This window comes from Arachis hypogaea, chromosome 4 (assembly GCF_003086295.3).
Source record: "Arachis hypogaea cultivar Tifrunner chromosome 4, arahy.Tifrunner.gnm2.J5K5, whole genome shotgun sequence".
NCBI classification, from domain to species: Eukaryota; Viridiplantae; Streptophyta; class Magnoliopsida; order Fabales; family Fabaceae; genus Arachis; species Arachis hypogaea.
In genome coordinates this window covers 108,512,281-108,584,005 of record NC_092039.1, presented here as the reverse complement: position 1 = coordinate 108,584,005, position 71,725 = coordinate 108,512,281, and the positions used below count along the sequence as shown (strand labels likewise).

Sequence of the window (71,725 nt, the reverse complement as noted above, 5' to 3'; positions counted from 1 at the left end):
TTTCAATATGGACTATTATACATCATTGGAAAGCTCTTGATGTCTACTTTCCAATGCCACTGGAATCACCTCATTTGGACTTTCCTAGCTCAAGTTATGCTTCCTCAAAGAAGGTAAGGTCAAGCTGCCAAGTTATTGCCGAAAACGCATCTATCCTCCCACGTTGGCAACGTGCCTAGCCTCCCAAGGCAGAGACATGAGGCTGGTGTTGTCACCAAACACGCCCCCTTGTTAGCACGTTGGCAACGTGCTCGTGCTCCCTCCAGGGCTAATTTCTAGCCTTCGATTTTGCTTGTCACGTTGCCTTAGAAAACGCCTTTAGAACTTGGCGTTGGCAACGTGCTCGAGTGCTTCTCAACATAGCTTGTTACGTTGCCTTGGGACACGCCTTTGGAGGCTGGCGTTGGCAACGTGCATGCTTCTTCCCTTGGGTGAGCTTCCTTGCCTAGCTTTGCTTGCTGCGTTGCCCCCAAACACGCCTTTGGAAGCTGGCGTTGGCAACGTGCTCGAGCCTTCCTCAAGGCTCTATGCTTGTTGCTTGGCGTTGTCCTTGAACACGCCTATGCTTCCTGGCGTTGGCAACGTGGGTGGTATCCAAGACTTGGTGCCTAGCCAAGCATTCCTTCCTGGCGTTGCCTTAGAACACGCCAATGAAAGTGGCGTTGGCAACGTGCTCCTATTTGTTAGCCCAGAATCTTGTCCCTGGCGTTATTGATGAACACGCCAGTTCATTTCCAAGTTAGCAACGCTCTCGTGTGCCCATAATCCTAGCTTGCATGCGTTGCCAAGGAACACGCCCATGCTCTCCCAGCTCAACAACGTGCTCAAGCTTTCCTATGGTGCCAAAGTTGTTTGCTACGTTGCCAAGGAATACGCCTTCATAACTTGGCGTTGGCAACGTGCATCTCCCTTTCCTGGGCCAAGTTTTCCATTCAGCGTTGTTTGCCTGCGTTGTCCTCAAACACGCCCCTCACCTCTAGGCTGGCAACGTGCTCGAAGCTCTGAACTAGCTCCCCAAGATTGCTTGGTGTTGCCTTGAATAACGCCTATGGTTCCTGGCGTTGGCAGCGTGCTTCACACCCTTCCTACCAAGCCTTTCTTGTGTGGCGTTGCCTAGGGACACGCCTATGGTTCCTGGCGTTGGCAACGCCCTCGATACTCTCCTTGGCTCAGCTCTTTGCTTGCCTGCGTTGCCATCAAACACTCACTCCTTTCTCCACGTTGGCAACGCCCAAGTGTGCTCTCCAGGGCTGCCTTGGCGTTGCCTTCAACAACTCACCTTTTCTCCAAGTTGGCAACGCCAACAACTTCTCTTCTTCTTGCCCAGTTTGCTTCATTCTTGCTTCAATGCTTTCTTGTTTCATCACCTATCATCATCAAGGGAAATAGCTTCAAAGTCTTACCAATCCATGCAATTTCATGAGATTCATTCATACTCATTCATTTATGTATTCCTTAAATCATTTGCATGAATTTGGCTAAAATCAACATGTTCCTTGGTATTCTCATGCATGAAGACAAAACTCATAAAAAGACTTGTTTATTTAGAGAAAATGAGTGAAACTAAGCTAAAACCAACTAAACTAACTAGCTAATATAGTAAATATGCAATTGCATCAGATGTACGTGAGAGGCGCGACCACCTCACTTCTTGGCTTTGCCCGGAAATCAAGAAGGCTCTATACGTTCACTGGGAAGGGTTCAGGCATCGGCGTCTCACAAACAGAGCTAACAGGGGATTGACCAGGTCGTCCAAGTATACCTACAGTTCAGTGACCTTCATAAAGACCAGGGTCAGGCTGGTATGTAGCTTCTCTAATTTTGTTATTAACTTAATTAAATTCTTTGACATATCATTAGTAGGAATCTTAACATATTATTTCAATGAAGCATGTATAGTCGAAGTCGTTGAATTGCGATGTGACATTGGTAGAGGCCTTCAAGTACACCCACACTTTGAAGGAGAACATAGAGAGATTTGCTAATCAGCGGTCTGCAGATCATTATGTGAGTAAATATCTGATTTTGTGATATAAAATTTTCAATTAACTGTATAGTTGTCGTCCAAATCATAATAACATGTGTTACACAGAAGTCTTACATGTAGAGACTGAAGGCCTCAACTCAGCAATCTTAGCAAAGTGGGGAGGATGGCAGTGGCTCTGCTACTTCAGTCGTCGATCCCGATGCGGTTTGGTGCGAGACTGCCTCAGCGAGGTACAAGAACCATGTATACGGGTTGGGATCATTCTTTGCCAGCAGCCTTCGCACCTCCTTATTGGGGCCATTGTCCACCTCTACCACCAATCGAGCCGTCGATCTCGAAGAAGGCATTGATTTGAGGCTGTAGGTGCCAGAGCTCACCTGAAGCCTTCACGAACAAGATTAGAAGCTTACCAAGACTTGGGAGAGGTATCAGGAGATCCTCACATGCGTGACAGACATGGATGACCTCAAGCTAGAGTGAAGGGAGCAGCTAGAGTGACATTAGCAGATGAAGCAGCAGATGACGGTGTACCAGGCTTAGATGTGCACCGATGGTAGCAACGCTGCTAGTGGAACACAAACATCACCACCTTTTTCGCTGCCTCAGCAGGACCTTGGGAATGACGATGATGACTACTAGGATCTTTAGTGATTAGGGCTTTATTTTATTGTTTCATTGTATTTGATATATTTAACTTTTAGTTTATTTAAATATTTGATACTTAATATTATATAATTGGTTTCTATTATTTATAATTTGACCACTAATTGTGTGAAAAAAATTGAAATAAAAACGGAAAAAAAATTAAAAAAAATTGCGACACAATATTTTTTAAAAAAAATTGACATTAACGTCGAGATATACCGAGGGCATAATCCGATGGTAATAGTGCGAGAAACAGAATATTGTGGTGCCAATGTTACCGTCGAAAAAATCTACCGATAACCAAATAATTTTTAGAGCAGGTAATCTGTCGCAGAATTCAACAGTAATTACTGTCGCAGAATCTGACAGTAATTACTGTCGGACAAAAAATCTGACAGTAACTGGTTACCGGTGAGGTTTATACCGTCGGATTCCTTCCGATGGTAAATCCGCCGATAATCAACTTACCATCGGATTTTATTCATTTTTTCGATAGTAATTCCAACAATACTCAACGGTTTTCTTGTAGTGTGGTCGCAACTCAAGAGGTAGAGGCCGATTTGGTTTTCACCAACAATTGCCCTCAATGCTGCGATTCATCTTTCACTCCATCATCCAGTAACAATATTTCACAGCTTCAAATCCCTTATGCAAATTCTCAACTTCCACTACCATCATTCTCCTTCCATCAACCCCGAGCCTACATATTTACACCTTCTTCAATTAATGAGGTTGCATGGCTGCGAAATTCTGGGACAAGCCATCATATCACTAATAATACTTCAAATCTAATAACATCATCCTCAAGCTAGGCATATTTTGAGCAATTATTTGTAAGCAATGGTACAGGTATCAGTATAATTGATAAAGGATCTTTAATTCTTCATGATCCATATAAAAAGATTGCATTTAGACTTAATAATCTCTTACTTGTTCCTGAAATCATACACAGTCTTATGAGTGTATCCAAATTTGCCTCTGATAATCGTGTTTTCTTTGAATTCTGGCCTAACTTTATTGTAATTCATGATTAGGTTATTTAGAAGCATCTCCTCCAAGGCATAGCTAGAGATGGCATCTATACTTTTAATCATCTTTCTGTGCCAAAGTCTATTTCTTCTTCATGTATTGTTCTATGTTATCCAACAACTTCTCCTAAACATCAACCTAGTTTAGTGAATAATCAAAGTAATCAGTTTCATACTTCTCCTGACAGTTTAAATAGTAATACTGCATCTACTTGTAGTGCGTCTGCTTTCAATTATTATTCAGTATCAAACATTGAATTGTTTAGGTCACTGTATAATAAAAATTGTTACAACTATTCTTACACATTGCTCCTTGCCTATACCTTCTAATCCTCACCTTGATAATGTGTGTGAAACCTGCTCTTTTGCCAAAATGCATCGTTTACATTTCTCTAGTACGAAAACTACATACAAATCACCACTTGAGCTAATATTTGCAGATATTTGGGATCTTGCCCTTGTTGCATCTAGAAATGGCTATAAGTATTACATTTGTTTTGTTGATGCTCATTCTAAGTTTACTAGTATTTTTATGCTAAGCAACAAATCTCAAGCACTTACTACCCTTCAACATTATAAATTGGTTATGGAAAAACAACTTTGTTGCAAGCTGAAATCCATCCAAACTTATATGGGGGCTGAGTTTCTTTCAAATTCTTTTAACACTTTTCCAGTTGCAGAAGGAATATTTCATCACAAATCCTACCCCTACACTCACCATCAACAAAGTACGACTGAGAGAAAGCACCATCATATTACTGAGATGGGGCTTTCTCTATTGGTAACAGCCTCTCTCCCAATGCAATTTTGGGAGAATGTTTTTGCAAGTTTAGTTTACATTATCAATAGACTCTCAACTATAAGCTTGGGAAATATAAGTCCTTATGAAGTGTTATTTCAACATAAGCTAGATTATACTTTTTTTAAGATCTTTGGATGTGCTTGTTATCCATTTTTACGACCTTATAATAAGGCCAAGTTTGAATATAAATCTGAACTTTGATTCTTTCTTAGATATGATTTTGAGTTCAAAGGCAATAAATGCTTGGCAAGAAATGGAAAAATGTAGATGGCCAGACATGTTAAATTTGATGAAAGGTTATTTTCATACTAAAAAATGTTTTCAACTGATCATTCTATAGATACTCATCATACACTAACTAGATCCCAGACTGCAGCTATGATATTTTAACTTCCCTATACCTCTGTTCCATCCAACTCTCATTTATCACAGGCTTCAACTCCTGATCCAACAAATATTGATACAATGACTACATTAGAAGTGCCCCTTCCCTCCTTTGCTCCTTCTCACATTTTAGAAGGTTCAACTCATACTGAGTCTCCAGACAGTGGTTCTGGTTACTAAACCAATTCATCAAAATTAGCAGACAAGAGCTCCCAGGCATCACCAGGTTTTATAATTCTGATAGGGGGTATTAAGATTCAATTACCCCCTACTTCACCTCTTTTTTCACTCCAGAATACTCATCAAATGATAACTAGATCTAAAGCTAAAAAGAGCTCTTCTACTGTCTTAATTGCCTCTGCAACCATTGTTATTAATCTTACTAATGATATTTTCAAAAATGCTAAACAGACCTTATAATCACCACATTGGAAGGCTGCTATGGATTTACAATTCAAAGCCCTTCTAAAATGTAGAACCTGGGATTTAAGAAAGGCTCCACCAAATGCTAATGTCTTAGGCAATAAATGGGTCTTTACAATTAAAAGGGACCCTCACAGCAAAATTCTTAGATACAAAACTAGGTTAGTAGCTAAGGGATTCCACCAAAATAAAGGAATAGATTATGATAAGATATTTAGTCCCGTTATTAGACCAACAACAGTCAAGATTATGTTAACTTTAGTAGTGTCTTTAGGTTGGGATATTAGCCAATTTTACTTTGGCAATACCTTTTTAAATGGTAAATTAGATGAACATGTTTTTATGGTTCAACCTGAGGGCTATATGGCTACTAACCCTTCATTTGTTTGTGATCTGAACGGAGCTATTTATGATTTAAAATAAGCTCCTCGAACTTGGTTTAACACTCTTTCAAATACTTTGACCCAATTTGGGTTTACCAATGCTAAATCTGATGTATCCTTGTTCATGAAAGTCACAAACACCTATATATACGATATATCTCTTTGTTTGCGTCGATGATATTATTGACACGGGTAATAATACAAATAAAATCTCTCTACTAATTTGTGAAGTCAATACAGTTTTTTCTCTGAAGGATTTGGGAAGATTTAGTTATTTTCTAGGCTTGGAAGTTAACTATTTACCCAAAGGATAACTACTGGTTACTCAGTCTAATAAATATGCCACGAAGTTTTTGAAAAGGTCAGAAATAGAACATTCATACCCGTTACCAACTCCGATGATGACAAACATTAAATTGTCAACCAATGATTTTGAAGCGTATCACAATCCGAGAGAATATCGAGCAATTGTTGGTACACTACAATATTTGACTATGATCCGACCTGACATTTCATTTTCAGTTAATCAGGTGTCTCAATTTATACATAGTCCAAAGATACAATATTAAAAAAGTGTCAAGCATATACTTAGATACGTCAAAGGTACAATAAACTATGGTATTTTGTTTTCAAAATCTACTGACTTTCGTATCATTATATTTGCAGATGCTGATTGGGGTGGAGATTTGGATTATTGTAAGCTAATTACTGGATACTGTGTTTACTTCAGTTGTAATCTAATCTCATAGAGGAGCGTAAAGCGAACCAAGGTGAGTTGAAGCAGCACAGAGGCAAAATATCGAGCAGTTAATTAAGGTAATACAAGCAAAGATTATGTTCATCTAAAAACTTTTGAGACAGCACAATATATCTTAGCCAATAGCTCTTACCATATGCCATGACAATCAAAGCACTTATTTACTGTCAGTCAATTCGGCTCTATATAGTAGATGTAAACATCTAGAACTAGATTTAAATTTTATAAGGAATTTGATGAATGCTAAGCAGCTATATGTGATTCATATTTTTTCTCAAGATCAGATAGCGAATATTCTGACCAACTTCCTGTCTGTTGTATTTTTTATTAACTATCAAGACAAAGATGATCCCCTCAATTTAAGAGGAGATATTGAGAATATTTATAACACTACAGGTTAATGATATATATATATATATATATATATATATATATATATATATATATATATATATAGAGAGAGAGAGAGGTGTGTGAAAAAGATATAGAATGTGAAAAAAATATAGAATTGTAATACACAATTTTTCTTGTGAGTCTTGATAAGAAATCCTCATCTCTCTTTTGTTCTTTCTTATTCATAGTTGCTTTTTTTTGTTCATAAAAAATTTACTATTCTATATTCTGAGATAGATCTTTTAAGATCTAATAGAAGCAAACTAATTAAATAATTAAATCAATTAAACTAATTGATTTTATAAAATAAAATAAAATAATTAAAAACAAAAACTTCCTTAATCAATATTAATGATTTTTTTTAAGAATTTGTTTTCTTTTTTCCACTTAGTGCAAAATGATTTCTTTGCGAATTGTGTTTGGTTTTATGTTTTAATTTGCAATAATTTTCACTTTTGCATAATGTTTTAACTTCAAGTGTGGGTTCTACTAATAATTATGAGAAAATGAAAATGACTTGCATATGAAAAAAACAGGAGAAACATAATAAGAATATTAGCTAGAATAAGTATGAAAACTTCTGGCTGATTAAACAATAATAATAATACTCAGATATAAAATATATGTAATACACTTTTAAAATAATACACTTGATTTTTACCACATTCATTTTTCAAAAGTAAAGTAGTCATCGTAGATTGTAGGTGACTAATTATTTTACTATAGAATTCTCTGAAGAGGTAATTATTTTACTAAATAAGTAAATATGCTCCACTATACTCACATGACAAGAAAAAAATTGAAACCCTCCTCTATCCTCTAATGAAAAGACGAAGGGAACTATTGACACGTTTTTTTCTCGGTTTTGGGACCTTGTTGGTATTAAAATTAAAAACAAATAACAAATACATCCTTAAATCTTTTGTTCCAAAGACAAATAAATTCTAGTCAAATTTAATTACAAAAATAAAAAATTTATTTATAATTAAATTTAGTAATAAAACTTATTTATTTTTTATTCTTAAAAATATTAAAAATTTATTTATCATTTTATCTAAAATTTAAAATCTAAAGAATCTTCATAGTTACGCTTGCATTATAGGTTCAACTTTAATAATGTAAGAATTGATAGTCCAACTTTTTTATTATTGTTCGAGTAATTACCAAATTAGTTTTTTATTTTTTAAAATTTGGCTCTTTATCCTCTTAAATTTTGAAATACACAAAATAATTTTTAATATTTATTTTTATTAAATAATATAAATTTTTTTATTAATCATTAATGGTAACTGCTGATATATAAAATTAACATGCATACGTGACTGTTAAGTATGCATATATGCAATTTGAAAAAATTAATTTTTAGGATGAAGTACAAAATAATTATCAAAAAATGTAAAAAATCTTAAAACTGTTTTTGAAAAATTTTAAAATTTTAAAAAAATATTTTTTTTATTTAGGAATATTTTTTTAAGTTTATTTAGTGTCAATATTTTAAGAATTTAATATATAAAAAATGATCTTTATAATGCAATGACTTTTTAGATTTAGGGTTTGATTGGGTAAACTTCTAAAAAAATCTTTTTTAAGTTATCTTATTTTAAAAGATCTTATAGAGAAGTAAAAATAATTTTATGTTTGAGTATCTCGTGCAAAAAGATCTTTTTATCTATCACTTATATTTGGGTATAACAATATAAAAGTACTTTTTTGTTTATTACATGAAAAATATATTTTTTTTAAGAAAAAAAGATCTTTTAAAACAAAGAAATAAATTACAGCTTCTCAAAAAAGAATTTTTTTATTTTTCTAATGCTTTTACTTTTACTACTAGAAATTTACCAAACACGCTAAAAAATAAAAATAAAAAAGATCTTTTTTTATCAAAATAATAGACCCAAACAAATATTTAGTTATTATTATTATGGTTTCTACATTATTTAGATATAGGTATCATAGGTTAATATTAAACAATACTATTTCTTATGACATTTTATATTAATAAATAAAATTATTTTTAATATATATTTTGTTATTTTTATGTTTTTTATTATATATTTTTCAAAAATATTTTATTATTTGATTAATAAAATATTATAAGATGTTAATTTTTAAAAAAAATTAAAAATATTCAAAGAGACTGTTTTAAAATTTTTTTATTTTTTGAGTACTATTTTAAGATTTTTTAAAATTTTGAAAGATTATTTTACACTTTATCTTTGAGAATTAATTTGTTCCATTTATACATGTGACACTTAACGACTATAGGTAGGAATTCACGTTTTATGAATAATTATTTTAAATATTATATATGGTCAATTAATGTGTCTAGAAAAAACGAGTTTTCTATCTGCATATCAATAAATATTTTTATACTATAATGTACGGACACTGACACGGATACAGAATACGATATAACATAGGACACGTCGATACATAAATTTTAAAATCTTATAAAACATACACATGGATACGTATACATATAAAATATAAAATATTTTTTGGAAAAATTATAATGATATTTTAATATTTTATTGATATTAAAACATAAATTAATTTTTTAATTATTTTTAATGTCTTATTTTAATTTTATAAAATATTTAAAATATTTTTTTATTTTAATAAATAATAATATATACTATTTCTAAATTTATTTTAAGAATACATGTTAAAAATAAGATTGAACACACTAATACATAATAGTATTTGGTGTATCCAACAAAAAAAATTTTATTTTTTTATTAAGACACGGTTGAATATAACAAACACGTATATCGAACAAATATCAATAAGTGTCGTAGCCGAAATGTATCCGACACGCGAATACATTAACTAAATAAAATGTCCATGCTTCATAGTTTCTATACAATGTCAGGAACTGTTTGTTGTATAAATAATCTTATTAATTTGTAATTATCAAAACAAAAAATATAGGAATCTATTATTAGCTAATTCTTTTTTTTTAATTTAAAAATTTTTTATTTTTTAGAAAATTAAAATTTAGAATTTATAATTTAAAATTAAGTATTTACGATTTAAAGTTTAAATTTTAAGATAAATAAAAAAATTAACTGAGGTTACCAAACAAAAATTAACTCCCTGTCGATATGAATTCTAGTATCAGCAAAAAATATCAATGTAATTTTATTATAAAAAAATATGAATCGGATATTATTTTTGACAACTGAAACAAAATTAAAATTCATTTCGGGGAATATGAAGCAGAATGGATAGAGCTCCTTCCTCCTCATACACTGACAGGGCACTGTGCTCCGGTGTCAGTTTGGTGCAGAGTTTATGTGACTTAGTTAGCTAGCTTGCATTTTTTATGCAAGCAGTTGAAGTAATAGCATGGTGTTTCAGTGATATTTTTATGGAGAGTTTTTGTTCAGGTTTGGGGATTTTATGGAAGCGGTTGACGACAATGGATATTGTATTTTAGCGAAGGACAACAGGGTATTATTTTGGTAAAATTCATAGAAGAATTTCTTATTTCTTATATGTTCTATTTTTGAGAGATTGTAATATGATAGACCAATTTGGCGCTAAAAGTTTGGAAATAGTGGATGAAGGGGAGCTATGCATTTATTTAAATAAATTAAAAAAAAAAAAAACTTGATGTTGAAGATGAAGCTTTTTTGAAATTAAAGGCTTTACTCGATTTTCTATTGTTGCGTGCTTTTAACATGGTTATGAGAAATTGAGAATGGTACCAAACCAACTAATCTCACCTGATTAATTAAGAACCGATTGCGAGATCATTCGGTTTAAGCTAAAAATTGCTTTTAGTAATGAATTGGTCAAAAACTAAAAAACTTGATAAAAAAAAAATTAGTTAATGATTGAATCAGAATGATTTTTGAACAATTAATAATTTAAAATAATAAATAAAAATCAATTTTTTAGTAAAATAATAAAGTACAAAAGAATTAATTTTTTAACCATTTTTAGCGATAAATCGGTGTAAAGCAATAAATTGTATAAATATATTATTTTATTATATTTAATTCAATTCTAATTAAATTTTGGTTGAAATTATACACTAATTCTACTACTCCGGTTTTTATAACCTTGACGTTTAATGATGTAATGTATTTAAGGTCTGTTACACATACAAGTCTTTTTGCTTTATAAATTTTATAAGTTGGTACAAGTCCAACAAAAAATACGCATTACACTCTCACATTTAAGAGTAAATAAACGCACGCTATTTAACCATTTCCTGTTTGCAAAGCGCGCTACTCACCATGCATTATAAACGACTATTCTTTTTTTTTTCCTTCATGAAAACGAGTTTCTTGCCAAATTTGAAGATAATGGAACTTCAGAAATACACCAAACGATTATAGAAATACACTCAAACGATTACAGAAATACACCCAAAAGATTACAGAAATACACCCAAACGGTTACAGGAATTCACCCAAACAATTATATAAATACACCCAAAGGGTTACAAAAATTACACCCAAAGGATTTAAGAAATACACCCAAAATTCTTTGAAGTACACTTTATGCATAATTCATAACTCTTTCTCTTTCTCCTCCTCATCTTCTGGTGCTTCTTCTTTTTCAAAAACGATTTCAGAGCTTGATGTCAAAAAATAATGAAAATCAAGAATAACGAAGAAATAAAATAGAGAGAAAAGCACGTAAATGAAGAAGGAGAAAGAGAAGACAAGAAACGAAAGAGAAGAAGAACGTGCAGTAAGAAGAAGAAGAAGTTGCAGTGAAAACGTGCAGTAACGGTTGAAGAAGGAGAAAAAGAAGGCAAGAAATGAAAGAAAATAAGAAGAAAAAGAAGAGGAAAAAGAAGAAGAACGTGCGCAAGAAGAAGAAGAAGCTACACTTGTAAAGACTTGTATAAAAAAATGTTTGTATGTGGAGAATTTCTCGATGTATTTTACATTTTTACTATCTTATAACTTGGGTTTGAATTGAGAAATGTTTTTAATACATATATTTATGGAGTTAGATATAGTTTGGCTAAGATTTATTATTTATTTTGGATGTAAGAAAAGTGGTGAAAAAAATAGTTTTTACCGTTGTAAAAAAGAGTTAAAACTTCTTGTTAATGCAGGTATAATCATGAACGAATTTACTTGTTTAGAAATTTCTTGAGCAATATACAACAATAATAATTATTTATTTTTATTAAATTATTAAATTTGATCCTATTAAAATTATTTTTCATTTAATTTTTAATATTTAATAGTTAATTTGAGGACTTTATTTTAGATATATATTCTAATAATCAATTCTCAAATATAAATAAAATTATTGTTTTTACAAAAAAAAATTAATTAAGACTTAAAAGAATATTTTAATATTTTTTTAAGATTAGCTTTAATTTTATCGTAACAACTGTATTAGATGAAATAATTTTTTTAGCTATGAATATTATGATAAAGAGTCAGTTACATAACTAAAAGAAGATAAAATTTTAAACAACTTTTTAGTATATATATATATATATATATATATATATATATATATATATATATATAAAGAGATATTTAATTATATTAACAATAAAAAAATTATTGAATTTTTTAAAAATATGAAATTTAGAATGGAATCCTAAAATATACATATGTTATTATTTAAATTACTATATAAAGACATAATGATTTAATTATAAATTTTTAAAATATAAAAATTTAATTAAAAAATTAGTAAATTATAAAAACCAATAAAATAATTAAAATCTAATTAAAAAATTAGTGAATTATAGAAACTAATAAAACAATTAAACCAAAAATTTATTCAATCACCAAAAAAATTATAGTAAAAAACAAAACAAAAATTTATTATGATGTTAATATATATTTTGTCTCTACTATTAAATTTTTTAGGTCTGTTTTTAGGTATAAAAGAGTAAAATAGGATGAACCACTAAAGTTAAATTCAAATATAAGTCAATGTGTCCGTCTCCAATTAATTTGCTTGTTGTGGCATAGCCGCCACACAAACTAACACAGTTAAAGCACACCCACCTCAGGAGCCACCATTTTATGAATATAACAACACTATATAATTGTCAAATATATATATAGAGACCGAAGCTTAAGAAATCCAATAATGTCACAAGGGACAATCAACACTTGAACTGAAACACATTAATATTTTATTATAACGTTGACGAAAATACAAATCACAATCATAGTAAAGATTAAAGTTCTCCCTAGCGAGGAGAACACATAAGACACTAACAACCAACAGGGGGTAACTATTAAAGATAACCACTGGTCTTCTTTATTCTATCTGTATTTATTATATTATTACCACAGACCAACATCCAATTCAACAAGCGTAGTTCTTCCATGCACAACTAACATGCTCAATGTACCCTGCAACGAGAAAAAACATAAAATTCATGTTATATCGGTAATATTAGAGATAAAAAAAATAGACAAAATTTATTTTATTTAATATTAATTAATGAATATTAAATAAGGTAAGTTTTAACTGTTTTTTATTAATATTTTTTTATTATTAAACATTTCTGATAATATATATATATATATATATATATATATATATATATATATATTAATTATAGCATCTATACATTAATTAAGATATAGAGAATAGTTATTACTAGATGCTCATCAAGTAGTGATGCTCCTATATGTACAAACACTAAGTAAAATAATAATATTTGAGAGACAATTTGCGAAATAATAAATAATCAGTCCAAATAGTCTAAAATTATTTTATTTAATATTAGAGATAATAAATTTATAATTATAAATATTAAATTAAACAAAATATATATATAATTTTAATTATGTCTCTCTAATGTTATCGGAGCAGAATATGTATATATATAATCCAATGAAAGTGGATATGAGATTATATTAGCTAGCTCACTTTAATTTTGTTTTCACATAATTTAGTCATGCACGCATGATTGAAAAGAAAAATTAAAATATTAAAGAATCAAATTCACACATGCGACAAGTGATGTGAATTTTTCACGTGAAGTGATCTATGCCATATGCATGAGCAACTAACAATAATGTTTGTAACTAGATTATTTTTTATTAGTAATTACCATTAATATTAAATTAATAAAAAAAATTTTAAAAAAAGATGGGGTTTAAGTGATATACGTGTTGCAATCAATGGCAGGGGTGACTTTGTAGGGCAAGTTGATCCCACACTTGTTAGGGAGGCCAGCAAGCGCCGGGAGATTGACTCCGGGTACGTTCAGAACGGTCGATTTCAGGCACCGGCAAGCGGCCTGGCGCTCCGGCGTGGCCTTACATTGGTCATTGAGTGACCTAAGGCCGTTGCAGCATTGTGCTGGAACGGCGGCACCGGGGTTCCTAATGTAGGCAATGCATGGTGAAGCAGTGAATGTGATTTGGGCACATGTCAGGGCACCATTGGCCATGGAGGTGTTCAACACCATGCACACCATTGCCAAGCATGCAACCTTGAACAGCATTGTTGAGCTAGCCATTGTATGTTTTTTTTTTTTTAATCAAGGTTTTTGGTTTTGAGAGTGGAAAGGAATTTGTGTTGTGGTGAATGCATGCAAGGATTGGACTATATATAGAGAGAGGATGTGCTGGTTAGGATATATTTAGGGTTAGGCAAATGAAATTAATTTTTAAGTGAAGTGAAAAATAGGTGATTTAGTATTCATTTCATTCATTGCATGCTAGCTCATGTGAATGGAATATCTTTTGCTTCATTTTTCATCAGGCTTTTTCTTCGTACAAGAGTATATTTAATTTTTCCTTTTACTAGGATTTCAAAAACATTTTAGGTCGGCCAATAAAACTAACCAAAAAATATAAACATTGTAGTATTATTTTAGTCTCTAATATTTGAGTCAGTTCTTAATTTGAGTTTTAATATTTTAAATATTTTATTTTTCTCTTAAATTATTTCAAACATCCTATTTAAAATTTTAAAAATTTTAAATGGATTTAATATTATTCTATTATTAAATTTAATATAAATAATTAGCATATTTAAAAATTAATAATATTTAATTTTAACGTGTAAGTAAAATTAAATCTTTTTTCTTTTATTCTAGAACGTTAATAATTGATTGATAATATTTTAAATTTTTTTACAATAAGAAAATTGAAAAAAAAATATTAAAAGAAGGTTTTGTTTATATTTTTTTAACATGAAAAAAAATATAACTTAACAATAACATTGTTAAAGTTTACATTACTCATTCTCTTAACTATTTGCGTCAATTTAATAGAAGGACAATATCAAATTTGTCGGATACTTTTTGAAACAAAAATAAAACGTTTAAAACATTATAAACTAAATTAGGATTTAGTTCAAACGTTGAGAACTAAAATAGTACTTTACCTCTATTTTATATTAAGATAAATACTTTAATAATGATGTCTTCACGTGAAAATCACATTATATATAAACCATTAAATAATTTAATTAAACATATTTAATCAAAAATATTAATCTATATAATAGTTTTACAATGTGATTTTTGACATCATCATTATATTATATTGAAGTATATATCCAAAGTTATTGCTATGGTATCTACAATTAAATTGTCTATCACGCACAAACATAAAAAAATGAGATCGACTTATCATTTCTCTCTACTTATTACTAAAAGGCACCACATAGTTTTTCTATATTAAATTAGATTTCATTTTTAATACACTAGTACAAATTGAATTGTATTTTTTTATATTTACATGTTAAAGTCAATCTAATATCAAATTTAAAATTGCTTAATATGATATAATATTATTATGAGAAATATTAAAGTACCAACACTTTCAATTAAAAAGAATTAATATTGATTCTACATACAATAACAAACCTTATTCGCTTTTTTTACCACAAAAATTTCTAGCTCGGAAGAAGTATAACTAATACTAGTTCACTTGTCATGCTATTTTGCTAGTTGCTTGAAAACCTCTCTCTCATGTAAATTATACACGTTTCTGAATTGTGAGATGAATTATATCCTTCGAAGGAAACAAAAAATGTTGTAATGTTCTTAGTACCAGTTTTGAAGGTGACAGCACAATGAATATGCCAAGTGATTAGTTGGTGGATATCACACAACAGAAGATGGGGTTGTGATCCAAAGATTTCATCATCATCTCTGTTTCTATAAATACATAGCCATGTGATTTGGTAAGTACTAGTAAGGTTTCTGTGTCCCCCAAAATGGTCTTGGTCCCCGTTATGCGGCTACTTTCCGTTGAGTAGTTAATGCATGGGAGTGAGCTTTTTTGCATAGTTGCGAAAACCGAACCTATCAAGCAACTGATTTAGTGATTTAATAGTCCAACCAGAATCAAATCGTAATTAAATCGGTTTAATTAAATATATAATAAAATTATTAAAAAATTATTATACAATTTTAAATATTTAAATAAAATAATTAGCATAAACAAGCTAACCCTCTAAGTCGTAAGAAGATGAGAAGAGGATTGACAATCAAAAATTTCAAGCTGATCCTGTCTGTCATTATCGGTGGCGGCGAAGGCGATAGCTGCTGCTGGTGGCTGAGATAGAGAGAGATAGTGAGTTAGGGTTTTTGTATGAGGGAGGAGAACCGAGAAGGCATGCTTTCAGGCTTTTATATGCTGATTTTATTTTTAATTTAAATTCTGAAAACCGTTAAAAACCGTTCAATTTTATTAATTCATCAATTTACTGTCTGGTTCGATTGACTTTTTGTTGATTTTTGCCAAACAATTTTATTCCATGTCAACCAAAATGGCTAGAGAACTGATTTTCAAGTAACTTGATCGAACCGGCCGATCTGATTCGATTTTTAAAACACTGCTTTTTAATTTGTATTTTTTATTTACATATAGAACGGGATAGGAATTTGATTTTCATATATTAAAAAATATAAATTATTTATATATATAATTTTATTTATTTTTTAAATGATTATTTACGTGCTAAAATTATTTTTTATGATATAATAATATATATTGCACTCAAACGATCTTATATATTCTTGCTCTATCATTATTACTATAATCTCTTTAGAAGAGATTTTATGTTTCAAGTGTATGAGTATTATAATTCCTACTATATCAAAATTTTTTTGGTGTCTATACTTACATCAAATTTGATTTTTAAGTAAAGTGTATCTATTTGGAAAATTTGATAAGTTTATTCTTCTAATTTTTAATTCAAGAATAACATTTATTTTATTTTGTTCTTCTTAGTCCACTAATAATTTGAAATCTTTCCCAATTTTTTAATTGCTTTAATCCCAAAAGGAAATGTTATTGTTACTCATATTTCTTGCCTAAGTTTTTTCTTCTAAAAATCTTTTGAGGCCATTTTAAAAAAACAAAAGATTCAAATTGGCTTTTATTAATTGAAATATACAATTTTAAGAATTCCAAATAAGCATTGTCAGTTTTTTTAAAGTGATGTCAAGCTTATAAAAATGGGTTTATACATCAGTATTCACTAGGATTGCCATACCTATGAATTTTTGGGGAGTTTTTCGAATTAAGTGTTAACCGTTAAGTATCTATTAATCAATAGAAAAACGATTAGTTTCTAGCCCTATTGGAGCTTATTATTTGGAAGATAGGAGACTGGCAACAAATCTTACTACATATCAAGGTTATAAAAATTGAACCGGTTATTAAATTGATAAAACTAAAAATTTGAAAATTCAATAAAAATTCAATTAAAATTAAATTGGATATAATTAAATAATATATTTATATATGAAATATATTTTTTTAAATAATTTATGCTTTATTATTTAAATTGTTAACTGTTAAAAAATTTAACCTATTTTTTAAATTTTTGACTGAATTATTGGTAATTGATTTTTATTCTAAATTAAACTAATTTAGTACGTAGCCGATTTTTAGTTCATTCACTAGAGTCGATCGATTCCTTTTAATTTTCATAAGTCAAAATCATCTACATGAATAAGAATGATAATTTCGATCGAACTATCTTACCAGCCTCAAAAAAACGGGTATTTTCAACAGTTAAAATAGATATGGAGTGATTTTGGATAAGACTTTTTTATTTTTATTTAAATATAGAACGGGTATAGATAATGACCGTTCCGTCTGCTCCGTACATGTATATAAAAATATTTGTGTGTAAGACAATTATATATTATGTATTATTGTGAATAATTTTAAATTATCTTTATACTTATTATATTTCTAAAGTATTTAATCATATTTATAATTTTATTGATTAGTTTAATTCAATTTGTTAGTCTTCATGTTATAATTTTTTTATATAAAAAATTATTAATCAATTAGGTTCCAAAGCAAGGCGGGATTGGTTGGTAAATACAGAGCCAGTATATATCTGTGAATTTGGATATGGGACAAAATTTAAGATATTTGTGGATAATAAAAAAGAAATGGGACAATGGGTTAGTTGTTTGGATTGGAATGCATGGTATTTAAATACATGTCTCGCTCTGTTCCATTAACATCTTTTTTTTTTTTGGTTAAATGAGTCGGACAATTTTCAATCTCAAGTATCACAATATATATATATATATATATATATATATATATATATATATATATATATATTACATATTTACTCGCACAATATTAAAAGATTTTTTTTAATACTTAACACATTTATTAAAATTCGAATCCGAATATAACATATTAAAAAGCATATGAATTATCATCTGAGCTAAGGCATCAGCTGCCTATACATGAACATAACACATTGTCTTCATGGATTAGGAATTTATATAGATACAAGCTATTGAAACTATTTTTTGGGGGCACGTTCCAAATAAACCCAGTAATCCATTAGAAATAATGTTGTCACGACCAAAAACAAAAAGAACTATGTTGTAAATATCCAAACAAAGGGGGAAAAAAAAGTAAAATACCCATTCATTCTGAACTTAACACATCTGAAGGTTTGTTCTAATCTTGTGCGATTGAGGAGCTGGCTTGAGTGGTGGAACTGTAAATTTATAAGTATGCTGCCTTCAAAGTGCACTTGCCACTTGGGATTGATCCAAGTGCGGCACTCACAATACTTGATGCTGTTGGAAATTCTAAGATTTTTCTAATTCAAATATCATTTATGTTAAATTATTTTTAAAAAAATATTTGAGAATAAAAATGTATTTAAATTTAAAACATGATCGAAAGAATTTGATTATTTGATTTTCATTAACTAAAACCTTTTATATTTTTGATAAGGTTAAATTACAATTCTTCTAATAGAAAAAAAAAAACTACGTAAGCGATTTTAATGTGTTAGAGACCAAAATTTTAAAATCACTATTTATATTTGAGTGTGACACTCATTAAACTTTAAAGTCTAAATAATATAATATTTTTAATTTTATTTTTATTTAATTCTAAATCAAAAATAATAATAACTTATTTAATTTAATATTTATAATAATAAATAAAATTACTGTAATATAAGTCATTTGATGTAAAATAACTTAATTTATGATTATAATTAATATATATTACCCAAAAATGTATTAGGACATAGAATAGAGATCTGTGACATGCTCCATTATAATGTGTCTCTTTGGGTAATTTTTGTGCTCCCAAATGTAGATTCATTTTTGGATTAAACGGACGTTTGGCTAAAATAAGGAAATTTTGTTTTTATACTACTATATTTTTGTTGAAACTTTTTAATTATTTAATTTTTGCTCTAAAAAAACTATTGATTTACGCAACTTAATAATAATAAAGATTTAAAAATATCATAAATTTTTTTTTTCTATCTAAAGAATTAAGATTTAAATCTAAGATTATTAGTTAAAAAGTCACTACAAGAAACCCGGCAGTTTGCGGCGGACATTTAGTAGCGGTTTCCAGAAATCACTGCTAAATAAAATTCGGTAGCGGTTAGCACGACGGATGTGGATGTGGCTACTAAAAGCGTAACATTTTGCAGCGGTTTTGCTTTAACCGCCGCTAAATGTCGCTGGGCAAATGTGTTTGATGTGCTTTTTGCAGCGGTACTCTCTCAATCGCTGCAATATATTTTTAAGTTGAAATTGCTTGTTTAAACATTGCCTTCTTATGTCTATTCAAGTTTCCGCTAATATTTATTTTTGAAAAACATGTTTCAAACACTTTAACTTAAATCAGTAAAAAAATTTTCAATTTTGTGTTACATAAAAAATAATTGACTAATTAAAAAATATTATAAATCAATAACAATGAACAAATTTACGAATCAGGTTTTGTCTTGTACTATCAGCGCATTTTGAGTTTGTATTTAAGTATAAATGGTAACAAAAAAATCAAGTGAACATCCGAATTCATAAATTCAAAACAAAGTTCAATAGTGTATAAAAATCAGAATTACTAAAGTAGACAAACAAATATTGACTCAAAATTTCTCATCAACATCGTATTGACCTGGCCAGAAAAACTCTGTCAAAAATCTACTGCAGCTACGTGATAAAGGATCTGATAAGTCATCTCCAAACCATGGCAACTTGTTCAGATCGAAACCCCTTTTTGCAGCATGTACGTCATCTCCTCTATGCTGGGTGTTTAAAGTTTGATTGTCTTTTTCTGTGACCTTATCAAGCTCAACATTCCTGGAGATGTCATATCCACCGGAGGAGATAGCATCTAAATCGTCTTCTGAATCAGTGTTTGCCCCATCTAGAGTGTCATCAACTATTTCGCCTGAATATTCAGCTGACACTGAAAATATGAACATGCAAACAACAAGATAAATCTACTTAAAAGACAATGATAACATCAAGGCCATTAGCTAGTAATTAAGAAAAAAAATACATTAAAATGGTTCGCACTCTTTAAACCTAAACAAAATCAAAATTCAGGATTACCATCTCCTTCGTTGGTAGTTTGGACGGATTTCTTGGAAAGAAGTTCTGTAATAGAACGTTCTATATACTTTAGTTTCTCTTTTGAAGCAATATCCAACTCAACAACATGCGTGTTTCGAAAGCGCGTCTACATCATAATAAAATTAATCAGTTCATGGTCTTTGTTATAATCACATCGTGTCTTTGTGATTCACTTGCTATGCTAGAAACTTTTTTCTAACCTTTAATTCAGCAAGTATGTCTTCGGAGGTCCTACCAGCCACAAATGTCACAAAAACGTACCCAAATTTTTTCTCATACCTTGATCCCCATACATGAAGTTCCTACATAATTTAATATGAACGTATCAACTATTGCTGGTTATTTGTTTTAAGCTTATATCAACTTAAAATACTTATCATTCAAAAATAGTTTAACTCAATGGTTTAACGGTATGCCTAATGAACAAACCTGCACAGTAGCTTCGTTCGCCGTTTCCAGGTATTCATTAGAACAAGTTCGTCCTGAGATAGCTTCCAACTAAGACCTAACATTCAACTTATAGAACTAGATGTCTCTGGCAACAGTAATTGCATGTTCAAGTGAATAGAATGGAGAGGCCATAGCCATTTCGTTAGCGAATGTTGTGGCCGCACAACATGAAGAGAAATCCTCCGTAATCATTTCTCCTGTTACACCACCATTTAATGTTGACTATATGGGTCAATGATAACAATATGGTAATTCAACGATATTAAGAACAACAACAATGATGATCACAACAAAAATTACTTCAAAAGTGTGTCTTGCTATCAACAAATGTTGAAAGAAATGAGAAACTGGTGGTATGCATGAAAACCAACAAGAAATGAAAACTTATTTCAAATACGAAAACACAGATTGTAATGTAACAAGCAAAATACGTTCATCATAAACACTATTAAACTTATTAAACACACACACATCCTCTATAAATGATGTTCATGTCTTCCATCTTTCCACTAAGCCACATCATCGAAATTCTCGGAAGCATCTCATCTATTGGGTCTTCTAAATCATCATCCCGTGTCATCTAAGTCATCTTGTTTAATTTTCCAGTTTTCTTGTTGGACTTACAATTGTAGTCCTAAAATTAGTTTAACTCCAAATATCACATGTATGCAGGAAGCAATTGAGCATATTGAGAGCCAAGACGCCTCCAGCAAGGAGCTTTCACAGAATGATTCCCTCTCACAAGTTCTTGGCAAGAAGTATCCAGGACGAGTTCGTGGAATGGGTTTCGGACCGTGTCCCATTCAGTGTTTTCATTATATTCCACAACAGTCAGCCTCCAGTGTGCAAGTTGAGGATTATCAAAAGGAGATTGCAGAACTTAAGGCAGAGGCAACAATACTAAAGGCAGAGAGAACAGAGAAAAAGGCAAAGTCACAAACAATGGAAAATTTGTTAAGATACCTAATACAGCAACAAGGAGGTAATTTGCCTCCTGACGTAGCTGCGAATCTGGAAGTTTTAGGAGGTACACCGACCGTATCCCGTGCAACATGATCTTGTGGCACTAATGATCTAAATGAAATATCATGGAGTCAAATCAATTGATCTAGAAAAACTTTGAATCTGAACACTTATTTATTGTTTATTGTGTAAAGACCTTTGACTTTTTAATTTTCTAGTTTACAAACTTCTTTATTATTTGTTGTTTAATGACTTGAGTTTTTAATTTTAAGTTTACAGACATTGATGTACTGAAGACAAATTTCTCTTATGATGTTTTTTTCATGTGTAAATATTTTTCAACTATTTTGTGTTTTTTAATTTCATTAGTTCTTTGTTGATTTAATAAATTAAAGCAACTTACGAAGTGGAAGAACGTAACAGGAATTAAATTAACAATTATATATGATAATTCGGATTTGAAGCAAAAAAAACCATAATAATACATTTAGTAGCGGTTAAAAGTCCGCTGTTATGTTAGAACAACTAATTTTCAGAAAATGGAATTTTGCAGTGGTTACTAACCGCTGCTATCTCCAAGTACCCTAGTTTACTGTTTAGTAGCGGTTATAACCGCCACAAAAATATTTCGCGGCAAAATACCATCTTGTAGCGGTTATTCTAGCGGTTACTATTAACCGCTGCTAACTGTTTAGCCGCACGCTATCTTCTAGCGGATTTACAATCGCTGCTATCTCTTCTGTAGCGGTTAAAAATCGTTGCTAATCGGCTAAATAACCGCTGCTATCTGCCGATTCTCTTGTAGTGAGTTTAAATATTTGTGGACTTAATTAATCTCATAATTGTCATTCTTAAACACATTGAATTAAAAATATTAATGTAAAAAATATTAATATATATTTATTTAAATTTTAGAAATATGAATAAGAAATAATATCAAAGAAATATCATATGTTCTCTTCAGTAATTATGCACCTGAACTTGATTTTGACTAACAACATTCAAACAATACTTATTTTTCAAAATCATATTTCACAAAAGATATCAAAACACAAATCACATTAACACTAATCTAATTTTGATTATAATTAATTCTCCAAAAACAAATTAACACATATATCCGTTTGCAAACGCTAGCTAATCCAATAAATCGAAAATGTTTGGTAACCAAAGAAAATCAGCCAAAAACAGCTATAACTTATTTTATTTAGCATTTATTAATTGTTGCGATTATTAATGAATACTAAATAAGGTAAATTTTGGCTGTTTTTTTGTCTCCCTAGCATTACCCCCAATAAATACACACTTTATATGTATTTTCATCTCTAATGTGCGATACAAAATTGTATTCTATACTCTACACACACATTAGGTTAATTTAACGCTGTCTGTCAAAATTAGGACAAAGGTTTAGGCTTAATAAGTGTTAATATTTATGAATAAAAAAGTGTTAGACGATCAGTAAATTTTGTGATTTATAATCATTAATTGGTTATTATTAGTATTTTTAATAGTGTAAGATTATATTTAATAATATAAAATTATTTACATTTTTTTTAACTAATTAAATATTAACTAAATTTTAATAAAAATGCTAACTTCTTAGACATCCTGTTTTTATGAATATATCAATAATCATTAATTAAAAGGAATAGAAAATTTATGATCCACTATGTCAATCTCTCAACTAAGTATTATTGATAAAGTAAAGTAAGTAAAATATGTTGAAATGATTAGATTAAAGCAAGTTCTCTGGGTGATCCTTACATTGATTAAAGTAGGAGAATTCTTGTGGCTTATAACAGTCCACTTGTATGTCAGCATTTCATATTTTAATATACCGTTAATTGTTGGGAATCTCACGTTTGTCACGATCTTCTTTTGTGGCTGCTGCCTAGTGTAGCAAAATATAAAGTAATAATGGTACTGATTAGACAAAGAAAATTACCCTAATTTGGTGTGTGTTTGGATTACAGTTTATAAACTGAGGTTTGTATAAAATTGATTTTGTAAAATTGATTTTGATCAAAAGTAAATTAGTGTTAACGTGGTTTATGTTTGGCAATTTTTATTCAAAATGAATTATAATAAACTAAATATTGTTTGGATTATATTATTCAAAATCACTTTTAAATGAAAAATTACAGAAAAGGACATGAATTTAAATAATTATTTTATGTTATTTTATAATTTTATTTTAAATATTTAAATAAATTTTAATATTTTTTTAGTATTTTCAATATTCCTTAGTATTCTAATAGGATTAGTAGAATCATAATACAAAGTAAAAAATATTTCATGTAAAAAAAAATAACAATAACAATAAAAAAACTCATATAAATAAAAAAAACAGAAATTTTATAAAAAACAATAATATGCATAAGAGAGTATTAGAAAAAATATTATAAAAAAAAAATAAACATATGAATAATGAAGGATATAATTGGTACATACAACATAATTTTTAATCCAACGTGAAAAGTTAAACGGAAAAGCTAAAATTTATAGCTTCTGGTAAACGTTGGTGTAACATAGAAATCACTTCTGCGTTTAGAGGATAAAAATGTTGCCAAACACAAAGATGAAGCGTTCAAGAAGCTCAAACGCGCTTCTCTTTTCTCCAACGCAAATCCAAACACACCCTGGTCTTTATGATATTAAAATTTTTGTAATCTTATCTTCAAAATTTTAATACATTTTGTTTATCATGATGTTGATAAATTAATTAATAAAAGATTAATTTGCTCGTTAATTAACATAACATAAAATAAATTAATATATCTTTTAAAAATTAACTTATGGTTTTTTTCAATTCTTTAAGGTCAAATGGACGCTTTTTTTTTTGGTCAGGATTGTGGGTCACAAAGGACTCAAACCCAATAAACAGAAATCTTATTCCTACCCAACCCAATTCAAATCACTAACTTGTCTGTTCCTCAAACTGACGATAGCGAGTAAGCTCCTGTATTCTCCATTGCTGTGGCTCTTGTGCATCTTTTCCTAATAGGCTCTTTTGTGCCAATCATAAAAGTTGTCGTGCCACGCCATTGATGGAGGTGCCGTGCCGTGCCATTGATGAAGAACCAAGAAGATGATGATGCCATCATTCATGGTGACGAGCAAAACCATGAACTTTGTTGGTCTGGGATGAGAATACCGCCTCTGTCTCAGATCAGAACTGATCTAGTTTGATGTACTTTCATTATAAAACCAAAGTTTCGCCACCTCTCATGAATATCACCCGACTCTACCCATTCAATTCTGCTATGCTTGCACTTGTTCTCCTATTGGTTACTCCCTTTTTCGCTCCCTTGTCATGATGGATTCAATAGGTGGAGGTGGATTCCAGGCGCACCCAATTCCAAGCTCATTTGATGAGGTTGCCTTTGCTACTTGATGTGCCAGTTCATTGCCTTCCTTGAGACTCCAGGTAAAACCACATTCTCTAATGTTCCGAGCCAATTCTTGAATATCCCTTAGAATCGGATCCATCTCACATATACCGTTTTTTGCTTTAATTGCTTGGGTGAGAGGTAGGCAATCCGACTCTATAAGGATCTTCTCTAATTGAAGGTTTTTTGTTAAAATTAATGCATTTCTTATTCTTTCAGCTTCTGCAGCTAGACTTGACGCAGTCTTGAACTTGGCGTAAACTCCCGTCATTAGTTTGCCGGTACTATCTCGAACCACTACTGTCGAGACTCCTTCTGATATTTTCGTCCTGTATGTAGCATCAACATTTGCTTTTAACCACTGTCCTGGGAGAGGTCTCCAGGTAATTCTTCTTCTACTCTTTTTGCATTCTATTTGTTGGATGGTGATGATTATTTTCTTTCTTGGTTGCATTTCTGAATTCTGCTTCTGAAATCCTTGCTTTAATGATTGTTGCCTTTGGGTCTATGACTGATCTTTGATATATATGCTGACATCTGAATCTCCAAACCTCCCAACTCAGAAATCCCAATTTAGCAATCATGATCTCTCTGTCCTCTTTCCCTTCTGCTTTAATTTTTTGTATTTTTTTTCCATAAGCCACTTTTCAAATGATGTCACATTCTGTATAAATTGAATGCATTGACTATGGGATCCAAACCAAACAGGTCTAGTCCACGGGCAAAGAAGCAGAGCATGTTCGGTAGTTTTTTTTCTGATTCTCACATATTTGACACATAGGACTTTTGAGTATCTTCTTCTTGTAAATATTTTTGCTAACTGGAATAGCATCATGAACCGCCCTCCATAAAAAATTTTGATCTTTCGAGGTGTCTGCATATTCCATATACAACTCCATAGCTCTCTTAGATCCTCACTAGTTGATGGTGATCCTTTTTCTTCTACTATTTTTTCTATTTTAGCAGCATAGTGTCCCGTTTTCACCGTATATTCACTGTCTCTTCTATTTGGCCATATTAGTGTGTCTTCCTTCTTGATCAAGCACATTGGTGTTTGTAAAATTTTTTCTCCGATGGTTTCTGAAAAAAAGCTCCCTAATCTTCTCCTGATTCCATCCTCCTTCTCCCTTCAATAAGTCCTTAACATTTTTCACCCTTGAATCTCTGACTCCATCTATTCCCCTAAATTTGAGAACCCATCTATCTTCCCAAATTTTTATTTTTGATCCATCTCCCACACTCCATCTACCCTGTCTCCTTAAAAAATCACGCCCTTTAATTAGACTCTTGCATGCCCATGATGCCCCCTTACAATCCCTAGCTTCCCAAAAATCCTTATTAGGAAAGTACAAAGCTTTTAAGATCTTAACCCAAATTGCTTCTGGATCTTTTATAATTCTCCACGCTTGTTTTGCAAGATAAGCCAAGTTTTAACATTATAAATCCCTCAAACCCAAACCACCTTCTTTTTCACTCATTGTGATCTTCTTCCAGCTCCTCCAATGTATTCCCTTATCTTTTCCACTACTAGCCCACCAAAATTTTGCTATCTTCGAGCTTATCCTTTGGCAAAAATATTTTGGTAGCATAATTATGTTCATTGCATAAGCCGAAATAGCTTGAACTACTAATTTAATCAAAGTTTCTTTTCCGGCTTGATTCAAAAGCATCTCCTTCCATGCTTTCAATTTGTTTATTACCTTTTCCTCTATCCATGCTAATGCTCTACATTTAGATCTACCCCACTGCGCCGGTAACCCAAGATACATCCCAGGGTTATCCCAAGTTGGCATACCTAAGATCTCTTCTATATTAACCCTTACCTGAATTGGAACTTGACTTCTAAAAATAATTCCAGATTTTTCTAAGTTAATTTTTTGTCCTGATGCTTGAGTGTATTTATTTAGTATAACAATAATTTGATAGAGTTCCTCCTCTTTTTCCTCTGCAAATATAATACAATCGTCTGCAAAAAGTAAATGAGTAATAGTTGGAGCTGACAGTGCTAACCTGAAACCTAAAATGCTACTCTCCGTTCTCGCTTCTTCCATTAGGATAGTAAAGACTTCTGCCGCCATAATGAATACGTAAGTTATTATGGTAAGAGTGGGTCTCCTTGCCTAAGGCCTCTTTGGGGATTAATCTTCCTTGAAAACTTGCCATTTACTTTAAATTTATAACTTGCACTCTTAACACAAGTCATAACCAGTTGAACCCATTTCTTATCAAAACCGAATGCACCCAATACCTTCTCCAAAAAATCCCACTCTAAACGATCATAAGTTTTATTCATATCTAACTTGACTACTAAATTCTGAGATCCATCTCTTCCTTTCTTTCCTAGTCTATGAAAGGCCTCTTGAACTACGAGAATATTATCCTGTATATATCTTCCTCTCACAAACGCACTCTGAATAGGTGATATAATTTTTTCCAGCATTCCTCTCAGTATTAGCACAATAATCTTGGTTATGATCTTGTAAATAAAGTTACAGCAACTTATCGGTCTTAGTTGGCTGAGACTTTCTGGTTGTTTAAATTTTAGAATTAACACCATAATTGTTTCTCCTATGTCTTTTGGCATGACCCCTGTCTGAAAAAATTTCCTCACTACATCACATACCTCTCTACTAATAATGTCCCAATGCTTGTGAAAAAATAGCCCATTCAGTCCATCTGGCCCTGGAGCCTTTAGACTTCCCATGCTGAAGGCTGCCGTTCTAATCTCTTCATCTGAAACGTCTTTCAAAAGCACTTCATTTATTCTTTGATCCACTCTCTTTGGGATTCTTCTTATGTAATCCTCCACATTTCTTCTTGTTGTGGTTGAGAACAGATTGGAAAAGTGATTTTTGATTAGTTTCATTACATCATTTTCTCCACTTACCCATTGTCCATCTTCTTTCTTCAACTTGTCAATTCTATTCCTGTCCCTTCTTTGGATTGTATTTGTAGTAGCATGGAAAAAAGATGTGTTCTTGTCACCCCACTTCAACCACTTAATTCGAGACCTCTGTCCCCAATATTTCTCTTTTCTTCTCCATAATTGGCTAGTCTCTTCTTTTAATTTCTGTATTTGCCTTTGCTGTTCTTCTGAAAATTTTATGTCTTGAAGCTTTTTCAAACCCTCCCTTAGTCGGTTAACTTCTCTGTCAGCTCTCACGAAGGTATTTTTACTCCATTGCGTCAACTCCCTCTTGCAATTTCTCATGTTGCGCAACAATTTTCCCCATTTATCTCCTCGAAGTGCCTTGATTTTGTCAACCTCTTCTGATGATATTGTTGCAGTCTTCATGATCATCCCAAAATGCCTCATATCGGAATTGCCTTGTAAAATTTCTTTTCGATTTAAGAGTGAGATGGATTGGACAATGGTCAGAACTAATGGCTGGTAATGCTGTAAGTGTGGCATTCTGGTACTGGCTCCTCCATGCCCAGTTCACTATGTCTTATCTATTCTCTCTCTGGTTACAAAACCATTCTTTGGATTGCTGAACCATGTAAATCTTCCCCCTTTTAGATCAATATCCATTAGCCCATTCTCATTAACAAATTTCCTGAAGGCTTCTAATTGTTCTTTTGGCTTTGGATGTAGTCCTACTTTCTTCTCTTGTCCCATAATGTCATTAAAATAGCCAATATACATCTGAGTTTCCCCTTGGTCCAGGTTCTATCTTGTTAATTCCCTCCATTGTGCTCGTCACTTGTTAAACCTGGGCTCACCATAAACAAAACAACAGCTCCAAACAAAGCTATTACTATCACTAATACGAGCTTTAATATAATTGTCGGACCATAAATAAAAAGTCAACTTTTAGATTTTTATTCCATAGTAAGCACAGACCTCCAGACAAATCCTGGGAATTTACACAAAAGGGTTTGTCAAAATGAAATCTCCTCTTAAGTTTTTCAATTTTGCACTCTTTAGCCCTTGTCTCTATGAGAAACAAAATATCTGGCTTCACTCTTTTGCAGAGATCTAGAATCTCTGCTACTGTTACAGGGGCCGATACCCTGTGATAGTTCTAATTTAATATACTCATGGCTTAGGGTGGGGCTTGTATTGGCCCCCCTCCTCAGCCTTACTATATGCTAACTTGTTGTCATCTTCTTTGATAGATAGTTCCTTGTTCTGTCCATCCTGTTTTGCCCTCTAGTTTACCTCTCTTCCGTCTTCCACTTCTTTCCAATTCTTCCTCTCTTTCATCTACACCTTCTTTGACCGTGAGTTGCTCTTGCTTATCTCTTTTCTTTTTTATGCTAAGCTTGCTTCTCATCTTATGCACCAGCTCTATTTTCCATAGTTGTAAGAACCGAACCGGTGATCGAACCGGTCAGGTTACTGGTTCACTGGTTTATTGGTTCAACCGATAAACCGTTGGTTGAACCGGTAAAACCGGTTTCACATGAATAAAAATTATAAAATACTAAAAATAGTCATAAACTTAATAAATTCAAAATACATATTGTTAGTTCTTCACCAACATTTTAAAGACAACCAAATTTCAAAGTCTAAATATAACTAATACAAAGATAAACATGAAAGTAGTTAGTACTTAGTACTAGTACATTAGTATCTTAGTTAAACACAATATGGATAACAATTCATAAACTAAATCCAAGGAGTGATTTCGAAGTCGGCAAGTTGCTCTTCATCTGACAAATGTGGAGCTACATCCTGATTGGTTTCATTTTGATTTGCATTTTCCACAGAATTATTAGCTCCATCATCCTCCCGATCATCTTCCAAATCCAATTGATCTAGCATTATAGATAATGTTTCACAAATCAAGATAAAAAATAATATAAAACATGTTATAAGGCATGCAAAAATCATAGTTGATCAAAATTCATAAATAAATAAAAGCATACCTAAATCATCTAAAGGTGATTGAAGAGACATATTTGCAAGATCATTTCGTAAAGCATCAATTTCTTCAGGAGTTAAAAATGGTGGTGAATCTTCCAGTATCCATTCCGAATGATCCTCAAATGCATCAAGACAAATTGGATCATAAACTTGGTTTCTCATTTGGTTCCTATGTTATCAATATATTTCGTTACTCATGTGATGATTAAGATTTTAAAATAATGCTTTCAAGTTTCAACTTAAAACAATCAAGAAAGTACCTTTGTTGTAACCTTAAGTTGTAATGAACATAAACAAGATCATTAAGTTTTTGATGCTCTAGCCGATTCCTCTTCTTTGAGTGAATGTGTTCAAAAATACTCCAGTTACGCTCGCAACCTGAAGAGCTACAAGTCTGGCTTAAAACACGAATAGCCAACTTTTGCAAATTTGGTGCTCCACAACCATAAGATTCCCACCATTGATCTTAACATAAAAAACAGATAAATAATTTATCACAATCATAAATATCACATAATAAATTCATCACAGTAGTAAAAGACCAAATTTATGAAGAAATTTCACCTGGCATAACAGTGGTTCGTTCACGTATTGCAGAAGGTCTTCCAAAATCTTTCTCAGCATTCTTAAAGATCCTTTTCTCACTTGTCAGCTTAGAATTCAATACAGGATCATCATAAGCATATTTCTCAATGACATCCAACAAGCCAGAAATCGTTTCTTTGTGATTTTCAAATTCTCCAGCATTAAATCGAAAAGCTGGATTTAACCAATAACCAACGGCATGAAGATTTCTCTTAAGTTGTGCATCCCAACGGGTATCCAAAATCTTCAGATAAGGATCAACAACCTTCTTTCTTTTCTGAAACCTCCTCACCATTTCTTCTCTAGCCTTATAAATAGCTTGATAAAGATAACCCATGGCAGGTCTGTCTTCACTATCCACAATACGTAAAACATGAACAAGTGGAGAAGTAAGCTTAACAATATCAGTGCATTGACTCCAAAATTTAGAATCCAAGACTTGATCCACGAATTTCTTAGCTTTGGCTTCTTTGGAGTAAGCTGAGCTTGTAAATTCTTTAGAAGTCACCATAGCTCTCAGAGGATCTTTTTGAGCTAAAATACTTTGCAAAGCAATGAAATTAGTAGCAAATCGAGTTGGAGCTAGACGAAGTATTTCCCGCCCACCTGTAAACTTTCTCATCAAGAACAGTGGATAGCAATGATTATAGATATACTTAGTGATCAGTGAAGCTTGTGACACAGTTTGACTCACTTCTTGCAACTTCCCAATATCTTGAAACATCAGATTAACACAATGAGTTGCACAAGGGGACCAATACAATTTAGGAAACTCAGCCTCCAACAATCTTCCCGCAGCAACATAGTTTGCAGCATTGTCCGTTACAATATGCACAACATTCTCAGGACCAACAAACAATACAACATTCCTAAACAACTTAAACAAATTTTCAGCAGTTTTTGAGATATTAGAAGCATCAACTGACTTTAGAAAAACAGTTCCTTTAGGACAATAAACTAAAAAATTAATCAAAGTACGCCTACAACGATCAGTCCATCCATCGGCCATAATAGTGCATCCAGTTTGCTTCCAAATCTCACGATAACCATCAATCATCTTCCTCACATCCTCAACTAATTTACTCAACAAATACCCACGGACTCTTGGATAACTTGGCCCTTTATACCCTGCACCCATGCTTGCAATAGCATCAATCATTGGCTGATAGTAAGCTGAATTAACCGCATTAAATGGAACAGAGGCATCCACCATCCATTTTGCAATAGCAATATCACACTTCTCCACAATTTCTTTGCTTTGAAGAACGCTTTTGATAGTTGGTTGAGCTCCGGGTGTTGTTGCCGATGGAAAATAGGATTGTAAACCTTTGACTTGTTTTCCTTTTCTAGAGATAGGTGTTGGAACCCTGGATTTTTGTTGTTGTTGCATCTCATTACGTTCGATCTCGTCAAATTCTCTTTCAACATCATCACAAGCATTATAACTTTCGGCATATTGTTCTTGAGTTTTTCTTTTCTTGCTTCGAAGCTCTTCAATACTTTCATGGAATTGGTGTCTCACTGCAGCTGGCACCTTTCGACAAGACTCAATATCTCCTCCTTTTCCAGCCAAATGAAGTTTAAACCGATGAATTCCTCCACCCCTAATAAGCTTCTCACAATATATGCATAGCAGAATTGTTTTTCCAGACTCCACAACTTGTTTACAATGACCCCATGCAGGATCGGTTTTTGCTCTATTATTGTTTTTTTGGGTTCCGATTGATGCATCAGGAGTTGATCCTTGTTCTTGCGAAGATGGTGTTTCTGATGGTGTATTCGCAGAAGCCATTCTAAAAGAATATGGAGTAGCAAAACCGCAAAATTATAAAACAATAGCAATCCTAAATTCCCTAGTTCCTATTCCCTATTAAGCAAGACAGCAACCTTAAATTCTTAAATAGTTAAATTTCCTATTCAGCAAGACAAGCAAATTCATATTTCATAGATTCAAATCAAGCATATAATCCAACAGTTTCATATTTCCAGTACAAATCAACAAAACATAAATTTACAATAGTAACTTCCCAACAGTTTCATATTTCCAGTACAAATCAAGCAACTTCCCAACAGTTTCATATTTCATGTCCTAATCCAATAGTAAATTTACAAGGAAATTCAACAAGCATATTCAACAAGGAAATTCAACAAGCATATTAACTAATTAAAGTGTAATGTATTCAACAGTTTCAAATTTCAACAAGCATATTCAACAAGGAAATTCAGCTTAACAGAACTCTCTATAACAGAACAGAGCAGATCAGCAGAGTGTAATGTATTTCACACAATAATCATTAAACTTCAAGTGCAGAACAGAGAAGAAGCAGATTACAGAACTGGAGCAGTGGAGCTTACCTGTTCAGACTTAAGAGTCACAGAGCAGTAGCACTAGAGCAGAAGGGCGACGGCGAGGGCGACTGGGCGAGGGCGACTGGGCGAGGGCGACGGCGCGCAACGGCTGACCGGCGAGTTCGCGGGTGGCAGATCTGCTGTTCGGAGAGGATGACGGGCTGAGTTGGTTGAGTTGGTTTCTTCAGAGCTCAGACCGCCGGTGAGACGAAGAGGATGACGGGCTGGGGGCTGGGCGAGTGAGGTTAGGGCGGCGGACCGGCGGAGGGCTGGTAGTGGTAGCCTGGTAGGGTTTCGCCGTTAGGGTTGGGGGAGGGAAATTTTGGAACTGAAGTGCAAAATGGGATCGGGTGGGGCGTGGGGGGTGGTAGCCCGTAGGGCTTTTCTTTTTTTTGTTTTACATAAACCAAAACGACGTCGTTTTGGAAAAAGATTAAAAAAAAAAAAAATTTCCTGAACCGGTCGGTTAACCAAAAATCGCCGGTTTTCTGGTTTTTATCAAAACCGGCCGGTTCAACCCGGTTCAAGATGGTTCTATTCCTTATCCGGTTACATCACGCAACCGGACCGGTTCTGGGTCCGGTTCACCGGTTTTCCGGTCGAACCGGCCGGTCCGGTCCGATTCTTACAACTATGCTATTTTCCACTTGCTTGTGTCCTCTATCGTTGGTTGCCCCCTTAGCTCCTCATCTTCCTCATTGGCCAGCTCCACTATATAGTAATTTCCATTTTTATTTTTGTACACTTGCATTTCCCAACCTCTGTCTCCTCTATCTCCAAGTTCTCCTTGCTCATTGGTAATATCCATAGGTGCTCCTTGATATCCATTAAGACTAGCTTGTCGTTTTTCTCCTTCTGCTTCTTTGTTTGATTTTCTTCCATGCAGATCTTTGAATAATTCTCCAATATTTTTATTCCCATTCTCCTCTCTTATTTTCCTTTGTTTCAATGTCTCTACAATCCAATCACATGTGCTGGTTGCTTCATAATAATCCTCCATGGACTCTTGCCTCTACAACCCATTCCTTTTACTTGTGTTACATCTTCTGGCCTTATGCTTTTGGGCTCAGTAGACTCTTACATCCATTCTATCATTATTGGGCTTTCTTCCACGTTACTTATTGGGCCTAGTGGCTTTATATTTTTCTCTCACTCATTTTCTTTCTCCTTTAGGCCCCTTTTACCCTTCTGTAATTCTTCAAGAAGGTTCTGATCCCTTCTATTTTGATTAATTCCTTTTGTTTACTGATTTTCTGGGATTTTCCCAACTGATCTGACAAAACATTACCTTCTTCTCCCTTGTTCATCTGATTATCTTGACTTTCACCTAAATTTTTGCTGCTCTCCTTCTGTAACAGTCTACTAAGGCATGAGCATCTTGTCTATTTTTTCCTAGTGAATTTGCATCTAAATTGTTGAGTTTAATTAAGAATTAATTATATTTTAGCCACTATGGATGCTATTTTGAGTTTTGTGCAATTTTATTTATTTCAGGTAGCATTCGGATGGATTTGATGAAAGTTTCTGCAGAGAAAGAGAAGAAACCAAGGAGATGACCAGCGAATATCGACGCAGACGCATGGCTCACGTGACCGCGCGGAATGGAAGAAATCGCAATGACGCGATCGCGTGCCTGACGCGAACGCGTGGACTAGAATCTGCACAAATGACACGAACGCGTGGATGACACGGACGCGTCACCTAAGCGATCTGCAGAATTGACAGAAAACACTGGGGGCAATTTCTGGGCTGTTTTAACTCAATTTTCAGCCCAGAAAACACAGATTAGAAGCTACAGAATGGACAGAACAAGTGGTCCCCACCCATCAACTGAAGATCTGTTAATTAATTCAAATTTAAATTCAAATCTTAAATTAGGAAAAGATATTATTTTAATTTTTAGTTTTAGATATTAGATTTTAAATTTATTAGGATTAGTTATAAAAGGAGGAAGCTTTCCTTCCTTAGTAGACGTTCCATTAGGGGGATTCCATTAGAGAATTCTATACAAATTTACATTCTACATTCCATGAGCAACTAATCCTCCATTGTTAAGGTTAGGAGCTCTGTCTACTTCTATGGATTAATTTTATTGCTTTTTCTATTTTAATTTATGTATGGATTTATAATTTAAGAATTGTTTTTGCTCTTTATTTTATGAATTTGGGTGGAATGGAAGTATGACCCTCTTTCTATTTGAGTTCTTGTAAAACTTGGAAAAGCTCTTTACTTGAACAACAGCTTGAAAACATATTCTCCTAAATTTTAATTATCTGGATTTAATGGGATACGTGACATATAATCCTTTTATTTTTGGGTAATTAGAATTTTTGTGGCATATAAACTGGAATTTAATCATCACCCTCTAATTGGAATTAATTGACCAAGGAATTGGCTGTTGATGAATTTTAGAGGAGACTAGAAAGGTTTAAGGAATTAGGGTCTAATCACATATAGTTTGCCATAAATTAAATCCTACATAATTAAAATAGTCAGTAAGAAAAGTTAATCCAGAAAAATAGATAACTCTGAAGTTTTAACTATTTTCTCCCATATTTTATTTTCAATTTATTTACGTGTCTGTCTTTGATATTCTGAGTTACTATTTAATGCTTTTTGAACATCAACACTCTTTTCTATTTGTCTAACTAATCCTATCAAACACTATTGTTGCTTAATCCATCAATCCTCGTGGGATCGACCCTTACTCACGTAAGGTATTACTTGGTACGACTCGGTGCACTTGTCGGTTAGTTTGTGGGTTGTAAAATTCCGCATCAAGTTTTTGGCGCCGTTGTCGGGGATTGACTGTGATTAACAACTATTAGTTGTTTGATTGTTTAGATTAGACATTTTAATTTTAATTTTATTTAAATATTATTTTATTATTTTTTGAAAAAAAAATATTTCCCCTTAGTTCCTTTTTTTTTCGTTAGCGTAACCCCCCTCCCCTTTGTACCTTTTTTTTTACTTTTATAAATAATAATAATAATAATAATAATAATAATAATAATAATAATAATAAAATTAATTAAAAAATTAAAAAATATTTAAATAAATAAATAGTACTAATATTTTTTTATCTTTGAAATTAAGTTTGGTGTTTCTTATTTAGTTTTATTTTAATTTTTCTTATTTTAATTTTTAGAATTCTGTTCTTTCTTCTTTGCTTTCCTATTTACCACATGGTACGTTTAATTCTGTTTGGTGTATTGTGTTAAGGAAAAATAATGGAGAGAGATCATATGGGTTACTACTCACAACCGAGTAGTGATTCATATTATTGTGGATGGGAGAACTACCCAAATTTTGGTTGGCAGAGTCAAAATCAAAGAAACTTCAATGCTCCATGTTCCAACTATCTAAAGCCACCATCTCCATATTCATATCAAGAGCCACCATCAGATATTGAAGCTCCTCAGAACAAGGGTGTTATGGAAGTAAAAACTCTTAATGCTATTCTTACTCAGAACAAGCTTATGTTTCAGCAATTAAATCTACTTACTCAACAAATGGGTAGCATGCAAGTTTCAGCTATCAACACCCAAAATCCTCTTCAAGATACCTATTCTAAGACCTACAATCAGAGATGGAGAAATCTACCAAATTTTGGATGGAGGGACCAACCTCAGAGACCTCAGAACTTCAACAATAGTTCTCAGGACAATTTCTAGCAGAACAATGATTTGGAAGCAATATTGACAGGTTTTAGACAGGAAACCAGAGCATCCATCAAGAACCTGGAGATTCAAATGGCTCAATTAGCCACAAAGGTTAATGAAATTGATCAGAGGACCACTAATAGCCTTCCTGGTAACACAATTCCAAACCCAAGAGAGGAAGGCAAGGCTATCACCTTGATAAGTCGACAAATGGCAAGTATGGAAGCACAAGTTAATGAGGAGCCAGTAGAAAAAGATTGCAATGTTATTCAACTGAGAAGTGGTAAAGTAGCTGACTCTAAGACCAAGGTCAATGAAGAGTTAGTTGAAAAAGAAAGCTACCAAGAGGAAGAGGTTGAAATAAAGGAAGCTTGCAAAGAGGTGGAAGAATTCAAAGAAGAACACAAGGGAGTGGAGCTTGCAAGACCTCTTCCAAAGCCATCACCATCCAATGCAACATTCAAGTGGGTAAAATTTCTATCCTTAACCCTTACTTTCCAACTTGAATATGGGCTACTGGAGACGGATGGTCAACTTAGAGCTCTTTGTGGCATTAAGAGTAAGAGGAAGATGGTTAGTGGTAAGAGCTGTCAAGCAAGGTTCAATATGGTTGCATGCTCCAAATTGAAGTGCAAGGATTGGTGTAGAGCTAATCTAAATGGGTCTAGAAGGTTGTTTGGATGTCTCTGTGAGAATTCAGATTGCTTGCCACCCGGTGGGAACAATGGTGATACACAAGAAGACGGGTGTAAAAGCAAGGTTTGGGACCCTGGAATTCATTCCCAAAATACACACTCTTGGGGCTTTGTCACTTGCTTCAACTTGCTCAAAGGCGTTATGCATCTACTTTGGGATCCCGGTAGCCATTGGAATTACAAACATTGGTGGAGATTCCTAGATCAGTACAAGCACAAGCCACCATGACAAGACGCTCACAACATGTCAAACTTAAGGACTTTAACTAAAATTGCTTGGTTGGGGACAACCCACCGTGGTATGATCGTTCTTTTTCATTCTTAGTTGTTTTTCGTAGTAGTAGTTTTCTTACTTAGTTGATTTTTATTAAGTTCTTACTAATTTTCTGATCATGCAGCTATTTTATCACAGGAACCGAACACCTCAGGCTAAAAAAAAAAATTTGCACACGACGCGCAAGCGTTGCTGACGCGTACGCGTCAGATAGGCGTGCGTGAAAAATAAATTTGAACAGAGAGTTGCACGGGAGTGGCGCAGGAACCAAGCCTTTAGCACAAGCAAGCTCACGCGGACGCGCACCCCACGCGGACGTGTCGATTGTGATTTTCGCCATCCACGCGGGCGCGTCACCGACGCGAACGCGTGACCTGCAGAATCGACGTAAAAGGGTATTTGGGCAGAGAGTTGTGCGGGCTTGGGGCAAAAAGTGTGCTAGAAGCACAAATTTTGTCACGCGGACGCGTGACTGACGCGTTCACGTCAGTTGCACATATGGCATTCCACGCGAGCGCGTGCTTGACGCGCACGCGTCGAATGAAAATTTGGTTCCCAAGCCATGCAAACAGAAAGTCGTGCGGGCGCGCGGCTGGCTTCGCGCGAATCGCACAAAATCCAGGGCACGCGGACGCGTGCATGACGCTAACGCGTCATTATGAAGAATACGCGACCCACGCGTACGCGTACCGTATGCGTACGCGTCGCTTGCGCCGCCCAGTATTCTTTCTCTCTCTCTCTCCCTATCCTAATTCTCTCTTATTCTTTTATCCTTTTATTTTTCTCTCCTCATAATATTTGTCTCTTTCTATTTTCAGTTCTTCTTTGCTTGAGGACAAGCAAACCTTTAAGTTTGGTGTTGACGCTTCGCTTAAGGGTTTTCTATTTATTCCTATGGCACCAAAAGGGAGGCGAATCATCTTCACTAAGGAGCACAACCTGAAGAATAAAACGTCCGCTAGGATAACTAAGGTGGTTGTGTTCATTTCATTTTTATTCCTCCCCTCTTTGTCTATGTTATGTTCCGGTTTTTTGCCATTTTGCTTTGTTTGTTGCATGATCCTTTATTATTTAGAATCCTAGGACTAGTTTAGTTTTCTTTTAATTGCTTTAATGCTGAAAAGATGTTTCATGTACCACTCACTAAACTTGAATCTAAAAAAAAAAAGAAAAAGAAGTGATGTATTGCATGAGAAATTGAGTTAATTTTAAGAATAGTCTAATTTACTTAAATGTGATGGTATTTTTTGTGATTCTGAATGCATGCTTGAACAGTGCATAATTTTGATAGTGAAGCTTATGAATGTTAAAATTGTTGGCTCCTGAAAGAATGATGAAAAAAGAGAAATGTTAGTGATAATCTGAAAAATCATAAAATTGATTCTTGAAGCAAGAAAAAGTAGTGAAAAACACAAAGCTTACGAAAAAAAAATTCAAAAAAAAAATATAGAGAAAAAAAGAAAAAGAGCAAGTAGAAAAAGCCAATAACCCTTCAAACTAAAAGGCAAAGGGTAAAATGGATCCAAGGTTTTGAGCATTAATGGATAGGAGGGCCCAAAGGAATAAAATCCTGGCCTAAGCGGCTGAATCAAGCTGTCCCTAACCATGTGCTTGTGGCGTGAAGGTGTCAAGTGAAAAGCTAGAGACTGAGCGGTTAAAGTTGTGGTCAAAAGCAAAAAGAGTGTGCTTAAGAGCTCTGGGCACCTCTAACTGGGGACTCTAACAAAGCTGAGTCACAATCTGAAAAGGTTCACCCAATTATGTGTCTGTGGCATTTATGTATCCGGTGGTAATACTGAAAAACAAAATGCTTAGGGTCACGGCCAAGACTCATAAAGTAGCTGTGTTCAAGAATCAACATATTGAACTAGGAGAGTCGATAACACTATCTGAATTCTGAGTTCCTATGGATGCCAATCATTCTAAACTTCAAAGGATAAAAGTGAGAGGCCAAAACTGTTCACGATTGCAGCTGTAAACCCCACTATAAGAAGAGACTTGAGCCTAATCAAACTCTCATTCCCATGCAAATTCACATCCTAAGCTTATATTAGTTTTGGTTGCTTGAGGACAAGCAACAGTTTATGTTTAGTGTTGTGATGCGTGAGCATCTTGTCTATTTTTTCCAAATGAATTTGCATCTAAATTGTTGAGTTTAATTAAGAATTAATTATATTTTAGCCACTATGGATGCTATTTTGAGTTTTGTGCAATTTTATTTATTTTAGGTAGCATTCGGATGGATTTGATGAAAGTTTCTGCAGAGAAAGAGAAGAAACCAAGGATATGACTAGCGAATACCGACGCGGACGCATGGCTCACGCGACCGTGCAGAATGGAAGAAATCGCAATGACGCGATCGCGTGCTTGACGTGAACGCGTGGACTGGAATCTGCACAAATGACGCGAATGCGTGGATGACGCGGACGCGTCACATAAACGATCTGCAGAATTGACAGAAAACGCTGGGGGCAATTTCTGGGCTGTTTTAACTCAATTTTCAGCCCAAAAAACACATATTAGAAGCTGCAGAATGGACAGAACAAGTGGTCCCCACCCATCAACTGAAGATCTGTTAATTAATTCAAATTTAAATTCAAATCTTAAATTAGGAAAAGATATTATTTTAATTTTTAGTTTTAGATATTAGATTTTAAATTTATTAGGATTAGTTATAAAAGGAGGAAGCTTTCCTTCCTTAGTAGACGTTCCATTAGGGAATTCTATACAAATTTACATTCTACATTCCATGAGCAACTAATCCTCCATTGTTAAGGTTAAGAGCTCTGTCTACTTCTATGGATTAATTTTATTGCTTTTTCTATTTTAATTTATGTATGGATTTATAATTTAAGAATTGTTTTCGCTCTTTATTTTATGAATTTGGGTGGAACGAAAGTATGACCCTCTTTCTATTTGAGTTCTTGTAAAACTTGGAAAAGCTCTTTACTTGAACAACAGCTTGAAAACATATTCTCCTAAAATTTAATTATCTGGATTTAATGGGATACGTGACATATAATCCTTTTATTTTTGGGTAATTAGAATTTTTGTGGCATATAAACTGGAATTTAATCATCACCCTCTAATTGGAATTAATTGACCAAGGAATTGGCTGTTGATGAATTTTAGAGGAGACTAGAAAGGTCTAAGGAATTAGGGTCTAGTCACATATAGTTTGCCATAAATTAAATCCTACATAATTAAAATAGTTAGTAAGAAAAGTTAATCCGGAAAAATAGATAACTCTAAAGCCTTAACTGTTTTCTCCCATATTTTATTTTCAATTTATTTACGTGCCTGCCTTTGATATTCTGAGTTACTGTTTAATGCTTTTTGAACATCAACACTCTTTTCTGTTTGTCTAACTAATCCTATCAAATACTATTGTTGTTTAATTCATCAATCCTCGTGGGATCGTCCCTTACTCACGTAAGGTATTACTTGGTACGACCCAGTGCACTTGCCGGTTAGTTTGTGGGTTGTAAAATTCCGCATCATCTACCTACTCCACTGGCAACTGATGTTTGTGACTTCTATACTTCTATGTTCTCACCGTGTAATTCACGCACCTCCTCCTCTGTGTCAGACACATGATCCTTGTTCATCTCTCTAATTCTTCCTCCTATGTATCACAGAGATTTTGCCTAACTAACCCCATTCTAGCCTTGTATCTGGCTCACTCACATCCCAATTTGTCATTGCCATTTCATTTTTGCACTCTTTCTTCCTAAGTCCCACACTGCCGCAGTTTAGACAATATGCATCTTGCAACCGCTCATATTTGAACTCTATTCGTGTGTTGGGTAATTTGTCCCTCTTCATCCAAAAACCAGTATGTAATGGTTTGGCAATCTCCAAAGCTACTCTAACTCTTAAAAATGTCTGCAGCAATATGTTGTTCTTAATGGAATTTTCCACCTCCACCACTGTCCCCATCTTTTCTCCTATCATCCTTGCAGTTTCCCTATTCATATGCTCAAGTGGGACTCCATGAATCTGCACCCAAAATTCCATGAAGTCGTGCCTAACATTATGAATAGGTTCATCCTATAACCATAGTTGTAGGTTAATTAGATGATTGCTGATGCTCCAAGGTCCTCCTTTTCACATCTACATTCCTTTCCATTTGTCTCTAAAGCTTATCAAAACCTTGTTCCTTCCAGCTTTAGAAATGGACACACCCTCCAAATTTTCCCATATTCCCATGAGTGCGTTTTTGCAAGTTTTGAAGCTGATTTCTTTCTCTGCTATTATCTTTCCAACAATGTTTAGACAATCATCCTTGAAACCCCCATTATCATTTTTGCTGAAGTCTGAAACCTTGCCTTCTATTGATTCTGCAATAAACCTTGCCATGATGTTGCCTTCTTCTTCTTGGCTTCTGTTTTCGTATGCGTCTCCTGTGCTTTATTCTCTTGCCTTTTTTGTAAGCTTTTTGAACTTCTCTAGATTTATCAGTAGATTCATATTAAACAGCTTGGTGTTTAGAATTTGTGGTTGTGTGTTTTGATGATGGTTAGAGGCTTTGGTTTCTTTCGGGTGTGGATGTTTCACTGAGAATAACCTACATTTTCAGATACTCTCCACTCAGAGGAAGTTGCTCTCCAGAAGAGAGAGTTTTTGAAGAGCGACACCATCTAATTGTTGAAGGTCACATTTTTTTTCGAATATTAGACTAGTGTTTGTGTTTGATCGGGAAATGGATCTTTTGGTATGTAATTTGAATTAATGGAAAAAAGGTTATGGGTCTAAATTGCTGGGTCCAACCTACAAGCCCAAATAACGGGGGCAACTTGGTTATTTGGACAACCAAGTGAGGGTAGCACTGGAATTGGAGTGCTCTAGACAAAGGGTAGTTTCATTAACTCACCAAGAAGATACTAGGAATGTCTTGTCAGGTGCATGGTCAAATTCTTTACCCCCAAGCCATGTGTCAAACATGCAGTGCGTTGAGTGGTGGAGGAAGGTTTTGAATTTTTGAATGTTGGCTCTCTCTCTCTCTAACCAAGCACTCTCCTTCCTTGCTTAGTCATTTCATCTTCACCTTCACTATCACTTTCAATTTAACACAAAGGAGAAAAGTTTCATCTTTACTGAGGAAGGTTGAGAAATTTGAGAGTGAAAGTAAAAATAGTGTCACGTGATCTCACTAAATCCAAAATACATATTATTTAATTTTTAAAGCATTATATATATGTAAGTGTACTAGACTTCACTGGTATAGGTTGTAAGATGGATTAGGGACTTGCCGGCCTTGGGCGGTGACTTGAATCTGATCTTCTTGGAGCGGCGGGGGGTGGTACCTACAAAGACACGCCGACACTTAAAGGTTGTTATTTTATCTTATCATGTTGGCTAAGATAAAGAGAGTATTTGAATTTGAATGTTAATTAGGAGTTTGTGGCTATTGGGTCGGTCTGGGCCGAAATGGAAGCCCCTGCTCGGGTAATCGGGTCGTAGCTGCTCTGATTCGGGACCCAAAAGTCGGGTCTAGAACAGTTGTCCCCGGAGCGAGAGAGTATGCTTGCTCAATCTTGTTGCTTGGAGGGATTCATTTTTCCGTGAGTTTGGCACGGAGTGCCGTCCGAGTTCTCTAGCCGAGGTTGGGAAACCGAGCCATGCATTTGACCATTTTGGGGACCGCTTGTTAGGTCCAGAAGTTTTTCTTGTGTCACCAGGAAATGGGGTGATGAGGTCTCTTGATTTTTGGCCAAGATTGGGGTTCTGCGTGTGTTCAGGTCGCTGGGACGTTGCATTTCTTCTAAAGGGATTTCATCCACTGCTGTTCCCAAGGCATCATAATGACGCTTAATGGGAGAAAAGATATTTTGTTGTTATTCCCATTTTGCCTCTGTCCTTTTGTGTTTCCTTTTGAAACATTGGGGGATTTATTTATCCTCATTGTAACCGCTTCTTCTCCTTATTTGCTCTTTCACTTTCTTATAAATGCTTTCTGTAAATTTCTCTGGCGTTGTGTTCCATTTGGGTTTGCTGAACGTTCGGTGGGCTTGTAGTGTTATGTTTCCCTGCACATTGTTGCTTCATTTTTGTCGCTTCTGCTTTAAAACTGGGTTGGTATTTTTTGCCGTTCTAATCATTTATTTTGTTTGTGCATTTTGGTTTTGTTTACGGTTTCTACATTTTTGCATGCTCCTATGCTTAGTAATGGGAAAAGTTGATTGGGATATTGCGTTTCATGTAGTTTAAAGGGTTTTGGAGGTTTTGTTTTGATTGTGGTTTTAGTATAAGTAGCCATTCCCTGTATGTTTGCATTTCTAGGTAGTGGGCTGACAGTGGTACACCGATTTGGATATAGGTATGGTGCGACAGAGGGGAGTTCAAGAGAACCTGGGTCCTATCTTCCCGACAGGGGGTGTGCCAAACTGTTACCACTGAGTAACATCTGATGTGGCGGGCACGCCTTCTCGATTAGATAAGGGGGACATCCAAAGGCTCCGAGATAAAGGGGCGGTGTTGGGAGGTGGTGAGGAGGCGGGGCAGTATGAGTTGGTATTTGGTGCACGAAATTGCAATCACACCTTTGCAACTCCGCACAACTAACCAGCAAGTGCACTGGGTCGTCCAAGTAATACCTTGCGTGAGCAAGGGTCGATCCCACGGAGATTGTTGGCTTGAAGCAAGCTATGGTTATCTTGTAAATCTTAGTCAGGATATCAGAAATTATAAGGATTGATTGTGAAAAGCAAAAGAACATGAAATGGTTACTTGTTTTGCAGTAATGGGGAATAGGTTGAGGTTTTGGAGATGCTCCATCTTCTGAATCTCTGCTTTCCTACTGTCTTCTTCTTCAAACACGCAAGGCTCCTTCCATGGCAAGCTGTATGTAGGGTTTCACCGTTGTCAATGGCTACCTCCCATCCTCTCAGTGAAAATGTTCCTATGCTCTGTCACAGCATGGCTAATCATCTGTCGGTTCTCGGTCAGGCCGGAATAGAATCCAATGATTCTTTTGCGTCTGTCACTAACGCCCCGCCTGCTAGGAGTTTGAATCACGTCACAGTCATCCAATCATTGAATCCTACTCAGAATACCACAGACAAGGTTTAGACCTTCCGGATTCTCTTGAATGCCGCCATCAGTTCTAGCCTATACCACGAAGATTCCGGTTAAAGAATCCAAGAGATAACTACTTAATCTAAGGTAGAACGGAGGTGGTTGTCAGGCACACGTTCATAGTTGAGAATGATGATGATTGTCACGGATCATCACATTCATCCGGGTTAAGAACAAGTATTATCTTAGAATGGAAGCAAGCATGATTGAATGAGAAACAGTAGTAATTGCATTAATCCATCAAGACACAGCAGAGCTCCTCACCCCCAACCATGGGGTTTAGAGACTCATGCTGTGGAAGACACACAAAGAAAACGTGTAAAGTGTCATGAGGTACTGATACAATGTCAAAAGATCCTATTAATAGTAAACTAGTAGCCTAGGGTATACAGAAATGAGTAAATGACTTAAAAATCCACTTCTGGGCCCACTTGGTGTGTGCTTGGGTTGAGCAATGAGGCATTTTCGTGTAGAGACCTTTTCTGGAGTTAAACGCCAGTTTTTATGCCAGTTTGGGCGTTTAACTCCAAGTTTTATGCCAGTTCCAGCGTTAAACGCTGGAATTTCTGAGGCTGATTTGCCACGCCGGTTTGGGCCATCAAATCTTGGGCAAAGTATGGACTATCATATATTGCTGGAAAGCCCAGGATGTCTACTTTCCAACGCCGTTGAGAGCGCGCCAATTGGGCTTTTGTAGCTCCAGAAAATCCACTTCGAGTTCAGGGAGGTCAGAATCCAATAGCATCTGCAGTCCTTTTCAGTCTCTGAATCAGATTTTTGCTCAGAACCCTCAATTTCAGCCAGAAAATACCTGAAATCACAGAAAAACACACAAACGCATAGTAAAGTCCAGAAAAGTGAATTTTAACTAAAAACTAATAAAAATATACTAAAAACTAACTAAATCATACTAAAAACTAAAAACTAACTAAATCATACTAAAAACATACTAAAAACAATGCCAAAAAGCGTATAAATTATCCGCTCATCACAACACCAAACTTAAATTGTTGCTTGTCCCCAAGCAACTGAAAATCAAAATAGGATGAAAAGAAGAGAATATACTATAGATTCCAAAATATCAAGGAAACATAGCTCCAATTAGATGAGCGGGACTAGTAGCTTTTTGCCTCCGAACAGTTTTGGCATCTCACTCTATCCCTTGAAGTTCAGAATGAGTGGCATCTATAAGAACTCAGAACTCAGATAGTGTTATTGATTCTCCTAGTTAAGTACAATGATTCTTGAACATGGCCAGTGTATGAGTCTTGGCTGTGGCCCAAAGCACTCTGTCTTCCAGTATTACCACCGGATACATACATGCCACAGACACATAATTGGGTGAACCTTTTCAGATTGTGACCCTGCTTTGCTAGAGTCCCCAATTGGAGGTGTCCAGGGTTCTTAAGCACACTCTTGTTGCCTTGGATCACAACTTTATTTCTTTCTTTTTCTTTTTCTTTTCTCTTTTTTTTTTCGAAATTTTTTTTTGTATCCACTGCTTTTTCTTGCTTCAAGAATCAATCTAATGATTTTTTAGATCCTCAATAACAGTTCTCTTTTTCCTCATTCTTTCAAGAGCCAACAATTTTAACATTCTCAAAACAACAAATTCAAAAGACATATGCACTGTTCAAGCATTCATTCAGAAAACAAAAAGTATTGTCACCACATCAAGCTAATTCAACTAGTTTCAAGGATAAATTTCGAAATCCTGTACTTCTTGTTCTTTTGTGATTAAAGCATTTTTCATTTAAGAGAGGTGATGGATTCATAGGACATTCATATCTTTAAGGCATAAAATTTCAATTTCATTAATTATGAATTAAGAACAGGACTCAAAGATAAATATAAGATGAGACTAGAAAAAAAAATAAAAATAGAAAACAAAACAAAAGAAAAAAAACGCAAAAACATAGGCTCCTAATGATAGAGGTTTTCACAGAGTTAGGACTCAACAACCTTGATTTTGAGAAGTGGATGCTCCCTCAGCTTGAGAGGAGAGCTTTTGGCGTTTCAACTCTTGGAGTTCACGCCCCTGCTTCTCTTGTTCCTTCAGCAATTTGCAGAGCATGCAGTTCTGATTCTGCTGTTCTTCCTTCAGTTGCTCCATAGTCTTTTGCAACTTGGTGATAGATGCTTCTAGGCTGGTCCAGTAGTCAATTCTTGGGAATTCAGGGAGGAATTCCTGCGCCCTCCTCTTGATAGAGTTGTCTTGCATTTGTCCTTCCATTGACTTCTTGGTGATTGGGTGTTCAATGGGTATGAACTCATCTACTCCCATCTTCACCCCAGCCTCTTTACAGAGCAAGGAGATCAAGCTTGGGTAAGCCAATTTGGCTTCAGTGGAATTCTTATTTGCAATTGTATAGATCTCACAAGCAATCACATGATGAACCTCCACTTCTTTTCCAAGCATAATGCAATGAATCATCACTGCTCTCTTGATGGTGACCTCAGAACGGTTGCTAGTGGGCAATATGGAACGCCCAATAAAGTCTAGCCAACCTCTTGCAATTGGTTTGAGGTCTCCCCTCTTGAGTTGGTTTGGGACACCCTTTGAATTGGTTATCCACTTAGTTCCAGGGAGGCATATGTCCTCTAGAACTTGATCCAACCCTTTATCTGCTCTCACCATCCTCCTGTTAAAGGATTCAGGATCATCTTGCAGTTGAGGTAGTTTGAAGATTTCTCTTATTTTGTCCAGATGGAAGTACATAACTTTCCCTCTGACCATGGTTCTGTAGGTATGGTAAGTAGTCCCAGTCATTCTCTGCTTATCTGTAGAATTCCTGAACCATGTTCCTTCCAATCTTTATTTCAGGATTGGTTAGAACTTTCCATCATCTGTTTCGAATTTGCTCTTGGATCCCCGGATATTCATCTTCTTTCAGATCAAATTTAACTTCCGGGATCACTGACCTCAGACCCATTATTTTGTGATAATGGTCTTCATGTTCTTTGGTTAAGAACTTCTCTTGATTCCAAAGATTCTTTGGATTATTCTCTTTCTTTCCTCTTAAATTGGTTTGTTTTCCCTTAGAAGCCATGATTTTGATGAATCTTGGCGTAGTGATCACGGAAAAGCACACCAAACTTAGAGGTTTGCTTGTCCTCAAGCAAAAGAAGAGAAAGAAGAGAGAGAGAGAGGAAGAGGAAATTCGAATGGTGTGGTGGAAGGAGGGTGTCAAACGTGTATTTATAAGGTGGGGAAGGGAGTTTTCGAAAAAAAAGAAATTTGAAAAGAGATTTGAGAAGATATGGAAAGAAATTGAGAGAAAGGTGAGTTTTTTTGAACAAAATTTGGGAATGATTTGAAAGATTTGAAGAATGATTTTAGATAATTGAAAATTTGAAAGTGAATGATGAGAGATTGAAATGTATTTTTGTAGAAAAGTATGGGTGAGAAACGGAAAGTTTGAAAAAATCTGATTTGAAAACAAAATTGTGGTCCCCCCACCTTTCTGGCGTTAAACGCCCAGAATGGCACCCATTCTGGCGTTTAACGCCCATTTGATGCCCCTTTTGGGCGTTTAACACCCAGCCAGGTGCCCTGGCTGGCGTTAAACGCCAGAATTCCTTCCTCACTGGGCGTTTTTCTGAACGCCCAGGATGCTGCACACCTGGCGTTAAACGCCCAGAATGGTGCCCATTCTGGCGTTTAACGCCCAAAATGGCACCATTCCTGGCGTTAAACGCCCAGAATGGTACCCATTCTGGCGTTTAACGCCCAAAGTGCCCCTTACTGGCGTTTTTTCGCCAGTAAGCTCTTTTTCTCTGCTTTTTGAACTGAATCCTTCTTAACTCTGTGAATTCCTTCATTTTTGATACTTGCCTCTGTAAGAACAATTCATACAACTTCCTAATGACTGGGTTGCCTCCCAGCAAGCGCTTCTTTACTGTCTTTAGCTGGACCTTTACTGAGAATTACTCAAGTCTCAGTTTTGAGCATTCCTGCTCAAAATTTCCTTCAAGATAGTGCTTGATTCTCTGTCCATTAACAATGAACTTTTTGTCAGAATCAATATCCTGAAGCTCAACATATCCATATGGTGATACTTCTGTAATCACATACGGACCCCTCCACCGGGATTTAAGTTTTCCTGGAAACAGTCTGAGCCTAGAGTTGAAGAGCAGGACTTTTTGTCCTGGCTCAAAGACTCTGGTTGACAGCTTCTTGTCATGCCATTTCTTTGCCTTTTCCTTATAAATTTTTGCATTTTCAAAGGCATTGAGTCTGAACTCCTCTAGCTCATTTAGCTGGAGTAATCTTTTTTCACCAGCTAACTGTGCATCCATGTTTAGGAATCTGGTTGCCCAGTAAGCTTTATGTTCCAGTTCCACGGGCAGATGACAGGCTTTCCCATATACCAGTTGGTATGGAGAGGTTCCTATAGGAGTCTTGAATGCTGTTCTGTATGCCCACAGAGCATCATCCAAGCTCTTTGCCCAATCCTTTCTTCGGGCCATCACAGTCCGTTCCAGGATTCTTTTTAGCTCTCTGTTAGAGACCTCAGCTTGCCCATTTGTCTGTGGATGATACGGAGTTGCCACTTTGTGGCTAATTCCATATCTAACCATAGCAGAGTATAGCTGTCTATTGCAGAAATGGGTGCCCCCGTCACTGATTAATACTCTGGGAACACCAAACCTGCTGAAGATGTGTTTCTGGAGGAATTTTAGCACGGTCTTGGTATCATTAGTGGGTGTGGCAATTGCTTCTACCCACTTAGATACATAGTCCACTGCCACCAGAATATAAGTGTTTGATTATGATGGTGGGAATGGCCCCATGAAGTCAATGCCCCATACATCAAACAACTCTATCTCTAATATCCCTTGTTGAGGCATGGCATATCCGTGAGGCAAGTTACCAGCTCTTTGGCAACTGTCACAGTTACGCACAAACTCTCGGGAATCTTTATAGAGAGTAGGCCAGTAGAAGCCACATTGGAGGACTTTAGTGGCTGTTCGCTCACTTCCAAAATGTCCTCCATATTGTGATCCATGGCAATGCCATAGGATCCTTTGTGCTTCTTCTCTGGGTACACATCTGCGGATCACTCCGTCAGCACATCTCTTAAAGAGATATGGTTCATCCCAGAGGTAGTACTTGGCATCTGAAATTAATTTCTTTCTTTGTACGCTGCTGTACTCCTTGGGTATGAACCTCACAGCTTTATAATTTGCAACATCTGCAAACCATGGAGCTTCCTGAATGGCAAAGAGTTGCTCATCTGGGAAAGTCTCAGAGATCTCAGTAGAAGGGAGGGACGCCCCAGCTACTGGTTCTATCCGGGACAGATGGTCAGCTACTTGGTTCTCTGTCCCTTTTCTGTCTCTTATTTCTATATCAAACTCTTGCAGAAGCAACACCCATCTGATAAGCCTGGGTTTTGAATCCTGCTTTGTGAGTAAGTATTTAAGAGCAGCATGGTCAGTGTACACAACCACTTTGGATCCCACTAGATAGGATCTAAACTTGTCAATGGCATAAACCACTGCAAGTAACTCTTTTTCTGTGGTTGTGTAGTTCTTCTGTGCGTCATTTAGAACACGGCTAGCATAATAAATGACGTGCAGAAGCTTGTTATGCCTCTGTCCCAACACTGCACCAATGGCATGGTCACTGGCATCACACATTAATTCAAATGGCAATGTCCAATCTGGTGCAGAGATGACTGGTGCTGTGACCAGCTTAGCTTTCAGGGTCTCAAATGCCTGCAGACACTGTGTGTCAAACGCAAATGGTGTGTCAGCAGCTAACAGGTTACTCAGAGGTTTTGCAATTTTCGAAAAATCCTTTATAAACCTTCTGTAGAATCCTGCATGCCCCAGAAAGCTTCTAATTGCCTTAACATTGGCAGGTGGTGGTAATTTTTCAATTACCTCTACCTTTGCCTTATCCACCTCTATTCCCTTGCTTGAAATTTTGTGCCCAAGGACAATTCCTTCAGTCACCATAAAGTGACATTTCTCCCAGTTTAAAACCAGGTTAGTCTCTTGGCATCTTTTCAGGACAAGTGCTAGGTGATTAAGACAGGAGCTAAATGAATCTCCATATACCGAAAAGTCATCCATGAAGACTTCCAGAAATTTCTCTACCATATCTGAGAAGATAGAGAGCATGCACCTCTGAAAGGTTGCAGGTGCATTGCACAGACCAAAAGGCATCCTCCTGTAGGCAAACACGCCAGAAGGGCAAGTGAATGCTGTTTTCTCTTGGTCCTGAGGATCTACTGCAATTTGGTTGTAGCCTGAATAGCCATCCAAAAAGCAGTAATAGTCATGTCCAGCTAGTCTTTCTAGCATTTGGTCTATGAATGGTAAAGGAAAATGATCCTTTCTGGTGGCTGTATTGAGCCTTCTGTAGTCAATACACATACGCCACCCTGTGACTGTTCTTGTAGGAACCAGTTCATTTTTTTCATTATGAACCACTGTCATGCCTCCCTTTTTGGGGACAACTTGGACAGGGCTCACCCAGGGGCTATCAGAAATAGGATAAATAATCCCAGCCTCTAGTAATTTAGTGACCTCTTTCTGCACCACCTCCTTCATGGCTGGATTTAGCCTCCTCTGTGGTTGGACCACTGGTTTGGCATTATCCTCCAACAGGATTTTGTGCATGCATCTAGCTGGGCTAATGCCCTTGAGATTACTTATGGACCACCCAAGAGCTGTCTTGTGTGTCCTTAGCACTTGAATCAGTGCTTCCTCTTCCTGTGGATTTAAAGCAGAGCTTATAATCACTGGAAAAGTGTCACCCTCTCCCAGGAATTTGTACTTCAAGGATGGTGGCAGTGGTTTGAGTTCAGGTTTGGGAGGCTTATCCTCCTCCTGAGGAATTTTCGAAAATTCCTTTGTTTCCACTGATTCTTCTTGATCAGGTTGAGCATCTTTGAAGATGTCCTCAAGCTCTGATTCTAGGCTTTCAGTCATATTGATCTCTTCTACCAGAGAGTCAATAATGTCAGCGCCCATGCAGTCATTTGGTGTGTCTGGATGCTGCATAGCTTTTACAGCATTCAACTTGAACTCATCCTCATTGACTCTCAGGGTCACTTCCCCTTTTTGTACATCAATGAGAGTTCGTCCAGTTGCTAGGAAGGGTCTTCCTAGAATGAGAGTTTCACTCTTGTGCTCCTCCATTTCCAGCACCACAAAGTCAGTTGGAAAGGCGAATGGCCCAACCTTGACAATCATATCCTCTATTATGCCTGATGGATATTTAATGGAGCCATCAGCAAGTTGGAGGCATATCCGGGTTGGTTTGACTTCTCCAGTCAACCCAAGCTTTCTGATAGTGGATGCAGGTATTAGATTGATGCTTGCTCCAAGATCACATAGGGCTGTCTTGGTGCAAGCACCCTCTAATGTGCATGGTATCATAAAGCTTCCTGGATCTTGAAGCTTTTCTGGTAAGCTCTTTAGTATGACTGCACTGCATTCTTCAGTGAGAAACACTTTTTCAGTTTCTCTCCAATCCTTCTTATGACTTAAGATTTCTTTCATGAACTTAGCATAAGAAGGTATTTGCTCAAGTGCCTCTGCAAACGGAATCTTTATTTCAAGAGTCCTTAGATAGTCTGCAAAGCGGGCAAATTGCTTATCCTGCTCCGCTTGGCGGAGTTTTTGAGGATAAGGCATCTTGGCTTTATATTCTTCAACCTTAGATGCTGCAGGTTTATTCCTTACAGAAGTGGTTGAAGAAGCCTTGTTAGAGGGATTACTGTCAGCACTCTCAGGTGTCTGATCATCCCTTGGCGTATGAATGCAAGGATTGGGTGGAAAATGGGCGTTTAACGCCAACTTTTTCCCCTTTTCTGGCGTTTGAACGCCAGAACTGGGCAAGGAATGGGCGTTTAACGCCAGCTTTCCTTCCCTCTCTGGCGTTTGAACGCCAATAACATTCCTCTCCGGGCTCTTACTGTCCTCAGAGGGATTTTGAACAGTGGTTTGGTTGTCCCCTGTCAATTGTTCATTGTTTGGCTTTTTGCTACCTTGAGCAGTATTATTCAGTGTCTTCCCACTCCTTAGTTGAACTGCTTGACATTCCTCTGTTATCTGTTTAGATATTTGCTGTTTTGCTTGATTCAACTGCAGTTCTATGTTCTTGTTAGCAACTTTAGTTTCATAGAGCATCTCTTTAAATTCTGCTAACTGTTCTGTCATCAGGAGCAATTGTTGATTAAGCTCAATCATCTGTTCTTGAGGATTAGTGTCAGTGACTATTGTCATGACCTCCTATTTTGGAGAGAACTCATTGCTAGAGTACAAATATTGATTTCTAGCAACAGTGTCTATAAGCTCTTGAGCCTCTTCAATTGTCTTCCTCATGTGGATAGATCCACCAGCTGAGTGATCTAAAGACATCTGAGCTTTTTCTGTGAGCCCGTAGTAGAAGATGTCTAGCTGTACCCACTCTGAAAACATTTCAGAGGGGCATTTTCTTAGCATACCTCTATACCTCTCCCAGGCATTATAAAGGGATTCATTATCCTCTTGTTTAAAGCCTTGGATGTCCAGCCTTAGCTGTGTCATCCTCTTTGGAGGGTAAAAGTGATTTAGAAATTTGTCTGATAACTGTTTCTATGTCTTTATGCTTGCTGTAGGTTGGTTATTTAACCACCTTTTAGCTTGATCTTTTACAGCAAATGGAAACAGTAATAGTCTGTAGACATCCTGATCCACCTCTTTATCATGTACTGTGTCAGCAATTTGTAAGAATTGTGCCAGAAACTCAGTAGGTTCTTCCTGTGGAAGACCGGAATACTGGCAATTTTGCTGCACTATGATAATGAGTTGAGGATTTAGCTCAAAGCTGCTTGCTTTGATGGGAGGTGTACATATGCTACTCCCATATGCAGCTGTAATGGGGTTAGCATATGACCCCAGAGTCCTTTTGGACTGATCAATTCCACTTAGATCCATAATGGATTGCAAATAGATATATTTATTTTTATTTTTTTTGAATTATACGAAAAAAATAAAATAATATAAAAGGAAATTAAGATAAAAATTCGAAAATAAAAAAGAAAATAAGATCAAAGCAAATTGCGAACTGAATCAATTAGTTAATTAAAAAGATTTTGAAAAGAGCAATTAAAAAGATATGATTGAAAAATTTTTATGAAAAAGATTTGATTTTTGAAAAGAGGAAAGAGAAAAACAACAAAATGACACCAAACTTAAAATTTTTAGAAAATCAAACACTAATTTTCGAAAATTTTTAAGGAAAAACACAAAGAGGACACCAAACTTAGAATTTTTAAAGATCAAAAGGAGACTAAAAACATGCAAATTCGAAAATTAAGAGAAAAACAAAAGCATGTAATTGACACAAAACTTAAAATATGAAACTAGACTCAACTAAAAGACTCTAAACCAACAAAACAAAATATTCCTAATCTAAGCAACAAGATAAGCCGTCAGTTGTCCAAACTCGAACAATCCCCGGCAACGGTGCCAAAAACTTGGTGCACGAAATTGCAATCACACCTTTGCAACTCCGCACAACTAACCAGCAAGTGCACTGGGTCGTCCAAGTAATACCTTGCGTGAGCAAGGGTCGATCCCACGGAGATTGTTGGCTTGAAGCAAGCTATGGTTATCTTGTAAATCTTAGTCAGGATATCAGAAATTATAAGGATTGATTGTGAAAAGCAAAAGAACATGAAATGGTTACTTGTTTTGCAGTAATGGGGAATAGGTTGAGGTTTTGGAGATGCTCCATCTTCTGAATCTCTGCTTTCCTACTGTCTTCTTCTTCAAACACGCAAGGCTCCTTCCATGGCAAGCTGTATGTAGGGTTTCACCGTTGTCAATGGCTACCTCCCATCCTCTCAGTGAAAATGTTCCTATGCTCTGTCACAGCATGGCTAATCATCTGTCGGTTCTCGGTCAGGCCGGAATAGAATCCAATGATTCTTTTGCGTCTGTCACTAACGCCCCGCCTGCTAGGAGTTTGAATCACGTCACAGTCATCCAATCATTGAATCCTACTCAGAATACCACAGACAAGGTTTAGACCTTCCGGATTCTCTTGAATGCCGCCATCAGTTCTAGCTTATACCACGAAGATTCCGGTTAAAGAATCCAAGAGATAACTACTTAATCTAAGGTAGAACGGAGGTGGTTGTCAGGCACACGTTCATAGTTGAGAATGATGATGATTGTCATGGATCATCACATTCATCCGGGTTAAGAACAAGTATTATCTTAGAATGGAAGCAAGCATGATTGAATGAGAAACAGTAGTAATTGCATTAATTCATCAAGACACAGCAGAGCTCCTCACCCCCAACCATGGGGTTTAGAGACTCATGCTGTGGAAGACACACAAAGAAAACGTGTAAAGTGTCATGAGGTACTGATACAATGTCAAAAGATCCTATTAATAGTAAACTAGTAGCCTAGGGTATACAGAAATGAGTAAATGACTTAAAAATCCACTTCCGGGCCCACTTGGTGTGTGCTTGGGTTGAGCAATGAGGCATTTTCGTGTAGAGACCTTTTCTGGAGTTAAACGCCAGTTTTTATGCCAGTTTGGGCGTTTAACTCCAAGTTTTATGCCAGTTCCAGCGTTAAACGCTGGAATTTCTGAGGCTGATTTGCCACGCCGGTTTGGACCATCAAATCTTGGGCAAAGTATGGACTATCATATATTTCTGGAAAGCCCAGAATGTCTACTTTCCAACGCCGTTGAGAGCGCGCCAATTGGGCTTCTGCAGCTCCAGAAAATCTACTTTGAGTGCAGGGAGGTCAGAATCCAACAGCATCTGCAGTCCTTTTCAGTCTCTGAATCAGATTTTTGCTCAGAACACTCAATTTCAGCCAGAAAATACCTGAAATCACAGAAAAACACACAAACTCATAGTAAAGTCCAGAAAAGTGAATTTTAACTAAAAACTAATAAAAATATACTAAAACTAACTAAATCATACTAAAAACATACTAAAAACAATGCCAAAAAGCGTATAAATTATCCGCTCATCAGTATTCACCGATGAGATCGAGAGGTTTGCTACCTTAATTTGCATTCTCCATATGTCCCAGACTGAATTCGGGTGCACGAACCCTTGTTTACTAAGTTAGGGCTTCGGTTGCCTTTTTCTGTATTCTAGATGTCTCTTCTGAACTGGGTTTTCACGGCGCCGTCTCAGTTGCATATGAATAGCGGGGCGGCTATTTGGACCTTTGAGCTTGTGTACGATTTTTTAGAGATATCGGGTCGGGTCGAGGTCTTCTTATTTTTCATCTTGTGCAGCATTCTGCACAAGGAGAGCAAACACTGGAAGGGGTACATCTCCTTCTGAGCCCAGAAGAACCGCTGACTCTTTGACTTGTTCGAAGATTTCTTTCATGGCTTCAAGGCGGAGTACTTCAAGGTTCATCTCATCGAGAGCTGTCACCCTTTTTGGCTTTCGCCGGAGGGGGAGCGCTGGATTGCCCGTATTGAAATTTTAGGGTCGGGGCTTCCTATATGACAATTGACGTGGCAGAAATTAGCCGATTAAGAAATTAATACAAGAAATACGTTGCAAGTATAGTTCTTAACCAGCAAAAATCCGCTTATCAATTTAGAAAGGGTTGTCACAAAATTAGAATAAAATACTGGGAGTATGAATCCCAGGTCGTCTCCCAAAGAGTTGACAAAAGAGTGCTATTTTATTAGTCAGGAGTTTTTCGAGAAATTTTAAGAGTTTGGAGAACAGAAAAATAAGTGATTGTAAATTAAAGCAATGAAAATTAATGAGAGAATTTATATAATCAAAATAGAAGCCTTGACCGGGAGAAGATTCATTGGAAGTTCTATCCTTGTTGGATTTTTCCAAATGTAATATTAAAAGGTTGTTGTTCTACTTAGTCATCCCTGACTGAATAAAGGAAAGTCAAGTAACTAACTAACCAACTATATCCTCAAGTCCTAATCCTTTCCTAAAGAAGGATTAGAGTCAGAGACTAGAGAGCCAGCCAACAACTTCCAATTAAAATTAACACTTGAGTATTCCAACTCAAGGGTCTCCTTTTAATTAATTCCCAAGTCAAGTTGGGAGTTTACTCCATTGACATGAATATAACTTTCACATGCATAAAAAGGGAATAAGAAGAAGACATGATAAATTAAATAATAACTGAAAATTAATTAAAAATAAAAATAGTACTTTGCATTAATAAATCCCAAAATGCAAGATCCTTATCTGAACAGGGTTAATGGGCAATTAAAAGAGTAAAGGAATAAGAAAACAAACTGGAATAATGGCAACTTCATTGGAGGTAATGACTCTTCTCAATGTCCAAAGCAAAAGCATAAAAAGCATAAAAACTAGAAATCTACGGATCTCAAGAAAACCTAGAGGGAGTAGTAGTTTCTCTCTCTAAGATTCAAAAACTAAGAACTCAAAACTGAAAACTATGCGAATGAGAATGTCTCTCGAGTCTCTGCTTGTCCTCTGGCTCTAGTATGTGTTTCTGGGCTGAAAACTGGGTCCAAACTCAGCCCAAAATCGCCCCCAGCATTTTCTGCAATTTCTGCAGGTAGCGCATGTCACGCGTACGCGTCGTTTGGCGAACTTCCTTGTCACGCGTACGCATCAAGCACGCGCACGCGTCGACGTGCAAAACTCCGATTCATGCGCATGCGTGAGCCATACGTGCGCGTCGATGCTCGCTGGTTATCTCCTTTATTTCTTGTGCTTCTTCCCTTTATGCAAGCTTCCTTTCCATCCTCTAAGCCATTCCTGCCCTATAAAGCCTGAAATCACTTAACACACAGATCACGGTATCGAATGGTAGAAAGGAGAATTAAAATACTCAATTTAAAGGTCTAGGAAGCAAGTTTTAAATCATAGAACAAAATCTGGGAAGGAATTGTAAAATCATGAAAATCATATGAATAAGTGTGCAAAGACTTGATAAAAACCACTCAATTGAGTACAAGATAAACCATAAAATAGTGGTTTATCAAACTCCCCACACTTAAACATTAGCATGTCCTCATGCTAAGCTCAAGGAGACAAAAAGAATGAATGGGGGAAGGTAAGACTCATGAGATGCAACCTAGATATGAATGCAACTATATGCTAAGATGTTTCTGCCTACTTGGTTGAAAGTAAACAAGGTCTCTAAGACAAATGTAAATCTGATTTCACTAATTCAAATCATGCAATAAAAGACAAGCAAACTTGTAGAAAGACAGCTCATGAAATCAGAAAATATAGAATCAAGCATTGAACCCTCACCGGTGGTGTATATGCACTCTAATCTCTCAAGTGTCTAGGGTTGATCACTCTACTCTTCTCTAGTCATGCTTTCTAAACTTTGTTCTTCATCTAACCAATCAACAAAATTTAGTATATCAATACAAACATCATGAGGTCTTTTCAGGGTTGTAATGGGCCTAAGGTAAGGGTGAGGATACATGTATGGCCAAGTGAGCTATAATATGAATCTTTGACTAACCTAAGCTCTTACCTAACACACACATACTCTATGTAATTTTAAAATCATGCCTAGCTACCCAAAATTCCCACTTTTGCATCACATACTCATGTACCAAATTTTCTTTAATTTTATCACATATGCATTGATCTTTTATTAAACTTAACATTGGGATAATTTTGTCCCCTTATTCACTTATTTACTTAATTATTTGAATATTTTTTGTTTTGCTCTTTTTTTTAATGGAGGCAAACATAACATATTGATGCACATGAGTTTTTAATTTTTCTGGTCTCATATGAGTATGCACCCAAATTTCCAATACTTTTGTCACTAAAACACTTTCATCAACCCAAGTTCCCACAGTTCCCCACACTTAATTGACACACAATCTCTATCTTAAGCTAACCAAAGATTCAATTGGGGTAATTAATTATTTTTCTGCCTAAGGCTAGTGATGTGGTAAAATATAGAACAAACGGGGATTAAAAGGCTCAAGGTGCAAACAAAGGTGATTGAAATGGTAGGCTATTTGGGATGAGTGAGCTAATAACAATTGATGGCCTCAATCATATGCAAGCATGTAAATACACTAAACAACGGACATATAGAATGGAACAAAGCAAAGATTGCAATCATAGGAAAGAAAACACACAAGAATAAAATATTATGGTTAAATAATGTAACCATGTAATTAGGCTCAAATTCTCACAGGTTGTGTGTTCTCAGCTATAAACTATGTTCCAAATTACAATCCTCAAACAAGTTTAACGTAAATTTTCAATTTAAATTAGTGAAATATTGTAAAACAGGGTCTTGAAAAAGAACTTATCACTTCAACCAAGCAGAACATACATGCAAATAATTATTATTATGCAATCTATCCTATCTACAAAAGAAAAGCTAAAATGTTGGTGTTAAAAGAGAGAAGTTACCTCCGGAAGTCAGGGACTGACCTCCCCATACTTAAGGTTTGGCACGGTCCTCCGTGTCATCAGTAAGGAGCAAGGGAGGGCTAGAAGCATCGCCTCCAGTGTCTGGTTCGCCTTGGCTGCCTGTGCTTCTGGATAAAGGGGAGTCTGGGGTGTCCTTTGGTTCTGGAGGTGTGCGTGTACCCACTATGAGGTCCTTCAAATAGTTGTATCGGCGCTTGTTACGGCGCTCCATTTGCTCCATCCGTCGGTCTTGCCGGTCGAACCTCTCAAGGATCTGAAGAAACATCTAATGAATGGATGGTTCTTCTGGTGTAGATGATGGTGGAGTGGAGGAGGGAGGAGGATCCAAAGATGGACCTGCAGGCCGGCTCGCAGAAGGAACTGGCAGCCTGATGTACTTCCCGTTCGGGACATACTGGTCGGCTCTAGGGATCATGACCTTCATGTCGCCTGCCCGAGAGGACACACCTGCTGCAGTGACTAAATCTGAAACAAAGGCGGGGAAGGGCAGGTTACCCGCTATCTGTACGTGTCCCATGGCAGCCTAGATGTGTCGGGGCAGGTTAAGGGGTTGCTCTGTCAGGATACACCAGATGAGGACAGCCATGTCTGCTGTGAAGGTCGACTCGTGAGTTCTCGGAAAGACATAGTGGGACATAATTTGTTCCCACACGCAAGCCTCCACGGTGAGTGACTGGGCTGAGATGCTCTTAGGTCGAGTCATATGCTCTCCGTAGATCCACTTGCTGCCAGGTTGTGCTATGACACCAAGGACGCTATTCCAGTCAAACTGGTATGTCTGGCGCTTGAAAGAGGCCTCTTGATAGGCGTCTCATCCCTCTGGACTAGGTGGAAGATCCAGTGCTCTCTGTATGGCACTCTCGGAGACAGGGACTTACTGATGACAAACGTAGACAGTCTGTAGAGTAGGCGAGTGAAAGTTTGAGTAAAATTCAACTACCCATGATAAGTTGGCCTCTCGCGGCTGCCTTCTCAAAAATCTCCACTATCTCCTCTCTATCCGGGGCTCCACAAAATCAACAAAGTGTGCTGGAACAATGACCAGATGCTCATTGTTGTAGTTCCTCTCAGCTAGGATGGGGAACATCTGTTCACAATAACGGTTAGCAAACCATGTGGAGTCTCGGGCGGGAAAAGCTTTCTCTGATTCATCAACCTTAATGATCCTCTTCACCCGCTTTGTTGGTGGCTTTACACTGGTAGATGAAAGTGCTTTTGCCAGTGTTCTCTTGGTTCTTCTCCTTGCTGGTGTCTTGTCAGTGGCCTTCTCTTTTCCTTTCTTGGTACCCATTCCTAAGGAAGAAGAAAAAGGAAGAGTGTGAAATATAGATAACTAAGACCAGAAGGGAGAAAATTCCAAGTGAGAATGAATGCCAAAGGAAAGATGATAGCTCAACTACATGGTAGCTACAACATGTAGGTAAGACATTAAGTAAGATCAGGTAGGCAATTCAGAATAATAAGATGCAAGAGGGTAAAAATATGCAAGTAACAGGCATGAGAAGCATAACTCAAGCATCGAGTAATAAATCTGCCAAATAAAAGAGCATTTGTAATGATAATAATTGTGAATGATAATTCCAATTACATGTGGAATGCAAGTGTTGTGAAAAGAGGCATTAAAGTAGTGAGAAAAGAGTAGAAAAGAATTCAAAAATGCCATGTTGACTTTTTCACAAACACTTGGTGTTTAAGTTAAAATAGGGATTCAAATAAGGAATCCAAGTGCATATGAGATCCAAGTCAATTGTCAAATTACTCCCCATAATATCCACAAATTCAAAGATAATAATATATGACCCAAATAAAGCTCCAACACCAACGTAAAAATGCATGAAAAAGGAAGAAAAAGAAACCATAAATAATGAAGCCAAAAGAAAATTTAGAAGAAAGGAAAAGTAATTAAATGCAAGAATTAAATGAAGAATGAAATAGTGGAGGAGAGAAGGAAATGAAACCTGATGAAGAAGATGAAAAGAGGAGGAAGAAGGAAGTAGAAAGTAAGAAGTGAGAAGAAGGAAGGAAGAAGAAAGAAGAAAGAAGTAAGAAAGAATGAAGAAAATTAGGATTTGGGGGGAGGGAAACGGAAACTGGGCCGCGTGCACGCACAACTCTCTGTTCGCGTGGCCTAGGAACCAAAATTCTCATATGACGCGTGTGCGTCATGCACGCGCACGTGTGGATGGCCATTTGTGGAAAAAATGCGTACATGTTGGGGACGCGTACGTGTGATTAAGTTTGTGCCTCTAGCACAGTTCCAGCCCCAAGCCATCTCAACTCTCTGCCCAAACACTCATTTACGCCGATTTTTCTCATCCACGCGTAAGCGTGGCTGACGCATCCGCGTGGAGTGCCATTATTGCAAATGACGCGCACGCGTCATGGACGCGTACACGTGAGCATGTTTGTGTGCAACTCACCCTTCCTGCGCCACTCCCGCGCAACTCTCTGTGCAATCCTTCTTAAGCTCGCACTCACAGACGACGCGTACGCGTTGTGGACGCTGGCGTGTCGTATGCTTTTCTTCTTTTTTTATGCAGAATGCAGAAATTATGACTGATCACGGAGGAAAAAATAAACTAAAATAAAACTAAGAAAAATTGAAATATCGTATTATGGAGGATTGTCTCCCACCTAACACTTTTCTTTAACGTCCTTAAGTTGGACGGTCCACAAGTTCAGTCATCTGCTGTTGGTGGATCCTCCAAGAGGAAGATCTCTAACTCCTTGGTGTTCTTCATCTTCTCATCATGATACAGCTTTAAGCGATGGCCATTGACCTTGATGAATTTGGAGCTTGAAGGATGACAAAATGAAAGACTCCGTATCGCTCTGCCTTCTCTACTCTATAGGGACCTTCCCATCTTGATCTCAGCTTGCTTGGCATGAGCCTCAGCTAGAGTTGTAAAGGAGGACTAGCTCCCCAAGCCTGAACTCTCTTCTCTTGATATACTTATCATGCACAGCCTTCATATTCTCTTTGTATAGTCTGGAGTTGTCATATGCTTTGAGTCGAAGGGTCTCCAGTTCTGCCAGTTACAGCTTCCTTTCAGCACCAGCCTTCTCAAATCCCATGTTGATCTCTCTTACCATCCAGAATGCTTTGTGCTCTACCTCTACTGGGAGGTGATAAGCCTTTCCATAAACTAGGTGGAAGGGGCTCATTCCGATTGGTGTCTTGTATGCTGTCCGATATGCCCAAAGAGCATCGTGTAGTCTGGTGCTCCAGTCTTTTCTATGAGGCTTGACAATCTTTTCCAGGATATACTTTATCTCTCTGTTTGACACCTCGGCTTGTCCATTGGTCTGGGGGTGGTAGGCAGTCGCCACCTTGTGAACAATGCCGTGTTTCTTCAGTAGACCTGCTAATCTCCTATTACAAAAGTGAGTGCCTTGATCACTCACGATTGCTCGTGGTGATCCAAAGCGACAGATAATATGATTTCAAACAAAAGAGACAAAAGTGTTAGCATCATCAGTACGGGTAGGAATTGCTTCCACCCATTTAGAAATATAATCTACAGCTAACAATATATATAAGAAACCTTTGGCATAAGCTGTTGGGGCATGAAGTCAATACCCCAAACATAAAAAATTTCACAGAATAGCATAAGCTGTTGGGGCATCTCATCCCTCTTAGATATATTTCCAAACCTTTGGCATGAGGAGCAAGATTTACAGAAGGCAGTAGCATCCTTAAAAAGAGTGGGCCACCAGAATCCACAGTCTAAAATTTTTCTAGCTGTTCTTTGAGGACCAAAATGTCCACCATTCTCAGAAGAGTGGCAGGCTTCTAAAATGGACTGGAATTCTGATTGAGGCACACACCTCCTGATTATCTGGTCAGCACTATACCTCCATAAAATATGGGTCGTCCCATATATAATATTTGGACTCGCTTTTCAGCTTGTCCTTTTGATGCTTAGTAAAATTGGGAGGGAAGGTATGACTAACTAGATAATTAGCTATAGGCGCATACCAAGGAACTACTTCAGATATTGCATGCAAGCTATCAAATGGAAAAGCATCATTGATAGGAGTGGAGTCACTCTTAATGTGCTCTAGGCGACTCAAGTGGTCCGCCACCAAATTCTGAGAACCACTACTATCCTTAATTTCCAAATCAAATTCTTGCTGCAACAGTATCCAACGTATTAGCCTTGATTTGGACTCTTTTTTTAGCTAATAAATATTTTAGAGCTGCATGATCTGAGTACACTACCACCTTAGTACCAAGTAAGTAGGCTCGGAATTTATCCAGAGCAAAAACAATAGCCAGAAGCTCTTTTTCAGTGGTAGCGTAATTAGACTGAGCAGCGTCTAAGGTCTTTGAAGCATATGTAATTACGAAAGGATCCTTACCTTCGCGTTGGGCCAGCGCCACTCCTACTGCATGGTTGGAGGCATCACACATAATCTCACAGGGCTGGCTCCAGTCAGGTCCTCTCACAATCGGAGCTTGAGTCAAGGCGATCTTCAGCTTATCAAACTCTTCCATACAAGCCTCACTCAGCTCGAACTCAACATCCTTCTGCAGCAGTCTAGATAAAGGCAATGCTACCTTACTAAAGTCCTTGATAAATCTCCGGTAAAAACCTGCATGACCAAGGAACGAACGGACTTCCCTCACGGAGGAGGGGTAAGGTAAATTAGAAATGACATTTACCTTTGCTGGATCTACAGAAATACCAGTGTTAGAAACAACGTGTCCTAGAACAATACCTTGTTTAACCATAAAATGACATTTTTTAAAATTTGAAACAAGGTTTGAACTAACACACCTGTCTAATACTCTAGATAAACTATCCAAGCAAAGGCTAAAGGAATCACCATACACACTAAAATCATCCATGAAAACTTCCATACAGTCTTCAAGAAGATCTGAGAAAATACTCATCATGCACTTTTGAAACGTAGCCAGTGCATTACATAATCCAAAAGGCATCCTCTTGTATGCATACATTCCAAAGGGACATGTAAATGTCATTTTCTCCTGATCTTCAGGAGCTATATGAATTTGAAAATAGCCTGTATAACCATCTAAAAAGCAGTAATGTGATTTATCTGACAGGCGATCAAGCATTTGATCAATGAATGGCAGTGGGTAGTGATCCTTACGAGTGGCCTGGTTGAGGCGCCTGTAGTCAATGCAGACCCTCCAGGCGTTTTGCACTCTAGTTGCTATGAGCTCTCCTTGCTCATTCTTCACTGTAGCGACTCCAGACTTCTTAGGCACCACTTGTACTGGGCTGACCTATTCATTGTCTGAGATGGGATAGATGATATCAGCATCCAGTAGTCTGGTCACTTCCTTCTTGACAACCTCCAGGATGGTGGGATTTAGTCTTCTTTGGGGTTGACGGACAGGCCTTGCTCCCTCCTCTAAAAATATCCTGTGCTCACAGACTTGAGGGCTGATGCCTACTATATCCGCCAAGCTTCACCCAATTGCTTTCTTGTGTCTTCTCAGCACACTAAGCAGTTGCTCCTCCTGTTGGGAAGTGAGTTCCCGTGCAATGATAAATGGAAGCTTTTGATCATCCTCAAGGTAAGCATACTTGAGGTGGGGTGGAAGTGGCTTTAACTCCAATTTCTGCTCATGGCTAGGCACTTGATCTTCTGGAGCCAGTGATGGTGGCAAGGTATCCTTAGTAAGCTCAAGGGGCTTCCCCACACTTGCACCTTGCTCCATGTGCATCTCTTCTACTTCTTCCTGGTGGACTTTAGCCACGATCTCATCAATGATGTCGCACTAGAAGATAGAATGGTCTTCTGGAGGGTGCTTCATAGCTTCATCCAGATTGAAGCTCACTGCTCGGCCGTCTATCTCAAAAGAATACGTTCCTGAGAAGGCATCCACTTTGAACTTTGAAGTCTTCAGGAATGGCCTTCCAAGCAGGATGGACGACGGTCTTCCTGAGTCATTAAGGGGCATCTCCAAGATATAGAAGTCAACGGGAAATATGAGCCCTTTAATGCTCACTAGCACGTCTTCAGCAATTCCAACCACTGTAATGATGCTCTTATCTGCTAAAACAAAATGAACTGCCGACCTTTTTAAGGGAGGGAGCCTCAAAGCATCATATATAGACAATGGCATAATACTCACGCACACTCCTAAATCACACATGCAGTCAGAAAATATTACACCCCTAATGGTACAGTTAACCATGCATGGACCTGGATCACTACATTTTTCAGGTATGTCCCCCATTAAAGCAGATATAGAACTACCTAAAGGAATAGTTTCTAATTCATTAATTTTATCCTTATGCATGCATAAATCTTTCAGAAACTTTGCATATTTAGGTACTTGCTGAATAAAATAAAAAAGGGGAACAGTTACCTCAACCTTTTTGAAGGTTTCTACCATTTTGGGATCGAGTTCCATCTAATTTCTGGACTTCCTTGCAAGGTGCAGAAATGGGATAGGGATGGCGTCTCTTGTAGCTTCAGCTTCCTTTGGTTCTCCATTCCTTGGTTGAGTTGCTTCTTGTTCAACCATGTCTTGTACTTCATCTTCCTCTTCAACATCATCCACTTCAACCATGTCCTCAATTGGGGCATTTTCTGGTGGGCTTGGCTCCTCGTGACTCCTCTCTGGTAGTGTGGTTCTGGATCTCAAAGTGATGGCATTGATTCCACCCTTGGAGTTGGGTAAAGGTTGAGAAGGAATGGCACTCGAGCTCGAAGGCTGATTGTTGGGAGTAGATATTGACTCTATCCGGGAGACGAGAGCTTGTAAAGTGGCATTCAGACCGTTTATGGTAGAGTTGAATGTAGTCTGCATGTCTTGTTGCCCTTGTGCAAGAGTACGGAGTATCTCGTCATTAAAAGAGGAAGGGGGATAAGTGATCTGAGGGGCCTGCTATTGGTTGTTTTGAGACGCTTGGGACTGCCTTAGGTGAGGTGCTCTGTAAGGCTGGTTCTGGTTCTGTTGTTGATAGGGAGGATTCTGCTGATACCAGTTTTGCTGATTGCTATTATTATTCCACCTCTGATTTCCCTAGTTGTCTCTGCCTCCTCTGTTATAGTTGTCCCTCCAGCCTTGGTTGGGATTATCTCTCCATCCCTGGTTGGAGTTATCTTGCCAACCTTGGTTATAGTTCCCACCTTGGTTATAATTGACGCCTTGTTGATAGTATCCTTGATTCGGGCGGTCATAGAAATTGTGAGTAGCTGCCAAGGTGTTGTCTTCTTGTTGGAGCTGCGGACACTCATCGGTATAATGACTATAGCATGCACATATCCCGTACACTCTCTGAGGAACCAGTTGTTAACTATGTTGTGGTGAGGGAGGCTGAGATTGTTGTTGATTCAGTTGTATCTTCTTCAGTAGGTTGGTCATCTCACACAGAGTCTGTGTGAGAGCAAGAGTCTCACTGCTAGAGGAAACCTCTGCAACAGCCTTGGGATGGTTGTTCCTGTGCCTAGCATTCCGAGTGGACTCAGCTAGGTCGCTGATTAGTTGCCACACTTCATCTGCGGTCTTGTACTTTTTCAGAGAATCATTACTCGCACCATCAAATGTAGTCTTATCCTGAGGTTTCATGCCTTGTGTGAAGTAGCTGATTGGTGCACGAAATTGTGATCAATACTTTTCACAAATCAAATAATCCCCGGTAATGAATCCAAAAACCTGGTGTTCAAAACCATGGCATAAACACAACTTCGCACAACTAACCAGCAAATGTACTGGGTCGTCCAAGTAATAAACCTTACGCGAGTAAGGGTCGATCCCACAGAGATTGTTGGTATGAAGCAAGCTATGGTCACCTTGTAAATCTTAGTCAGGCAAACTCAAATGGGTATGGTGATAAACGAATAAAACATAAAGATAAAGATAGAGATACTTATGTAATTCATTGGTAGGAATTTCAGATAAGCGTATGAAGATGCCTTCCCTTCCGTCTCTCTGCTTTCCTACTGTCTTCATCCAATCCTTCTTCTTCCTTTCCATGGCAAGCTTAAGCAAGGGTTTCACCGTTGTCAGTGGCTACCTCCCATCCTCTCAGTGGAAATGTTCAACGCACCCTGTCACGGCACGGCTATCCATCTGTCGATTCTCGATCAGGCCGGAATAGAATCCAGTGATTCTTTTGCGTCTGTCACTAACGCCCCGCCCTCAGGAGTTTGAAGCACGTCACAGTCATTCAATCATTGAATCCTACTCAGAATACCACAGACAAGGTTAGACCTTCCGGATTCTCTTGAATGCCGCCATCAGTTCTAGCCTATACCACGAAGACTCTGATCTCACGGAATGGCTGGCTCGTTTGTCAGGCGAGCACTCGGTTGTCAGGCGATCAACCATGCATCGTGTATCAGGAATCCAAGAGATATTCACCCAATCGAAGGTAGAACGAAGGTGGTTGTCAGTCACACGTTCATAGGTGAGAATGATGATGAGTGTCACGGATCATCACATTCATCAAGTTGAAGAACAAGTGATATCTTAGAACAAGAACAAGTGGAATTGAATAGAAGAACAATAGTAATTGCATTAATACTCGAGGTACAGCAGAGCTCCACACCTTAATCTATGGTGTGTAGAAACTCCACCGTTGAAAATACATAAGAACAAGAGTGATCATTGGCTTCGGTCCCAGAGAGGGAACCAGAAGAACCAAGATTTCAAATACAATAGTATAATGTCCTACTTATAGATAACTAGTAGCCTAGGGTGTACAGAGATGAGTAAATGACATAAAAATCCACTTCCGGGCCCACTTGGTGTGTGCTTGGGCTGAGCAATGAAGCATTTTCGTGTAGAGACTCCTCTTGGAGTTAAACGCCAGCTTTGGTGCCAGCTTGGGCGTTTAACTCCCATTCTTGTGCCAGTTCCGGCGTTTAACGCTGGAATTCCTGAGGGTGACTTTGAATGCCGGTTTGGGCCATCAAATCTTGGGCAAAGTATGGACTATCATATATTGCTGGAAAGCCCAGGATGTCTACTTTCCAACGCCTTTGAGAGCGCGCCAATTGGGCTTCTATAGTCCCTTCGAGTGCAGGGAGGTCAGAATCCAACAGCATCTGCAGTCCCTTTTAGTCTCTGAATCAGATTTTTGCTCAGGTCCCTCAATTTCAGCCAGAAAATACCTGAAATCACAAAAAACACACAAACTCATAGTAAAGTCCAGAAAAGTAAATTTTAACTAAAAACTAATAAAAATATACTAAAAACTAACTAGATCATACTAAAAACATACTAAAAACAATGCCAAAAAGCGTACAAATTATCCGCTCATCACAACACCAAACTTAAATTGTTGCTTGTCCTCAAGCAACTGAAAATCAAATAAGATAAAAAGAAGAGAATATGCAATGAATTCCAAAAACATCTATGAAGATCAGTATTAATTAGATGAGCGGGGCTTTTAGCTTTTTGCCTCTGAACGGTTTTGGCATCTCACTCTATCCTTTGAAATTCAGAATGATTGGCTTCTTCAGGAACTCAGAATCCAGATAGTGTTATTGATTCTCCTAGTAAAGTATGATGATTCTTGAACATAGCTACTTATTGAGTCTTGGCTGTGGCCCAAAGCACTCTGTCTTCCAGTATTACTACCGGATACATACATGCCACAGACACATAATTGGGTGAACCTTTTCAGATTGTGACTCAGCTTTGCTAGAGTCCCCAATTAGAGGTGTCCAGGGTTCTTAAGCACACTCCTTTTTTTGCCTTGGATCACAACTTTATTTCTTTCTTTTTCTTTTTCTCTCTTTTTTTTTCGTTTTCTTCTTTTTTTTTCGAATATATATATATATATTTTTTTTTCATAGCTTTTTCTTGCTTCAAGAATCATTTTTATGATTTTTCAGATCCTCAGTATCATGTCTCCTTTTTCATCATTCTTTCAAAAGCCAATATTCATGAACCACAAATTCAAAAGACATATGCACTGTTTAAGCATACATTCAGAGAACAAAAGTATTGCCACCACATCAAAATAATCAAACTGTTATAAAATTCACAATTCATGCAATTCTTTCTTTTTCAATTAAGAACATTTTTCATTTAAGAAATGTGATGGATTCATAGGACATTCATAACTTTAAGGCATAGACACTAAGACACTAATGATCACAAGACACAAACATAGATAAACATAAGCATAATTTTCGAAAAACAGAAAATAAAGAACAAGGAAATTAAAGAACGGGTCCACCTTAGTGATGGCGGCTCTTTCTTCCTCTTGAGGATCCTACGGAGTGCTTGAGCTCCTCAATGTCTCTTCCTTGTCTTTGTTGCTCCTCTCTCATGATTCTTTGATCTTCTCTAATTTCATGGAGGATGATGGAGTGTTCTTGATGCTCCACCCTTAGTTGTCCCATGTTGGAACTCAATTCTCCTAGGGAGGTGTTTAGTTGCTCCCAATAGTTTTGTGGAGGAAAGTGCATCCCTTGAGGAATCTCAGGGATCTCATGATGAGTGGGGTCTCTTGTGTGCTCCATCCTCTTCTTAGTGATGGGCTTGTCCTCATCAATAGGGATATCTCCCTCTATGTCAACTCCAACTGAATAACAGAGGTGACAAATGAGATGAGGGAAGGCTAACCTTGCCAAGGTAGAGGACTTGTCCGCCACCTTATAAAGCTCTTGAGCTATAACCTCATGAACTTCTATTCCTTCTCCAATCATGATGCTATGAATCATGATAGCCCGGTCTATGGTAACTTCGGACCGGTTGCTAGTGGGAATGATTGAGCGTTGGATAAACTCCAACCATCCTCTAGCCACGGGTTTGAGGTCATGCCTTCTCAATTGAACCGGCTTCCCTCTTGAATCTCTCTTCCATTGGGCGCCCTCTTCACATATGACTGTGAGGACTTGGTCCAACCTTTGATCAAAGTTGACCCTTCTAGTGTAAGGATGTTCATCTCCTTGCATCGTGGGCAAATTGAATGCCAACCTTATACTTTCCGGACTAAAATCCAAGTATTTCCCCCGAACCATAGTAAGATAATTCTTTGGATCCGGGTTCACACTTTGATCATGGTTCTTGGTGATCCATGCATTGGCATAGAACTCTTGAACCATTAAGATTCCGACTTGTTGAATGGGGTTGGTAAGAACTTCCCAACCTCTTCTTCGGATCTCATGTCGAATCTCCGGATATTCACCCTTTTTGAGTGAAAAAGGGACCTCGGGGATCACCTTCTTCAAGGCCACAACTTCACAGAAGTGGTCTTGATGCACCCTTGAGATGAATCTTTCCATCTCCCATGACTCGGAGGTGGAAGCTTTTGCCTTCCCTTTCCTCTTTCTAGAGGTTTCTCCGGCCTTGGATGCCATAAATGGTTATGGAAAAACAAAAAGCAGTGCTTTTACCACACCAAACTTAAAAGGTTTGCTCGTCCTCGAGCAAATTAAGAAAGAAGAGAGTAGAAGAAGAAGAAATGAAGGAGATGGGAATGGCTTTTGTTTCGGCCAAGAAGGGGAAGAAGTGGTGTTTAGGTTGTGTGAAAATGAAGGAGTGAAGATGGGTTTATATAAGAGAGGGGGAAGGGTAAGGTTCGGGCAAGTGAGGGTGGGTTTGGGTGGGAAAGTGGTTTGAATTTGAATGGTGAGGTAGGTGGGATTTTATGAAGGATGGATGTGAGTGGTGAAGAGAAAGATGGGATTTGATAGGTGAAGGGTTTTTGGGGAAGAGGTGTTGAGGTGATTGGTGAATGGGTGAAGAAGATGAGAGAGAGAGTGGTGGGGTAGGTGGGGATCCTGTGGGGTCCACAGATCCTGAGGTGTCAAGGAAAAGTCATCCCTGCACCAAATGGCAAGCAAAATCTCGTTTTGTGCCAATTCTGGCGTTAAACGCCGGGCTGGTGCCCATTTCTGGCGTTTAACGCCAGCTTGTTGCCCTTTTCTGGCGTTTAACGCCAGTCTGGTGCCCCTTTCTGGCGTTAAACGCCCAGAATGGTGCCAGACTGGGCGTTAAACGCCCAACAGCTAGCCTCACTGGCGTTTAAACGCCATTGGGTTCTTCCTCCAGGGTGTGCTGTTTTTCTTTCTGTTTTTCATTCTGTTTTTGCTTTTTTCATTGATTTTGTGACTTCTCATGATCATCAACCTACAAAAAAAAAACATAAAATAACAAAGGAAAATAGTCAAAATATAACATTGGGTTGCCTCCCAATAAGCGCTTCTTTAAGAGCCATGTTGGAACCTCCCAACACCAAACTTAGAGTTTGAATGTGGGGGTTCAACACCAAACTTAGAGTTTGGTTGTGGCCTCCCAACACCAAACTTAGAGTTTGACTGTGGGGGCTCTGTTTGGCTCTGTTTTGAGAGAAGCTCTTCATGCTTCCTCTCCATGGTGACAGAGGGATATCCTTGAGCCTTAAACACCAAGGATTCTTCATTCACTTGAATG

The 71,725-nt window shown here is 36.6% G+C and overlaps 1 long non-coding RNA gene across 2 annotated transcripts; it reads left to right on the top strand.

Moving 5' to 3' along the window:
• Positions 1-24,893: 24,893 nt before the first annotated feature.
• Positions 24,894-40,733, top strand: LOC112797191 (uncharacterized). Of its 2 annotated transcripts, none has more exons than XR_003199676.3 (4): positions 24,894-25,479; positions 25,661-25,824; positions 34,740-37,898; positions 38,001-40,733. It is a non-coding gene; the product is annotated as an uncharacterized lncRNA (long non-coding RNA). The 2 variants fall into 2 exon arrangements; XR_011881368.1 differs by having other exon boundaries at positions 34,740-37,901.
• The last annotated feature ends 30,992 nt before the right edge of the window (positions 40,734-71,725 follow it).